The sequence below is a fragment of the Rousettus aegyptiacus genome, unplaced genomic scaffold, assembly GCF_014176215.1.
Source record: "Rousettus aegyptiacus isolate mRouAeg1 unplaced genomic scaffold, mRouAeg1.p scaffold_m13_p_1, whole genome shotgun sequence".
In the NCBI taxonomy this organism is placed as follows: Eukaryota; Metazoa; Chordata; class Mammalia; order Chiroptera; family Pteropodidae; genus Rousettus; species Rousettus aegyptiacus.
This window is the reverse complement of record NW_023416284.1, coordinates 23858136-23927393: the sequence shown is the minus strand read 5'-3', so window position 1 is coordinate 23927393 and position 69258 is coordinate 23858136. Positions and strand designations below refer to the sequence as shown.

The 69258-nt window shown below is 45.2% G+C and overlaps 4 protein-coding genes across 5 annotated transcripts; 3 read left to right on the top strand and 1 right to left on the bottom strand.

The window, feature by feature from the left end:
- The first annotated feature begins 2357 nt into the window (after positions 1–2357).
- RSPO1 (R-spondin 1) lies at positions 2358–16077 on the top strand. 2 transcript variants are annotated; one of them, XM_016157361.2, is made up of 5 exons: positions 2358–2704; positions 11782–11973; positions 14045–14194; positions 14459–14647; positions 15348–16077. In XM_016157361.2, the coding sequence occupies exons 1-5, from the start codon at positions 2611–2613 to the stop codon at positions 15566–15568; spliced, it is 846 nt and encodes a 281-aa protein (XP_016012847.1). In that variant the 5' UTR covers positions 2358–2610; the 3' UTR covers positions 15569–16077. The 2 variants fall into 2 exon arrangements, with proteins under 2 accessions (XP_016012847.1, XP_016012848.1); XM_016157362.2 differs by having other exon boundaries at positions 15343–16077.
- Positions 16078–29880: 13803 nt separating this feature from the next.
- On the top strand, positions 29881–51083 carry GNL2 (G protein nucleolar 2). Its single transcript, XM_016157401.2, has 16 exons — positions 29881–30075; positions 31750–31834; positions 32819–32913; positions 34515–34654; positions 37470–37654; positions 39670–39736; positions 40663–40821; positions 41378–41491; positions 43990–44118; positions 44849–44953; positions 45723–45881; positions 46275–46388; positions 48642–49093; positions 49465–49544; positions 50127–50212; positions 50887–51083. The coding sequence occupies exons 1-16, from the start codon at positions 30012–30014 to the stop codon at positions 51037–51039; spliced, it is 2187 nt and encodes a 728-aa protein (XP_016012887.1). The 5' UTR covers positions 29881–30011; the 3' UTR covers positions 51040–51083.
- On the bottom strand, positions 51037–59399 carry DNALI1 (dynein axonemal light intermediate chain 1). The gene is made up of 6 exons (XM_016157402.2): positions 59257–59399; positions 58562–58707; positions 56303–56472; positions 55142–55320; positions 54646–54810; positions 51037–52794 (listed from the first exon to the last, which is right to left on the bottom strand). Exons 1-6 carry the CDS (start codon positions 59335–59337, stop codon positions 52759–52761), a joined length of 777 nt encoding a protein of 258 aa, XP_016012888.2. The 5' UTR covers positions 59338–59399; the 3' UTR covers positions 51037–52758.
- An 823-nt stretch (positions 59400–60222) lies between these two features.
- On the top strand, positions 60223–65741 carry SNIP1 (Smad nuclear interacting protein 1). The gene is made up of 4 exons (XM_016157393.2): positions 60223–60514; positions 61753–61852; positions 62712–63313; positions 64257–65741. Exons 1-4 carry the CDS (start codon positions 60288–60290, stop codon positions 64519–64521), a joined length of 1194 nt encoding a protein of 397 aa, XP_016012879.1. The 5' UTR covers positions 60223–60287; the 3' UTR covers positions 64522–65741.
- The last annotated feature ends 3517 nt before the right edge of the window (positions 65742–69258 follow it).

Below are 69258 nucleotides of genomic sequence, written 5' to 3'. Positions count from 1 at the left end.
TCCTCCCCATTTCCCAGCTGAGATCCTGGTTTGATGCTGCTTCAGGTGGGAGTGGGCCAGGACTGGGTGAGCATGGCAAGTGTAGGGCTGAAAGCTAAGACTGGAAGGATGGGGTTGAGGGTGAGGAGAATTAGAGGGAATTCAAAGAAGGGAGAGGAAGGGAACTAACTTTTGCCAAGCACTAACCCTGAAGTGCCAGGCTCCATGCCCAGAAAGTACAGGGAGTGCAGAGATGCATAGGAGACCTTTTCTGCATCAAGGACCCCAAGAATACTGATCCCACAGTGAGACTAAAGTCTCGCAGACCTGACATTTAACACCATGTGTGTCTGAGGTGGTCTTCTCCTCTAGGGTCTGTCCAGCGTAAGGACTGACAACACCCTCAGAATATATTTGTTTGGGGTCCTCAACCTCAGTTTGAGAAATGCTCCAATTAAAGGTTAAACTTATCACTGAGTGATCACTTTGGAACCAAGATGATCAATGATAGAGATAAATGCAAATACAGAAATCGCATAACAGTGCTCAGTGTTAAGATTCGGATCTAGATGATATAAAAACTGTTTATATTGTTTCTTAGATAACCAATAGAATGTAACCACAAAATGAAGTCTTGATCATAGAAAATACAATGAATATTACTGAGTCTTCACTATGCGCCAGGCACTACTCTAAGCAGTTTTATGTATTAACTCATTTAAGCTATAAAAAAACCACAATGCTCTCATAGATAAGGAAATCGAAGTTCTGACCAGCTAAGCGGCTAGCCCAAGGTAACAGCTAATAAGTAGGAGAGCCAACGTTTGAAGGCAGGCATTCCGACTCTGAAATTTATGCCCTTGACCATCATGCTCTATGGCCAACCTCTGAGACTATGTACTGGCTGAAGACCCCAATTTGATAAACTCAAGGCGATGGAAGTGTGTAGTGGGGGCTGGGGAGTATGAGAAGGCTTTGGCAGGTCACACAGGGAGTACTAGAGGGGCAGGCAGGGATGGCAGTTGATGGGGCATTGGGGGTGGCTGGGGGCATCTCCACCGGCTCAGGCCTCAGTGCCAGGTGGGATTCATCAGCCTCATGTAAACACTTTTCACAGGCAGCTTAACCACTTGAGTGTGTCTGGCCTTCAAAGCTGGTGGGAGAGGCTGAGGAGGGAGGTGCTAAGCCCCCTGTGGGATAATGATTTATCTCCCATGCAGGTGGGCTCTCCTGGGGCCTCCCTGAAAGGCTAAGGGGAAGAGGATTGGGACAGTGGCTGGGAGGGGCACCTCCACTCCAGCAATTCTCATTCGTAAGCCAAAACTCAGCCAATTCTCAGAGCAATCCTATGAAATAGGCATATTTATCCTCATTTTATAGATGAGGAGACTGAATTTCAGAAAGGTTAAGTGACTTGTCCAAAGGCATCCGACCAGTGAATGGGAGGGCAAAGCGTCCCTAGCATCTGCAAAGCTTCCTGAAGTCTCACTGTTTTCTCCTGTCCCTGTGTGAAGGTGGACTGGTGTTGGACAATGCCTGGGCCGGCCTTTGCTGTGAGTGTGTTGGGAGGGTTCAAGCCTGTGAGTGTGCAGTGGATTTCATCCTCGGACTCCCAGGTTGGGCTCCAACTTCCCAGACACATTTTTTTGGGGAGGGACCAGCTCCCCCTGCCCCCATCACCAGGCCAGCGGTCCAGAGACCTGGCTCTCACTGGGCTGGGGGATTATCCCCATTCTCTGTGTCTCTGGCCAGGGCGGGCATAGCTGCCTCTTTTATCCTCTCACAAAGGCCAGGCCCGCCGGGCCTGCTGTGTCAGAGTTTCTGTGGCCGGGGAAGCCTTACTTCCTTTTCTCCCGCCAAGCCCAGAGGGCCATGCAGAGTCTGCCAGCTTGTCGGGGGCCACTGCTCTAGCTCCAGGACAGGTGAAAGGCACAGGGGTGACTCAGCACCGGGAAGAGAAAGCTGAGGGGTCACTCATAGAAGGACAGAGAGAACTCCTCATCAAGAGACAAGATATTACTGCAGCATGAGGTCTGTAGGGTAGACCTAAAGAAGAACTTCCTGTCAGAGCTGGCCAATACTGAGCAAGGGCCAGCTGGTTCCCAATTATCCACAAGTCTGGTTTGAGGATCTACCCTATTCCAGCTGCTTGGATTACCAGCTCTAGTCCCAGGTTAGGGAATTCTGCAAGATAGGAAAAGGAAGTAGATTTATTTCACGGGTGGGCAACTTGTAATGTCTAAACATTCTGAGTTCTTACAGCCTCCTGGGCAGGAGCCCACATGGGGGTATAAGAGGCACAGGTTGGGAGGACTCCATGGTACCCCAGAATTAATCCTTCTCTCTCCTCCCCTAACAGGTTGGGTTTTGGAGGTGTCCCTGCTGAAGTGACAACGTGTTCTCCCATGTGACACTCCCAGGTGCCTTTGAGGAAAGCTCTCTGGACTTCCTTATGGGCTGATGGAGAAGTGGGCTCCCCACACCCTCTCTGTCCCCAGCTGAGATTATGGTGGATTTGGGACAGGGCCCAGGCCTGGGCCTCCTGCTGCTGACCCAGCCCCGGAGGTGTTAGCAAGAGCCCTGCCCCAGAGACCACCCCTCCTACCAGGGGCTTGGAGCTGGCGAGTGACTATGCGGCTTGGGCTGTGTGTGGTGGCCCTGGTTCTGAGCTGGATGCATCTTACTGCTGGCAGCCGGGGCATCAAGGGGAAGAGACAGAGGCGGAGTGAGTAATGAGCAGGGATGGACCACAGAAGGCAGCAGAGCCTTGGGAATGGGAGGGGGCCACTTGGGGACTAGAGAGCCTTGGGCTTCCTTCTGCAATGACCATTGCAGATTTCTACTTTGTTTATTACAGCTGTGTAGATTACTCAATAGATTATCCTGTTTGTGGATTATCCAGTTTGTGGATTAATTTGTTGGGGTTGCTCGCTCTGCAGATTACTTACTTTGTCTATTTTCTCCTTTGTAGACTCTGCTTTCTAGATTAACCCCTCTCTTGTGAGAATCCAGTGTATAGATTATGCCCTTTGACATAATATCAGCTTTGTGTGGTATCCACGGAGATGCTCCCAAGGAGGGGGAGGATGCCCCAGGGTGCTCAGTTGCCTCCTCATTGACAATTTGGGGCCCTTTCTTTTAGTGGCTATGGGAGTGTAGCTCTCAGCCCCTTTGGGTTAGGAACTCTGCCCAGCTTGGTGATGGATAACAGCCTTCCCTGCCCAGATCACGAGGCAGGCATAGTGGAGCAGGAAGATCGTGAGACTGTCCACTCCTGTGGTTTTTAACCCTGCGCAGCAGGAATCAGGAGCTGCATTGGTGGGGTGGGGGGAGTGAAGGGGAGGCAGGTGGGCAGGAATCAGGCCCCACGGCCCTTCCAACCAGAGCAACTTTGCTCTTCCTCGCTTTCTATAAGATTCTACATAAGATATCATTAGAAGGAAGGGTTATCACAGCTTGAAATAAAATAAATCCTGTTATTGTACAGATGGGAAAACTGAGGCTAAGGAAAGGGAAGAGATGACAGGCCTAAGGACACACAGTCGGCATTTTAACCCAGGTCTCCTAATTCCTGTCAGCCCATCTTCTGGAAAGCAGCACTTGATAAGAGTTCGAGATGAACCTGTCCCCATCTCCCTTCCCACTCCTCACAGAATCCCATCCTAGGTGCTCCCTGAGCAGGTCTTCTAGCTTCTGCTTAAAGTCTCCAGCAATGGAGGTTGTGTACCTGCCCCGTTATGTTGTGGGAGTGGCCATCACATGTGAGAGGCACAGGTAGGGAGTGGCATGGAGGCCTGAGTGATAGACCTGAGGCTCGACCCCAAGGCCTCTCTCTCAACATCTCCCATCGGAGATGTCACACCCACAGGTGGGCAGCTCTGCTGCAGCTGGGCCTAGCTACCTCTTGCTTCACTTTTGAGGGCTGCAGCCCGAGGCCACCAGTACAGGTTGAAAGGCAGCAGCAGAGTTTGGTTGGGTCTCCACGGGTGCAGCCAAGGGCAGAACCCAGCCCAGGGAGAGAAGCTCAGAGAACTGGTGAAGCTGAAAATCCTTGGCTTAACAAACAATTAGAGACGGTTAGGTTTAATCAGCAGCGAAGCCTTGATTTTCCTCCCTTCTCATCTGTCGCAGCCAGTATTTTGGACTCCATGGGCCAGATGCGGTTTAGCGGTTTATAATCAGTCTCCTCTATTTCCGAGGTGAGAGAGACTATGAGAGGAGTCACTCATGCACGTGTGATGCACACTAGTGGTCATGCTGCCACTCACACACGCAGATCCACACACCCAGAGCCACACACCCATCGAAACCAGACCTGTTGTTCTAAACTGTTGTACTAAAAAAAAAAAAAAAAGAAAAAAAAGAAACTTACTGGCCCAGCCATCAGACAGGGCCGATCCCAACAATGGCCAATCGAATACGGCAATTTTAATGGTTTCAATACAGCCACACCTCCCAGCTTTGGCAGCAACTCCTATTACCAAGTGCTGTGAGTGACAGACATCCTTAATGGGGGCCTGTGAGGATGGGGCAAGGTCAGGGGAAAGACCCCAGATGCTGTGAGGGTCCAAGAGGGACATAGGTCAGAGAGAGATGAGGGTAGAGGTTGCTAGGCAATGCTTGTTAAATAAAGCTGCAGGTGTCATTACAGAGGAATATAGTAGAGCTTACATGGGACGATTATATAGAGTGAACCTTTGTGAAATATCAAGTTCGGTATCGGCTTCAGGATGCATGTCGTTGCTGTATAAACAATGTGTGCATCATTTTGCCTTAAGGTGTCCAGGGAAGTGGGGGAGGGAAGAAAGAGGAGCGAGACACCTGTGTGTGGCTTAGGACCACATGGAATGACCTTTTCTGTTAAAAAGGAGGAGCTTTTCTGCTAAAAAGAAGGATTATGCTGGTAAAACAAAAAGTCCAACACCCCTTAGAATAGAGCACCCACAGCTGTCTGGGGCCAAGCGAGCATCCTTGGGGAATGATGCCACAGAGGGCAGATGGTGGAACACTTTGTACTTTCCAGGCTGAGGAGTTTACACTTGGCCTGACTTGAGCTATGGATAATGAGGAGCCACTGAAAGGTTTTTTTTATCAGGGGGGCATCATGGTCCAGCTGCAGGAGGGGATAAGAAGGGGTGGCTTGATGTGGGAGGCAAACAGGCCAGTTCAAAGTCTATTCGGGCCCAGGTAAGAAAAAGTAAAGATTTAAAGTAAGCTCCCAGTTGAGTTAAAGAATGTCGGATCTTCCCAGGGGGACATTCACCTGGATAACCCCAGACTCCAGGAATAGACGTGTCTCCTGGGAGAGTGTGAGGCCTGAGGAAGGCCCTTGTCTACCCCCTCACTGAGGCCCCATTCCCTGTCAGCCCCCCTGCAACCCTACTAACTTCATTCTTACTGAATCTAGTTCCTCCAAGGCTAGATGCCACCCCAATATCAAGGTCATTCCTCCTCTGGGTCATGGCAAGTTCCTCTCCACCCCTCCCTGACCTTTATCTAATCTATCCCAAGCCCCCATTCCTATCCAATCCCTCACTCCACGCTCTATCAAATACTCAGTGAGCTCCGGCCATATGCTTGCCTCCCTGAGCCTCTGCCTCACTCACCACATCCTTAGCCCTACATTTTGGGGGACTCCTTATCCCTTTGTGGGGTCCTACCCCCTCACAGGGCTCCTGGTCAGAAATAAGACAGGCTCTGCCCTCCAAAGCTCTTTCTAGTTGGGGGAAAAGACATATTCGCAGAGAATAATGACATATGGTGATGTCTACCGTGATGGATTCAAGTACTAGGGTCATGAAAACACAGAGAAATACTCCATTCAGACTTTGCAGGGGGGTGAGATCAGGGGAGACTTCCTAGAGGAGGTGACTTTAGTTTTGAGACTTGAAGGAATTCATCAGGCTCAAGAGAAGGCAGAGAGTGTCCTGGGCAGAAGGGCCAACTTGCACGAAGGCACAAAAGTGTGAAGTAATGTGATGTGTCCAGAAAAACAAAAATAGCTTCATATTGCTTAGGGGTAGTGTTGAGAGATGAGGTGGGTGGGATCAGCTCATGGAAGCTTTTGAGGATGGGTGGAGGAACTGAGTCTCAGTTCTGCAGGCATAGGGAGCTACTGGCAGATTTTAGGCAGGGGTGTGACACTCTCAGAGTTTGGGTTTAGAAAGGTTTCCTGGAGATGAGAAAGTTGGAGAACTGGGAGAAGTCAAGCCCCCTGGGGGGAAGGGAATGTGGCCAGAAGCCACTCTTCATAGAGGCAAAGGCACTAAGTCACCAGGGGGAAAGACTCATTTATAGGAAAATTACCTTGAATATTTTTAGGCAAGAATAAAGGAGCCGGAGAAGCAGCAGAGAAATCAAGGAGGGCACAGCCTTGCCTTCCTGGCCCAGTGAAATGGGCTCCACTGAGTGCTAGGGAACAGGGGTAGAAGGGGATGGAGGTGGGAAGGGCAGAGCTGTGTGAGGGGGACATGTGGAGGAATTAGGAAGGAGGCTCCATTCCCTCTCTGAGTCTCCCATTCCTCCTTCCCAGAGCCCACCCAGCCTCTTTGGCCAGGCTACAGCCCTACAGGGCTGCTCCCCTGCACCCTTCCCCCACCCTCATCATAGGCACAGGAGCCCAGGGGAGCCTATGAAATAGTGAATCCGCCCATGCCCTTTTGTGGTCCCTTTCCTTGCCCGTAGAGTAAACCCTTATTTTCCATTCCATGGATGCAAGGACGTTCAGTGCCTCCGAGCCTTTGCATAGGCTGTTCCTCCTGTCTGGTGCACCCTCTTCGCCTAGCCGGCTGAGTAAGGGAGTGCCCTCCATTGCTCCTCCACTTACCACAGTGCGGAGCCAGCCCTGCCTCCCGCATTCTTGGGTGAGTCTTGGCTGCTACACTTCCACATCCCCAGCTCCTAGCAGCTCTGGGCATGTGGTCATATTAGGTGTGCAGTAAATGTCTATGGAATGAATGAACCTTGGCTTTTCCCTTTGAATCATTATGCAACACCCCAACACCCACTATCTTCCTTGGACACACACAGAGTTCCCTATGCCCTGGCTCCCCATCCCCTTCCTGACTATCTATTTGCCTTGCTAAGCTGAGAACACCCTTTGGTTCCTACCCCCTTGATAAGCATCCCTTTCTTCACTGAACTGACCCCTGCCCATCACTGAGCCCCTCTCCTCCTCGCTGAGCCCCCAAACCTCATGGAGCTCAACTCCCTACTCCCTTGTTCTTGAATCTCGCCTCAAGACTCAAGCCAGTCTTATCTGAGCTCTGTATCTTGACCCTCTCATATCCTTGGGCCTTTAGCCTGCCTCTGAGTCTTGTGATCAAAGTTCTACTCCCAGCTAGTCTCCTCTCTTTCTGTTCTCTGACCCTCTCACTCCCTCTCCTTGCTTCACTCTCACTTCCATTGCTTCCACTCACTCTTCAGCCCACTGTGGTTTGGCTCTCATCTCTACTCCTCCACCGAAATTGCCCTCTTCAAGGTCACTCCTACTGCAAGTCTCCCAGATTCACCTCGGAGCCCACTGGCCATGGTCTCCTCCTAGCCCTGGTCCCTGTGATCTCTCTCTTTTTCAACCTGGCTTCTATCTGGACTCTCTCTCAGTATCTTCCCACCTCTTCAACCATTTCCTCTCAGCTTCTCCCTCGCTCCTCTTCCTCTGCTTGTCTGTTGAATATGAGTGTTGCCGAGGCGCCAGCCCTTGGCCCTCTTTCTCCAGCTGCACAGCTTCCGCTCTGGGATGCCTTCTAATCTTCAGGAATTTAATCCCAATGACAACTCCCATGACATCCCTGAGTTCTCTCCCCATCTCCACAGCTGGTTTCTTGAGATGAGACGGCCCTCCTTCCTCACCTTCCTTTTACTCCTCAGCCACTGCCCTTGCTCTCCACCCCCACCCAGGGTGCCAACAACCCGTTTGTTGCTGTTTATTGCATGGTACCTCAGCAGCATTTGGCATGTGATGCCTCCCTCTTTGTTGCGTGTACCCTTTTCTTGGCTTCTGTAATGCAATGTGCTTTTGAGCATCCCCTACCTGTTTGGTTGCTCCGTCTCAGCCTCTACGCTAGCCCTTCTTTTTCCATCCTTCTCTTAAGTGTCTAATTCCTCTTCACATTCTTCTATACCCACTCTCCTTGTCAACTCAATGGACCTCCATGCCTTTGATGACTAGTAACATGTTAAAGACTCCATGTCTTAACTCTCCAGCCAAATGTTTCTCTTGAGTTCCAGACCCACAGGTTTGACTGCCTAATAGACACCTTACCCTGGGTGTCCCACAGGAACCACAGCCTTAACACATCTAAAACTCAACTATCCATCATTTCCTCACCTAAACATGCTCTTCCTCCTGCGGTCTCTCTCTTGGTGAAGGGCTGCCAGCTACCCTGTCACCCAAGCCCGACACCTCCAAGTCATCCTCAACTTGTGCTTTCCCCAGCATCATCTAGTCTTGTTAATTCTGCCACCTGATTATCTTACATGTGTCTGCTCCCTTCCGTCACCTTGGTTTAGCTCCGTCTCTTCAAACCTGGGTGACCTCCTACCTCCAGTTTTGCCTTCCCTGCAACCCATTCTCTTCACTACAAAGTGATCTTTCTAAAATGGAATCCTGACCATGTTTGCTATTTAAAGCCCACAGTGATTCCCCATTGCCTTCAGGAAAAATGTCCAGACTCCTCTGTATACATTGAAGACCCTTCTTCGTCTGACCCCTGCTTCCCTCTCCGGCTTCATGTCTAACTGTTCACTCTGACTTCCAGCCATGCTGAAGTAATTTCACATCCCCAAGTGTGCCACGTTTTTTTTTTTTTTTTTTTTTTTGCTCTGTCATTGATAGATCTGAAGGGAAATGCACTCAGAGGTTTGTTGTTGGTTGAGTGGGAGGCAGGCAGCAGGATTCTGAGAAGGCTTTTTACAAATCTGTCCTTAACAAAAGCGATAAGGCGGGAATAAATAATTATGGGAACATAGCCGGAGAGGCTGCAAATGGGTGACCTGGATGACTTCAGTTCTTGAAACCAAGGCAAAAACCTAGAGGAAGCAGTCATGTCAACAATGAATTAAGTCAAATCCTTAAGTAATAGAGGATTCAATATCTTTGATACAGAAATGGTACCTAATATCTACGGTGATTTCTTAATTTGTAATATGGCTGAATAAAGGCCCCATGTGGAAAAATAATCCCCAGTGCTCTCCCATGACTCCAATTCAACATCTGGAGTATTTTTGCTCTTATAATAACTAAATCAACAAGAACAATATTAATTTTTTAATTTATCGATTGATTAAATGACATTGACTCTATAAACATAAGTTCTATATTTTAAAAAATCAGTCCAACCATATCTTCAGTTTCCATGTCATCTCATATTGTCCTAACCGCTGGCCTTTGTGAACTCTGTTCCTTCTGCCTGGAAGACATACTGGCTGCGAAGCCTCGTTCAAGAATTGGAACTTGTTCATTTCCTCATCTGTAAAAATGAGATTAAAAAGAAAATAATAGTACCTACTTCGTGGATTATAAGGATTAAATGAGTTGATACTTACAAAACACTGAGAACAGTGCCTGCTGTAGAACGAGTGTTCGACATTTAGCAATAAGCCTTCATTATTAGGATTCGGATTTTGTCATTATTATTGTTGTTTTTGTTATCCTCCTCTTCCCTTCTGCTCACCTTCCAACCTCTTACTCATTCTCCTGTTCTGAAATCAGGGATCATTCCTGGAACAGGTGCTTCTCTCCACAGCCATCCTCGCCTCTCTTTTTCAGGGGTGGGAAGGGAGGCACATAAAATGCAGTGTTTTGCCTAGGGTCATAGGCTGGGGATTTGGGTCCACGTCCAACTGACTCTGAGCCCAAATTCTGGGTCCCGTGTGATCTCCTGCCATCTCTGTTCTGATTCTCCCAAGCTCTCTACCTCCAGCCTATATCTACAACTCCTCTTAAGCAGCTAATAACTATTTTCCTTCCTCTCCTTCCTTCTCAACTTGCTTTTCTTCCCAGGGGCCTCTTTTAGTGACTGGCCCCACTGCTCACCCATACCCTAGGCCGGAGTGCTGGGACTCACCCCGGGCTCCTCCTCCTCCTATTGGTCACCGTGGCTTGCTGATTGTATTCCCTAAGCATCTGTCAAGTCTTGTTCTCTCCATCTCCACTGAACTGAGTTTTATTTGAGACTTTCTCACCTTTCTCACCTGGGTGATCTGGTCAGCTTCCTTCCAAATGATCCCTTAGTCTGGTCTCCACCCAGGCTGCCAGAGCAACCTTTCCAACATGTCAATCAGACTAGGTCTTGCACCTGCATAAAACTTGCCAATAGCTCCCTGTCATATAATTAGCTCTCAGAAAGGTCCCCAAAAAACCTCTGCCAAACAAGGGTCTGTGGCCAAAATGTTTGGGAAATACAGTTCTCTCTGTCCCCCTCCTGGAGATGCAGTCAGCACAGGCTCTTAATAAAAGGTAAAGAAGTAAAGAATCCTGTTTAAACTTATTGGACCCAGTGGTTCTCAGTCTTACCTGATTCAGTGACCCTTTCTCAACAGTCCCCTATGAACGTTTAGGGGGATCATGTTCCAAGGAATATTCTTTGGGGAACGCTGCCTGGCAGGATCAAGTGCAAGTTCCTTAGCATGACAAAAAGGCACTTCAAGACAGGACTCCTCATCTCTCATTACTTCCCTCTCCACTCCTCCTGCACCCTGAATTATCTTTGTGGGTTGTCTTCCATCTTTGTGGTCGTGTTCCTAGAGGGCCCTTATCTCTGTTTCCTAATTGACAAATCTACTAATTTCTCAAGAGTTGGCCCAAATAGCCCCTTCTTTGTGACTCCTTCCCTCTCTTCCTTTTGAGTCCACTATTGCTTGGCATTTGTGGCTGTGAGCATTTGCCTATTTGCAGGTCTGTCTGTGCCACTGAATGACCAGTGGAGTGGCCAGGCATCTTTACCTCCACGTCTCTAGCGCTCACACTGCATGTGGTCCCTAAAAGGGACTCGGTAAGGATTGATAGAACAAGTGGATAAGGGAAAGAGATCAAAGGTTTGGGACTTGCTACTGGGGCTGAGAATCACGCTGCCTCAGAGGATGGTTCTAAGCCAGGGTTTTTCAGTCTCAGAACCACTGACATTTTGAACTAGATAATATGGGCCACCCCATGCACTGGAAGATGTTTTAGCGGCATCCCTAGACTCTCATACTAGATGCCGTAGCAACCCCCGTGTCCAGTGCGACAATCAAAAATGTCTCTAAACGTTTCCAAATGTTCCCTGGGGAGCAAAATTGTCTCTGATTGTGACCACCATCTAAGACATAACTTATTCTAGTTGTCTTCCTATCTCTGGGCAGGTGATCTTTTCTCAGATAGTTTAACCTATTATCTCCTCTTGTCCTTAAAACTTTCTCAAGGATAAAAAAAAAAAAAATACCATACCCGAGGCTGAGCTTTTCTTTCTCTGGGGAGGGTAGGGGTGAGTTGCAGGAAGGATGCAGCTTCAGTAGCGTCTCTGGGCATAATGAAACAAGCTTGGAGGGCAAGCTCGTGTTGTGCCTGAAGCTACAGAGGCATTTAGGGTGGATGGGAGCTCTTGCTCCAGGTATCTGTGTACTAGTTCCCTTGAGAGAGGATACTGGGGAGGCTTGTAATGCAGCTTTACAGAGAGCTGCCAGCCTGGCCTCTGCTTTCTGAGAAGCACAGTCGTCTGTAGAAGGAAACACCAATCTACTCACTTCCCATCCTTGTGGGAGCCTGGGAAAGACAGAGGTCTTTTCTACAGCCACCTTCTCACCCTTGTTCCACCCCTGTAGTCAGTGCTGAGGGGACCCAGGCCTGTGCCAAAGGCTGTGAGCTCTGCTCTGAGGTCAACGGCTGCCTCAAGTGCTCACCCAAGTTGTTCATCCTGCTGGAGAGGAACGACATCCGCCAGGTGGGCGTCTGCTTGCCGTCCTGCCCGCCTGGATACTTCGACGCCCGCAACCCTGACATGAACAAGTGCATCAGTGAGTGTGGGCAGGGCTGGAGAAGGGCACCAGAGGCTCTGGCCAGTGGGAGAGGGAGTTTTGTTGGCGGCTGGCAGGAAGAGTATTGGGAGCATTGAGGAGGAGAGATAAGAATTCTGATTCAAGTATCTGGCTGCCAGCCAGACATCTCCCCAATATTCCATCCACATTTCCATCTCAATGTGTCCCTATCGGAACTGCATCTCCTTCCTCTAAACCTGCACCAACCTGTATTCCCACAAATCACCCTGTTCCCAAGCCATCACCCAAACTATAGACCTGGGAGCCGACCTCTCATTTATACCATCTCCCATCTATCCAATAACCAAACTGTGCCTGCTTCATCTTTCTCTCCTCAATGCCATTGTCTTATCCAAGCTCCCTTCCCCTCTCTCTTGGACTATTGCAATTGCCTGTTTATCTATCCTCCAACCCTCATCTGGTTCCCTTGGACCCTTCCTCCACGCTGCAGCCAGAAAGATGCTCTGAGACACACAACCTGTCCCATCACACTTCTGCTTAAAAACCACCACGGGCGCTACTGACCAAAGAGAATTTCGAGCCCCAGTCAGCCTGCTCTCCCCCACCCACCTCTCTCCAACGGTCTTCTCACTCCGCTCCTCTCTCCCACACCAGCTACAGCTCCGCATGCTTCAGGGCGCATACTGTCACACCTCCATCCTGCCTCAGCTGTGTCATTCTGGGGGACGTTTAGTGAACCCACACCAAAGCCAGTGCTCCCTCTCATTTGTTCAGTGCCTTGGAGTTTGGAGTACATTTCCAGATCTCACATCAGTTGAGCCCACAACACCCTTTGGAGGGAGACGGGGACCTAAGTGATGGTATCCTTTTTATAACCGAGGAACAGTAAGACTTGGAGAGGAAATGACTGACCCCAGATCAGCTGACTGGTGTTCTATTCTCAACTCCACTGCCTATTTATTGTGTGACTTTGGGCATGTCACAACCTCTTAAAACCCCTTCTTTAGAATGGGAGTGCCAGTGTCTTCCCCCTGGGGTTGTCGTAAGAGGCACATGTAAAGCCCTTCACGTCTGACATTGCAAACGGTAACCGCTGCTGCTCCTAACTGTATTCCACCTGCAACCCAACCCAGGATTCAGGACATGAGAGGAGGGAGTGGGGGAGGTGAAGCCGAGATAAAGCCACAGAGGAGGATGGGGTGGGGGTGGGGAGTTTGTGAGGCTGGAGGTTAGAGCCTGAGGTGGCCCTCTTGGTCCTCAAGGTATTTGGGGCGAGGAATTCCTGGCTGTGCCAGGTCCTGGGAAATTGGCAGCCCAGGCTCCAGGTGCCAGAGGTGGGAGGAAGTTAGCCCCGCCCACAATCTGGGAAGGGAGAGATTGTGAAAGACCCTGCCTGCTTCTCCAGCCCTGCAACCCACCCTTTCCCCCCACCCCACCCCAGACAAATCCCCAGAGGACGGAGAGTTAGCAGTAGGGGATCAGGGAGGGATTCAGGAGTCTAACCAAGGTAGTTCCTGGAACTCACTTGCAAAAGGGGAGGAATTTGTCCTGGGATCTCTTCCCCCTCCTGTAAGCTGATTCTTTCTGCCTGGTTGGAAGAGATCCAGGATTTGGGGTGTTGTGGATATCCAGAAAGGGGGGAAGAGGGGACTACACAGCCACAGTCAGGGGGGTCACTGTGTCCCTCAGTTCAACTCCGACCAGGTGGCCCTTAGGGTACCATGAGGAGCTGGGACCCTCCTCTCTCACCCGCACTAATCTGAGAAGGTCCTGCCCTCCTCCTCTGAAACGAGCTCTTTTGGGCCTCACCTGGGGTTCCAGGACCTAGGATTGGGTTTGAGTTGGGATGGGCTGACCCTGGGAAGTCCCAGCCTGCCCTGACGAGTAGCCACTTTGGTCTCCTTCCCCGAGCCCTGCCCTTGCCTTTCCCTCCCTTCCCAGACTCCTTTCTTGCATTTCCCAGCTCCAGGCTACCTACCATCCTCCCCTCAGAGTGGGCGGTCCTGGACTGGTGGGCGTTGAGATGGGGATGAGGGGAAGTGTCCATTGCAGGCTGAACCTGAGGCCCCCACTCTTGTCCTCTCCTCAGAATGCAAGATTGAGCACTGCGAGGCCTGCTTCAGCCACAACTTCTGTACCAAGTGTAAGGAGAGCTTGTACCTGCACAAGGGACGCTGCTACCCGGCCTGTCCCGAGGGCTCTGCAGCTGCCAACGGCACCATGGAGTGCAGTAGTCCTGGTAAGGCAGGCACCATGGGTGCTGTGGGCAGAGGGCCCCGGACCCCTGGAGAAAGGGGGGGTCAGGGTAAGGTCTGGGGCACTGTCCAGAGAAAACTTACCCTGCAACCACCCTCTGGGGTTTTCCTTAGGACTTTTCTGCCCTCTGGGCCTGAGTCCAGAGAGAGAGCAGGTGGGAGACGCTCCCATGGGGTACTCCGGGCCAGGGGAGGGGATGTGACCCCCCTCCTCTCCCTTTTCTCCATCTTCCCTCCCTTCCTGCCAGCGCAATGTGAAATGAGCGAGTGGTCCCTGTGGGGGCCGTGCTCCAAGAAGAAGAAGCTCTGTGGTTTCCGGAGGGGCTCTGAGGAGCGGACACGGAGGGTGCTCCATGCCCCCGGAGGGGACCATGCCATCTGCTCCGACACGAAGGAGATCCGGAGGTGCACAGTGCGGAGGGTGCCCTGTCCTGAGGGTGAGCTGCAGCCTTTGCCTCCCTGGAGGTGTGACCACCTCTGCTTCCTGCCTGTTGTCCAGGAGAGGGCCTCAGGCTGGGGCCAAATGGGGAGTCCCCAACTCAAGACCCCATGCTGTGCAAACCAGTGCCAGTTCCTGGCAGAGCCCCAGAACTCTGCGTGGTGGGATCTGGAAACTTCCATGTCCTTGTCTTTCCATTTCTTCTGGGCCAGCAGATGTTGGCACTGGAAGGGACCTCAGAGGTCGGGTGGGGGTGTCGAAGGGGTTTCTAAGACCTAGAGAGGTATAATGAATGATTCAGCCAAGGTCGCTCAGCCAGCTGTTGGCAATGATGGCCCCAGAGAGGGGCAGGGATCATCCTGCTTGTCCTGAAAGCTGCACTGAACATCTTGACCCATTGAGGTCCAAGGCTTGAGGAAGACATGAGGAAGAGGAGGGTGTCCGGTTCATCAAGAGGTAGAAGGCAAAAAGGTTCTTGGGACCCCCTCTCAGTACCCTTGTTGCAGGGTCCTCTGAAGTGGCTGTTGGTCAGAGGAGGTTTTAAGGGGACCCAATTGCCTAAAGGCAGCGTCTCCGGTCTCCTCCCTGCCCAGCTTCCTCACCACTCCCCTCCTAGGGCCTTTGGCCATGCCTGGGGCCTGCCTGTTTGTGGAAGGACATCTTTTGTTGACTCTTCCTGCTGTTGGGTTGCAGGGCAGAAGAGGAGGAAGGGAGGCCAGGGCCGGCGGGAGAATGCCAACAGGAACCCAAGCAGAAAGGAAAGCAAGGAGGTGGGCACCGGCTCTCGGAGACGCAAGGGCCAGCAACAGCAGCAGCAGCAGCAAGGGACAGTGGGGCCACTCACATCTGCGGGGCCCACCTAGGGACATTCTCCAGCCTCCAGGCCAACGCAGAAAGAGTCCGGCGCTGCTCTATGTGATGGAAGTTTTACTGAACTGGAGTGCCGGGGGCAACATGTACACACACTCTGCAAACATACATGAGCACACAGACCCCCACGTCCAAACATGCAACCAACATACGTGTACGCCTGTGTGCATGCACACACATGCACACACACATACATACTATACACGCTCAAGGCTACTGGAAGACACTTCTATCTCTTGGACGTCGTGATGTGAACAGGGTGGGGAAGCAGAGGGGTCGTCTCTGCCCAGCAGCACACCCTTGGTTTGTGATGCTCCCAGTGGACATGGCAGAGAGAACATTTCCCAGGCCCAAACTTTGCAGAGTGATGCCTTCTGGAGGAGCTGACAGGCTCGGCCCAGTGTGGCAGACAGGAGCCAAAGTGTGAGGACTGTTCAGCATTTCCAGCTGTGTGACTTTATCATTGGAGAATATTGTCACACATCCTTGGTCCATATCAGGGCTGCCCTGACTGAAAACTGCTTAAAGGTTTATTTCAAATTAAAAACAAAAAACAAATGAAAACAGTAGCCAGAGGCACCACATTCTTTTTCAGGGTACAGGGACTGGTGGAGTATGCATGGGAGCAAGAAGGGACAGGGCTGAATTTTAAGAGACCCCTAATGGCCTCCTGGACAGAGCAGGAGGAAAACTTTGGGGATACTCAAGGTGACAGACAGCTTCTTGCCCAGAGTGTGGTCTGTGGAGGCATTGACATCATCACTGGGCAGCTGGTTAGAAATGAGAATCTTGGGTCCCATCCTAGACCCAAGGAACCAGAGTATGCATTTTAACAAGGTTCCAGGTGACTGACTGATGTGCACATTCAAATTTTAGAAGCATTGCTCTAATTACCTCTAAGGATGAAAGGGATGCCAGTCAGCTGTAGAGGAAGATGTTCTGTCTTGGAGAGGTGGAATCCCTATGCTGAGGGGCTACAGGGGGAGGGAGTGCTCTGGGGTGGTTGGTGACAGACCCAAAGGTGGAACAATGGATGGAATCGCCTCTTATGGCATTTGGAAGTGTCCACTGGCAGCCATCCGTGCACCAGGCTCTGGGCTAAGTGTTTGGTGTCCAGAGGAGAGCCTGACATGGGCTTGCTGTCATGGAGCTTAGAGATTGGTGGGGGCGACAGGCGTGAATCAAATAATCATTCAAATAAGTGTATTATTACAAGTGGGCAGAGTTAAAGGCAGGCAACCATTGGCACATACACATAGCTGCGAAAGTGAATAAAAGTGGATAAAAGTCAAAGATTTTATCTCAGGGAAGCTTTTCAGAGGAGATGATATTTGAGCCAAACTCTAAAGGACGAGTAGAAAGAGTTAAGACAAAGAGAAGGAATGGCATTCTAGACTAGTGCTGCCCAACAGAATTGTAATATGAGCCACTTATGTGATGAAAGATTTTTCTAGTAGTCACATTCAAAGAGTAGAAAGAAATAGGTGAAGTTAATTTTAATTATATTCTTTATTTAACCAAATACATACAAAATGTTATTTTTTAAACATGCAATCAGTATAAAAATTATTTTATGAACAAGATCTTTGACGTTTTTTTCAAACTAAGTCTTCAACATCCTGTGTGTATTTTTACACTTTATAGCATATCTTAATTTAGACATGAAACTTTCACCAGAAATACTTGAGCCGTATTTAGAGTTCATAAAAATTAAAGTTGAAAAGTAGATTCACATACTCAAGTTGTTTCAAGAATAGTTAAGTTTGCCAATAACGGAATTGAATATGTTTTTAAATTTTAAATTTAATTCATTAAAATTAGATAATATTAACTATTCAGTTCTTCAGTTGCACTAGCCATGCTTCAAGTGCTCACCAGCCACATGTGGCTGGCGGCTACTGTACTGGACAGCATAATTTCATATAGAGGCTGTAGTTCATGCAAATGTCCTGTGGCAGAATGGAGCTTGGTGTTGAAGACCAATATACCTGGAAGGCCTGGAGGGCAAGGAAGGTGGGTCTTTATCCTCAGAGCCAGGGGAAACTGCTGAAGGGTTTTTTAAACTGCAGGCGAACATGACCAGATTTGTATTTTGCAGAGATTATGTTGGCTGTAGTGTAAAAAATAGTTTGGAGGGAAGCTGCTTAGTAGGCTGTTGCTGTCATCCAGTTGAGAGGTGTTGAAGGCTTGGACTAGGGTAGTGGCAGTGGGAAAAGAGAGAAGTCAAAAGGTATTTGGAGAATAAAGTTGGCAGAGTTTGGTGATAAACTGGATATGGAGGAGGGGAGAAAAGAAGAGAGAGGTGTCAAGGACAAAGTCCCTGTTTCTAGCTTGAACACCTAGACAGTTGGTGGTCCTGTGCTCTGAGCTGGGAACCCGGGGGGAAGAACAGTTTGGAAGGAGAAGGGAGAACGTAACTTTGGGTTTGACTGGGTTGGGTCCGAGGTACCTCTGAGACAACCTGGTGAAGATTGGGAGTAGCCACTGTGCAGACACAAATATAGGTCCAGAGTGCACAGGGGGAATCTGAGCTGCAATATAAACTGGGGTAGAGAAGTTAATTGAGGGTCTTGGTTTGGAAGAGGTTGATCAAAAAGAGTACTGGGTGATGAGAGGGCTCAGGACTCAGCTCTGTGGCTGGCCAAGTGCGAAGATCAGATAATGAAGGATCTGTCAGAGAAGGAGTCAGAGAAGGACCAGGTAAGAGGACAACCAGGGGAATGTCACGTCCCAAAGCCAGCAAGCAGGAGGGGAGATCGAGGGGACCAAAGGTATCTAAGAGACCGAGTAAATGAGGACTTGGAATTGACCATTGGACTCACAATGTGTGTGTCAATAGTAACCTTAGCAAGAGCTGTTTGGGGAGGCTGACGGAGGCAGATGCAGTACAGACTATTTCTTCAGGAAGTTTCACTGAGAAAAGGAGAAACATAGGACAGGACTAGAAAGAGATATGGGGTCAAGAGAAAGCTTTTTTTTTTTTTTTAGGGGGGAAAGACTTGAAAATGTTAAAAACTTGCTGGGAAGGGTCCAATTAAGAGGAAGAGGATACACACACAGTAGAGAGAAGGGGGAAGTCAGTAGCAAAAGGCCCTGGGGAGAGACAGCTGTACAGGAGCAAGGAGAGGGTGGTATAGGTGTAGGAAGTCTGGGAAGTTTGGAGAGTGAGGCATCTCAGGTCTGTGCACCTGACACTGTAGGGCTCATCCCACCCATACCCGTGAGCCCCTTCACTGCTGTTCAGGAGCCTGGGCGCTCACAGGCTGCCCATGGCCGTCTCCCCCAGCTCCTTGCCTTGCTTCCTCTCCCTGACCCTGGCTCTGCCAGTTGCTCTGGCCCTACCCATCTTCCATCTCTGGTTTTGGTCTCTTTGCCTTTGCAGCTCCCTGTTTCTCTGACTCTGTCCCCTTCTCTAGCCCTCTTTCTGTCACCCCTTCTCTGTTCTCACCTCGACCTCTATTTGTGTGCACTATTGTTTCCCTCTGTTTTTCTTTCTCTCTTCTGGATATCAGTCCTCAATCTCTGTGTGTCTTGGTTGTTTCTGGCTCTGATTTGTTCCCATCTCCCAGATCCTTAGGTGTGGCCTCAGATCAGCAACATCGGTCGCATTGGTCTCATCAGGGAGCTAGTTAAAAATTGCAGAATCTCAAGCCTCTTCAAGACCTAACATCTGATCTGTCCTATAACAGATCCCTTAGGTAATTTGTGCACATGTTAAATGTTTGAGAAGCATTGCCTTAAGCTTTCTTCTAAAACAACATCAAAACAAAAATCCAGAATCTTAGCAACATGGAATGATCTAGATCCTCTTGTGTGTTGTGATCACCTTTGCATTCAGCTTCTCTGAGTTGTTTCCTTGAGCCTCCTAAAGCGGCTCCTAAAACTCTAGGCCGCTAAGGAGGGAACATAACAAGCTTCCACATCTGCAGCATTACTGGTGGGAGGGAATTCTCCTGATACTGGTACACACGTCCAGGTGTGATCCCAGGGCTTCCCTGAAAACAGCCCCGCCTGGACCTACTCCTATCTGCCTCACTCTGTCCTTTCAAGAGTAAGAATATTTGTTTTTCCAGCTGGAGTTGGGATGTGGGTTTCAAGATGGGGCGGGGGCAGGGGCAGTTACCTCCTCACAGTCCTAGTAGCGGCCCATCCGAGGCCAGAGACCATAAGGGTTGATCAGAAGTGACACATAATTTATGGAGTAAGCAAGGTGCTAGAGAGAGGGAGTCATGTCAAGATTCCGAACTCTGTTCCCAGGTTTAGGCAACAACAGCACAGGATTTGTATGCGGCTGCTATCCGCCCACATTGTCATTTAGAAAACGTTAGCTTTTTCCTCTGCAGGGTTACAGACTTGTCCTGATAGACTCATTCCTGGCGGCTTTACCCAGTGCCAGCCCTGGTATGTTTCAGACCAAGTCTCCAGAGAATGGATTTATTTTCCATTTCAATATTTTGGGTGATGGGGTTGTGTTTTCTGGGTTTGTTTTTTTAAAGTATTTTTCCCCCTCTGGTTTGTTTGGTTTGGTTTGGTTTAGAAGGACTGAGGAAAAGGGTCAGCTTCCTGGGCCCTGAGTCAAGTCCCTGACACAGAGCCAGTAATCCAGGTGCTTACTTTTTTTTGTCCCTGACATTTCCAGCTGTGGTCCAGACCAGACTGAAACAGACAACAGGTGGAAATCCTCCTGAAAGGTGGTGAGGAAAGAAGGAAAAAAACAACCAGAGAGAACAGGTTCTATTTTGAAGGATTAAGTGGATTCATTGCAAAGGGCCTGGAGGACTGTCTGGCTGGTGAACGTGAGAAGGAACAAAAGCCTAGTTGTAGAGGAGTAAAGAAGATCTGAAGATTAGATGCCTTGGGGGTTGCCAGTGACCAAGCATACCAGAGTCGGGTGCACCTGCTTTGGTGTGGTGAACTCCTGGCTCCTTCAAGAGAAAGAGCCGACACAGGGTAAAGAATAAACAGGTTTTGGCTGGAGGCTTAGTTGAGGCTCTTTCAGCCTCACATAGACCCTGAAAGAGCAGCCCTTGTTGGGGGTGATTGGACAGCTATTAAATGTGGGCCCCTTTTCTCTGGCACCTCTAGCCTACCGGGTTGGTGGTGAGAAGGATAAGAGACCCAGGTCAATAGCTAGAGAAGGTAGGGTCCTACCCTAGAGCCTTGCAGAACTTAAGTAGGAAATTGTGAAACAGGACTACATTTTGAAAGAGAAAATATGTGAAATATGGTTCCTCCCTAGCCTGCCCGCTCTCCTGGAGCTTGGTTCGAGGAGGTGGGTGAGATGGGTTCCTGGCTGCCCTTGGTCTAGTGTGAGAAAGAGGCAGAGCCACGCCCCTAAGTGTCCCTCAGGCCATGCTGCAGCAGCTTCCAGCCTTCGGTTATTGATTATTGTTATTGGGATGCACTTTTTCCATCTGTTAAGCCTCAAACTAGCCCATGGAGAAGGCCAGCTCTTTCCTCTGGTGGAGTTTCATCTCCTGCAAAGGCTGGTATCTGAGGGCTCCCTCTGCAACCCAATATGTACCATGGGCTGCTGATTAAATACTTGGAATGTCTTCAGGTCGAGCCAGGCCTGTCCATAAAATGGGAGGCATTTTGGCAGTTCCAAGGCCCCTGGCACCCAGTCTTGGCACTGGCCTGGCTGTCTTCTTCAAGGAGCTGCGGTGGGCCTCCCGCCAACACGCTTCCCTGGGAAACATCGAAGTGAGTTAAAGTCAACAATGAGTTCATCTCCAAAAGGAATAAGCCGGCAGCCTTCAGGGCAGGGGAACGAGAGGAGGGGGGACAGGGATAGGGGGCCGTGGAGGGGGTTAAGTGATGCTAGAACAGCCAGACCAGGTCCAAAGCCTGTCAAGCTGGCAGCTTAAGAAACAAAGAAAAGTGCTCTCCTAGGACAGCCCTGGAACACTCACTTGGCAAAGGTGGTGACAATGAGGGTGTCACAATCCCAGAAACCATGGAAAGTGTCCTCTCAAAGACTGGGAGCTAGAGCAAGACATTGACGTGGAAACAGGCTGGGACAATCAGTTGGTGGATCCGTAAACTCTGTTTCTGCTGGCCTCAGGTCTGCCTGGTGGGCATGCGAGGATGCCATTTGGGCAGTTGAATTCCACCGTCTCATCTCAGAGGAGTCAAAGGGGAAGGACTCAGATGTCAAGGCCAGGTGAAGAGCAGGCTCATGATTGCAGAACCCAGCATTGTAATCTGAACGTCTCTATTATTAGACTTATCTCTAAGGGTTGTGCATTTGGATAAATGGTTTCTGGTTTGAGCAGAGTCCCACTTCTGTGCTCTTCACGGCCTGGAGCACGAGAAAACCACACGCTCAAGGGCCTCAGACAGCTCTCAACTCACTTGATCTGATGCACTATGGGGCTGGGTAAGCAATGGCATAGCAAAGCCCAAAGCGAGCCTTACTCCAAGACTGGCCTGACGGCGCAGCCACTTCTTTTTGAGCACCGAGTGGAGGGAGGGGAGCAACACCTCCCCGCTTTGGGCAGAAAAGCCTGATGATGGCCCAGCAGCTGCTTGTGCCAGGTAAGATACACACAATTCATCTCTGAATCTGCCTCAGGGCCAGGGAGACTGGCAATAACTGCCTCGAATATATACTTGGCCTTTCTCCCAAGGGCAGGCAGGACCACTGCAGATAGACTGAGTGTGATTTCTCTCATGCCCTCGCAGTCATTCTCACAAGGTATTTTATTGTATGAGGTATTTGCCTACCATGCATATTTACAATTCTTTTCCCACCACCAAACCAACAAAATGTCCACAGACATTGCATCTCAATTTCTCACAAACACATTCTCATCACATTCCCATGGTTTACCCTTCTCCAATTTTCCTCTCTAAAAAAAAGAAAAGAAAAAGGAAAAAGTCCCCTGCTTCACCCTTCTGGTCTTCCTGATTCCTCTCCCCATGGACTAACTTTGGCTTTTCTGCTCAATTCCCCAAAACCTTTACAGTTCCCTCCTATCGCTCTTCTTCGTCTTTTCCTTTTGTTGTACAGCCACAGGTTCTTCACAATTACAGCGAGCTCAGTCCATACTTCCCCTGTATATTTGACAAATTGCCTTTGTCTTTTGTTAGTATAGACCAAATATATGTTGAATGAATGAAAAAAGAAGTGAATGAATGAAAAGGTCCCACTTGAATGGGTTCGTTCTTCTATGATTCCTGAAGATCGTAGTCATCGATACTGCCTGTTACTTTTTTCTTCTGAGAGGGAAAACAAGGCCAGCATCAAAGTTCATTAGGGTACTAGACCAAAAGCAACCTGTCTTTGATCTTTCTGTCATTTGGCCACAACTTGTTGTGACAACCCAGCTTTCCAGAGTCATCTCTTACCACTCCCATCTACTTCTCCACTTAGATCTACTCGGTGGTGCCCAATATAAATGAATTTTTAAATTTCAGTGCCTTCGTCCAGGCCGTTTCCTCCTCCTAATACTCATAGTTCATACCCAGATTAAATTATTACGTGAGAGAGCTCCCCTCACTGGCAGTTGCTTCTCCCCGTGTTTCTATGGACTGTCTATACAATTTTATTACATCTATGCACCGCCCCCCCTCACCCAATGTCAGTTCCCAAGAGCTGGGATTCATTATCGTGTTCCCTGTCTTTTTCCAAGTCTCGCAAAGCTATGGGTCCAGTTGAAGACATACATACAATAACAATGGCAAACATCTGCATAGCACTTACAGTATTAAACCCTTTGCTGGCATTGACTCACTGAATCCTCAACGAAGCCCTATGACGTGGATACCCTTGTAAATGCCCATTTAACAGAAGAGTACATTGAGACACAAAGAGGTGAAAGGATGTGACCAAGGACACGCAGGTGATAGATGGTGGAGCCGGGATTTGAATGAAGGTAGTTTGACTGCACTACCACCTAGCTGCGTGAAAACTCGCATTTTGCATGTCCTTTGCCCACCTGCATGCCATGATACCCAACCTGTTTAAAGGTTCACTTTTATATTGGGAAGAGCAGGGGGGATCCAGGGAATGGATCACATGTGCTCACAAATAATGCCATAGGGTCCACACCAGCATCCACCCGGCCCTGCCTCTCTAATTAAGTCCTTCATCAGCATCCGTTGCTCTTGAAGTTGCCCCAGACCATCTTACCACCGTGTGGCTATCAGCATGCGGTGCCAGCGTCAGGCCACAGGGAATGCCCTGGGACCCTCCCGAAGCGGCCCATCCCCGATGCAACCCCTTAAGACTCCAATGCACCAGAACCACACTGGGAAAAGCCAAGACTCTCTTTTCTACTTGTGTCCTGCTTTGCCTCAAGGTCAGCCTCTCAATGAGTCTGGACCAAGGGGCTCTTTGGATTTCTGCCTGAAGCCCCCTCCTTCTTTGGGCTCAGAAAAAAGAATTTCGGGGTTGGGAGAGGGGGGCTAACTCACCGGTGCTGCTTCTCTTCCCAGACCCCCTTCCTTCTCTGCACAGGCTCCCTCTTTCTCCTCCCGATGACATTTACACCTCCGTAGAGCGCCCCCTGCTGGTCCACTAAAAAAGCATCAGCTACACTCGTGTGTGTGTGTGTGTGTGTGTGTGTGTGTGTGTGTGTGTGTGTAGTGGACCCCTCATTTGAATCTCCAGAGCAGAAAAAACTAAATGTACCTCCATATTAGGACAAGAAACTTTCACCCTCAGAGGACAATGGCAACTAAACGGTCCCCTAATAGTCAGCTTCATGCCTATTCAATGCGCAGAATACACACCAGAGCCTTAGGACGGAATTGTGGGCAAGCTTTTTTTGTAAAGGGCCGCACAGTGACTATTTCAGGTTTTGCAGGGCAGCTACTCATCTCTGCCACTGTAGACCAAAGCAGTAATAGACCATATATAAACAAATAGCATGGCTGTGTTGCAATAAAACTTTATTTATAAGCCCCGAAATTTTCATTTCATGTCATCATCACATGTCATAAAGTATTCTTATTTTGATTTTTCAACTATTTAAAAATGCAAAGACCGTTCTTAGCTTGCAAAATATATAAAAACAGGTGGCTGGTAGGATTTGGAGGGAAGGCTGTAGTTTGCCCACACCCACCCTTGGAGATAAACTAGTTGATTTATGCCTAGTCCACTGGTGAGGTGGGGGTTGGGGAAGCACAGCAGAACTATGAGTCCCCAGGTCCTGGGCACAGTGGCCAGGCATCCCAGGGATTTACCCAGCTCTGGTTGGAAGCAAAACTGACAACTCTAAAGTCTCTCAAATAGACATTTAAAGCTCTTAAAAGAGTCCTCCAACCTGGTTACCCAGTGAGTTGGAGGGAGTGCTTTCTCCTGCGATGAGGGAGTGGTAGACTTGTCTTTTTCTAATCAAGGCTCTAAAAAGTCACATAAATCAAGGTTTTAACTACTTCTTCATCTGCCACTTGAGAAGGTTATTTGTTCTTTCTTCCACACCTCAGTCTCAGACTCCACTTGGGAAGTAAGATTTTGTTCCCAGGCTAGACCAGACCAGACAAGGGAGCAGGAAGGATGCAGGAGGCCAAGGAAAACCTTAGTGTATTACTGGGCAGAAGCTGCCTCTAGGGCAAGACTGACCTTCTGACAGACAGAGGTCCCTCCGATACATTGGTTTCAGCAGTTGACTTTTCAAATTCTTTGACGTGACATTATTCTTCTGGAAACAATCCAAGGGACCTGGTTAACATTTTTAAAAAGTGTTTTCCTAAGGAAAAGGGGGGAGGTGGGCAGGAGATGAGGGGGTAAAGAATTACACAAAGATTTAGTCTAACAGCTTAAAAATCAAAAGGATCATTGGACAGTTAGATATCAAATGTAATAAGAAACACGCTGATGCTGGAGAGATGACTTAATACGGGCCCTCCAGCCTCCTTGGAGCTTAAACAATTATCTGTGATTTGGAATTATACTTTAAATTCCCACATTGGTGTGTGTTCTGGATCCATTTCTCAGGACGCAGACAGCAATCTCGAGTTATCTAAACCAGGCTGAAAATTAGAGGCCATTAATGGCATCTCATAAAATGGCTTCTCAGATGTTCTTAAGGGGGATATGCTGAGGACCACAGGGATTCAGCGATAGGAAGGAGCAAAATGCTGCTAGTTATTTTTCCATAGCTTGATCTAGGGATCTTTTTGAAGAGCTCCTTACCTAGCAATGAGATGAATGCCAAGACCAATACAGACTATGTTTTTCCCACTTAGAAATGGTGACCAGATACATCATCCATGAAGAGAATTTTCTCGGGGTTCCCAGAGGTGAGTCTCTTAGCCACTTTTCATAGCCATTCCAGACCACTAGTTTGTTGTATCCTTGTCCCAAAACTTCTCAGGCATCTTAGACTGAAAATTGAGGGTAATTTGGCCCATGAAGCTCCAATTTAATACACTTTATTTTTCTTATATTTCCTTGTAAACTGTTGAGGTTTGTGACCAAGGACTCTATTTGTTTTCTACAAACAAAACACAACAACAAAAGCCTGAAAACATATTCCAAGTGCTTCCCCTTACTTCCAGGGTCCCAGAGCCTCTGCTTGGGGGCTAGTAACTGTTCTACATTGAGCAGCAGCTACTCCAGGAGCCCAACTCTTGGCCCCAGCAGGAAGGGGTCAATTCATCATGGGCTTGCCAGAGGAGAGACACTGGAGACTGAATAGAGAAGCCTCTGCTCTCAGTTCAACTGGGAGGGATAAACCAACAAGCTGGCACTAATTAAGAGCTAATGGCCTTACAATGGAGCATTGCCAAAGGATAACGACCCTCTGGCTGCAACATAAATATCAAGGCATTTGGGGCAGAGCCAAGACATATATTTTCAGAGTGCATTAGACACTGCTGCAGCCTTCCTCACTCTGGCTCTGCTGAGAAAAACAAGAGGATTTAAGATAGGTGGGAAAGAAAGTGGGTCTTACTAGGGCTGCCTCTGGTCAGCTGGTCAGAAAGCCTCAGGGTGACCTTGGGGAAAGACTGCTTTTCAGATCCCAAAGCTTTAGGTATACAAGAATCAAATGTGGAGCTCATTAAAATGTATATTATCTGTGTCCCTCCTCCATAGGGTCTGATTTCAGTAGCTCTGGGGCGAAGCCCAGGAGTCTGCATTTTTAACTGTTTCCCCAGGTGACTCTGATGCTAGTGGTCTTCAGACCACATTTTGAAAAATGCTACTTTAGAAGCTGCTGCAGTCTTTGCCCATTAGATCCTAATTAAAATGTTCTTACAGAATGAAGAAGAAAGTAAGGTCAAGATTCTCTGCTTTCAATGGAAACCCAGCCCATTCTTTCCTATCAGAACTTGGCATGAGACTGTTTCAGAAAGGTGGCATTTCCAGTCACTTCCCATGAATGGGAATAGGGTCTTTCCATTCATGCCAACCTGTGTTTCCTAGGAGCAAGTATCCAGGGAATGAGGTGCTAACCACGAGTCTGGAGGAAAGGAGAAAGCAGCCCATCTGCTGCATGATGTGTACCATGTCTGCAATGCTTTCATGTATCATAATTCTTGTGATCACGCCGCAATCCTTCAGGGTAGTTAATATGTCTGTTTTAAAGCTGAGGAATTATAGGCCTGGAGGTGTGTCTTTCCTCCTCTGGTTACCACAACATCAGATGGGAGAGTTAAAAATAGTCAGCAGTAAGCAAGGCAGGCGAAACAAACCGAGAACTTGAGCTTGACCCACCTTGATCAGGCTTATTTTCAGCTGATAGAACTGAAGTTCGTTGTCAGAATCAGCAAGCAAATATTGTCGTAAATGGATTGATGTATCAGGTTATAAAAATAGATGGAAAGTTTTTATGATAAACGCAAGCTGAGTATGAGAACAGGAGAGAAACAATCCACCATATCATCTGGGAAAATGAAACTCCTTGGCAAGACTTCACAACAGCCTGATTCAAAATTTCATAATGAAATTATGTCTCTGATCAAAGCCTGAATGAGCTCATGGGCTGATTTTTGCCATTCGTGTTTATTCTGGTTTGAACCAAATTGAGGCATCAGAAACACATTATCCTAGTCTTCTCTCCAGGAGTAAGCTATTGTACCCCTCTTTGGGGGACCAAAGGGACAATACAAGGCAGAAGGGGATTTCTTTGGATCCTCACTGGGCATGAAGTTGTTTCTGATCGGCTCTCAGAGATTCCCTTGGACACCACATCAGGGTCAGGGCCTTTCTAGCAAAGTTGTGTTTAATCTCTTGATACTTGCCCTGGGGGCAATAGAAGTGAGTCTCAAGGGAGAGAAGGTATTTCTCTCTCTTGTCTAGGACATGGCCTGCTTTTGCTCTAGAAAGAATGTTTTGGGACTTGTTTGTTTCAGACTCAGAAATAAAGACTCAATCATCCCTCCTACAGTTAGAGTACCTCGCTTTATACCAGGTTGTTTATTTTTATGGAATGAGCATCATAGGCTGGAATCCCGTTTCCTCCTGCTTAACCACCTCTTCTCCTGTCCTGAAGGCACAGAGATGGATGCTTCCCGACAACTTGAGGGGCCAAAAAATAAGGGAGGGCTTCTTGTTTGAAACACTGGCATCTAGAGACTTTATTTCGACTAGTAGTAACAGAAACTTTTGGGTCTTACCACCCGCATTCCCCCTCAGGGCAAGAGGCATTCCCATCTGCTATTGACTACACATTTGTGTCCCCTTAAAGTTCTTAGGTTGAAGCTCTAATCTCCAATGCAGCATTATTTGGAGGTGAGGCCTTTGCGAGGTAATTAGGTAATTAGTGATAGGATTAGCGCCTTTATAAGAAGAAGAGACCAGAGCTTTCCCTATCTCTCCAACATGTGAGGAGATAGTGGAAGGACAGCTGTCTACAAGCCAGGAAGAGAATTCTTACCAGTAACCCAACCAGGCTGGCACCCTGATCTTGGGCTTCTTAGCCTCCAGACTGTAAAAAGTAAACATCTGTTGTTTAAGCCACACACTGTGTGATATTTTGTTATGGCAGGCCCAGCTATTCATTCCTATATTCAGTGAATAGGTATTGAGTCCTCAGCAAGTTTCAAGTGCTGTTCGAAATCTTGGAGATATAGCAGTGAACAAAACTTACAAGGTCCCTGCTCTCAAGAAGCTTACTTTCTAGTTTTGGAGAAGCAGCAAATAAACTTGTAAATAATGTAACTTCAGCTAGTGATAAAGGCCATAAAGTAAATAAAACAGAGCAATGTAACAGAATAACTGCAGAAGGGTGGGAGATGGCTGATTTAGACAGAGTTGACAGTGTTAAAGAACAAAAATTAACCAAATAAAATTGAAGATCTAATTGGCTTTATAAAGTGATTCATGAATTGGGCAGCATTACATCTAGAAACTAGAAGGGTGCTCCAAGGAGTTGTACAAAATAGAAGGTTTTTATAGGCAGAAAGAGTGAGACTGAGAAGTTAAGAGTGGATTATTTCAGGGGGTTCAATCAGGCAGATTGCCCCACTAGTATTGATCAGGAAATTCCAGGCCAATTGTTTTAAAATTCCACTCCTGAAAGAGGCTGAAACTGCAGTTAGGTTAGTTATCCAGTTCTGGTTTGGTGACATGGTTTAGCAAATGTGACTCCATTTTGGCATGCTGTTTCTTTAACAACAGGAAAGATTTCTCCCGGTAGGAAGGTTGCCAGATAAAATACAGAATGTCCAGGTAACTATGAATTTCAGATAAACAATTTCTTTTAATGTTAAGTATGTTCAAAATATTTCATGGGACATATTTATATTAAGAATTATTGTTTATCTGAAATCCAAATTTAACTGGGCATATTTTTATTTGCCCAATCTTAGGACCCTACCAGCAGGTGACATTTGAGCTGAAAACTGAATGATCAGGAGAAACTATCTATGCAAAGGTTCAGGGACAGAGTGATTCAGGTGGAGGGAACATCCAGTGTAAATATCAGAATAACCAGAGAAAAGGAGATACAATGAGGTCGGATTAATAGGCATGGGCCAGATCATACAGAGTTCCGCAGGGATGACAAAGAGTTTGAGTTTCTCTGTCTCTGTCTGTCTGTCTCTCTGCGTTTCCTTTCTCCCCACTTTAAGAATGATGATAAGCTGTTGGAGAGGGTAACAAAATCTGATTGATCTCTGGCTGCTGGATGGTCACTTTTTGAAGGGCTAAAGGACAAATTCAGATAATTAAACTTAAGCTTGTGCCATTTGCCTGGGACAGGTTTCTGTGTTTGGGGGTTGGCCCTTGGTCCTGGGTATCTAGTTAGTTGCTATGGAGGGGCAGCTTGGCGGTTGCTAGGAAGGGAGAGGGGCGGGGACTCGGCGCAGGGCGTGTCTAAGCGGCCGGCGAGGGGGCGGAGCCAGGAGTGCGGCGGCACGCTCAGACCGTTCGCAGGAAGTCACGTAGGGAAAAGAAGGTGCGCGAGCGGAAGTGATGTAGCTCTTGCACACGTGGTCCAGTGTGGTTCACGCGGGTCACTTCGGCGGGTCCTGGGAAGTTACGAGCTCGTTTACCAGCCTTAGGCCAGATCTAGGACTCCGGTCCTCGTCCCATCGGCAAGATGGTGAAGCCCAAGTACAAAGGACGGAGCACCATCAATCCGTCTAAGGCTAGCACAAACCCCGGTACGGGCGGCGGGGCTCGCGGAGGGTGGAGCTTGGAGGAGGCTTGCGGGGAGGGCTTCGAGGAGACAGAGGGGGTGGGGGGACATCCGGTGGCATTGCTTGGAGTGACTTGAGCTGAGTGGCTGTTGGGGATGAGAAGGGAGGTGTTTGTTATTTTTTTTTTTTTTCATTCGGAGGGCTGACTCTTGCACGCCTGTCACTGCTTGGTGTCAGGCACCAGGTCTATCATCGGGGAAGGTGGACCCTCTTGCTTGGCAGCCGTAGGGTGACTCCAGTTGTGAGATCCAGAGTGGGACGCTCTGAGTTGTAAGGAAAAGTTAAACTTGACCTCTTGTGTTCCTGTGTGGGTCAGGTGTTGAAGCCTCTCCCCCAAGATATGTCAGTCTTGTTTGATTCCAGTTTTCCAATTCAAGGAATTGCTGGAAGTAAATTTGATAAAGTCAAATTAAAACTAGTGTAGGCCAACCCAGCTGGCCTTTTATACTTGACCACACTTGCCTGTCACCTTAAATGAGAAAAGGAAAAAAAAAAGAGAGAGAGAGAGAGAAAGGAACTGTAGATTTGGTTCCTGGAGTCATCTTAGCTAGTAAAGTGCAGAGAAAACCCTACAGATAAGTGAAGGTGTTTTTGGAGATGTGTATGAATTTTATCTAGGTTCCACCTACAGGATGAACAAGATAGCCTTTGAGGGAGTCTCTTCCATTCAAGTTTAGTTAATAAAACTTTGTTTTTAAATATGGTTCAGAGTTTTTGATGACTTCAATTAATATTGAGTGTCTTCTCTGAATTGCTGATCAATTATTCAATTTTTATAGACTGGAATCTTAGAGTGTTAGGCCTCGGCAGGCTGTTAGAGATTATAAGGTTATATATAGATGAAGACACTGAGCCACAATAAGGGAAGTGACTTGTCACAGTTAGTACTGTTAGTTAGCAATAGGGCTGCCAGTCGTGTGATTTAAGCCTCTTATCTACTGTCTCACATAAGGATATAGACATGATTCGAAGGGATCCCAAATTACTGTGCTTATTTGTCTTTCTTCTCTCTGAATGTAAGGCAAGAATTGACAGCTGTTGATTAGACTAAAATCAAACATTAGGATGTTAAACTAGTACATTAGGAACATGACTATATCAAAATTGTAGTCTCCACAGTGCCTTGCATGTAGCAGACACTCAATATTTGTTAAACTGAGACTCAGAAGTAGGTGTCTTAGTGGTTAAGAGCACAGACAGTAACCAAATGCTTTTGTTCAAATTGCGGCTTTGCCATTTAAAGTAGCTGTGTGACTTTGGGCAAGGTATCTGACCACTGTGCCTCAGTTTCTTAGCCTACAGAATGGGGATAATGTGTTCCTCTTCATAGGGTTATTGTATGAATTACATGAGACAATGCCTGTGACGTGGATAACACAATGCTATAATTAATGCTCAAAAGTTTTAGCTATTATTGTCAGGCACAGCCCTGTCCATGATCAAAGATTAGGTCAGGTTTGTCATACCATGTAGCTTCCAATAATAATAATGTTGTTGGAACAACAGAGAAAGTAGAGATTTTGCAGTGAGATGTCAGCCTGCCTATTCTGAGTGAACTAACTGGTGTGTTTGAAGCAATGATCATACTAAGACTTGTTGGTTATCAAATAGTGTGTGGTCTACTTCCGTGTTTCCTAGATCGGGTACAGGGAGCAGGAGGCCAAAACATGAGGGACCGGGCCACAATCAGGCGCCTGAATATGTACAGGCAGAAGGAGCGCAGGTGAGCATTGAGTACTTTCATCCTTTCCCCTTTCCTTCATGTCTTTGACTTGTAGCTGAGACTCATTTTAAGCCTTTGATATTCTCACCCCCACTTTCCCCATATAGGAGTAGTGTATTTCCAGATGTCATTTTATTTGGCTGTTGCTATGATAAATTGTGAATTTTGGGTTAAAGACGTGAAGTGGGTGGTGAAATCGTGATTGTGTCACAGTTAGAGGTCTTGTTCCTCACAACTTCAGCCTCTGTGAGTGCCATGTGAAATCTCAAGTTAAATGTCAGATAGAAATCTGGTTTTCTTTAACAAAGCATATAGGACTGTAGTAGTGAAAGCAGCCAGAAAACTTGTTTTTTAATGCCACATTTTAGATCACAACATTATGGCACTTGGAAACTCATCACAACTCTGAGTTCTGCTGAGGCAGCCTCTACCACAGGGACTTGCTGAGTGTGACATTTTGCTAGCTGGTCTTAATTTGTTTGGTAATTAGATTCTTCATTCGTTCTAACAGATGTGTCTAAAACAAACGTCAATGAACTTAATCTGCCTTAGTCACCTACTCTGCAGTTTGTTATAGAATTTTGAGTTCTAGCATAAATCATTCTCTAACTTAAAATTCATTTAAACCAGCCTTCAAATAATTACCCCAAAAAACTCAAGTATGTGACTTTTTTAAAAACAGAAAACAGTAAACAGATTTTTAAACATTGGCATTATTTGTTATTCATCTAGCAGAAATCATTACGTGCTCTGTTGCAAGAGGTTAAATGGCTTTTGGGCAATCTGTTTCAAATGTAGCAGTACTTTTTGTTTACTGAAATCTGTATTTCATGATCCTTTAAAACCAAAAAAAAAAAGAAAGAAAAAAGAAAAAAGGTTTTTTTTTTTTTTTTTTTTTTTTTATGGGAAGAGTATTCTGTAAACCAAAGTTTGCTGTTGCCTTTCTTCTGTTGTCAACCAAAATCTTTAATTTCCTCACTTTAGGAATAGTCGCGGTAAAGTGATTAAGCCTCTGCAGTATCAATCAACGGTGGCTTCTGGCACAGTGGCTAGAGTGGAGCCAAATATTAAATGGTTTGGTAAGTATTGTCCTCTGTTACTTTTGCTCTACAAATGTGCACTGTATGGACAGGGTGGAATGTTCAGATGTCTTAAAAGGCAGGAGTTTTGGGGTCAGTGGAACTGGCAAGGTTTATATGAGAAAGGGATGAGATAAGCACTCATAGTGGGAAATGTGCAGAAAAAGTAATAGAGGTGGACTTCATAAATCACTTCTTGTTAAAAGAGCTCATCGTCGTTAATTGTAAGTGATTCTCTTTAAACAGATAAGACCATCTGTAATGACCAGCATTTACAGACTTTAGAACTCTCATGTCTTCATTTCTGGTTGCCCGGAGAGGTTACAGTTTGAGAGGGGCCTTGCAGATGTGTTTGTGCCTTTGCCTTGAACAGTGAGCGCATTCGCCTGAAGTTCCTCTGAAACACTTTTTCTTAATGGGGTTGTATTTGAATTGAATGAAAGGATCTTTGTTGTCCTTCTCAAGAGTGAATAGAATATCCGAGGGATCAGGGCTTCTTTCTTTGGGAACTCTAGCTGCATTTCAGTCTGGGCTTTCAGGCTTTCCCTTAGGCACTGTGAGGTGTGTGGGCACGTAAGATGGTCAGACCCCTTTATTTGTCTGGTGATTGACCTCTGTGCTTGGGGGCAGATGGCGACTACCTATGAATATCTCTTAGAGCTTTGTTAGGACACCCCTAGGAAACCGCAACACAGAAAAGCATAAAGAAATTCCTTAGAGAGACATGTAATTTGATGGCTAGGTACTGTGACTCTAGATCTAGACCCCACGGATTCTGCCACTTCTGTGACTATAGACACGTTATTAAGTCTGTGTGTTCATCAGTTTCCTCATCTCTAAAATGAAGATAAAAATCATACCTGTGTTGCAGGACTGTTGCGATAACTAAATGAGTAAATCTGTGTAAAGTGCTTAGAATAGTCCCCAGCAAACAGTAGGTACAATATAAGCCTTAACTGCTGTCATCGTCACCACCGTCATAGAGACCCGTATCTTGAGATTTGCATTTGTGCTGTAACATGCTATTTAATTGAATACATTCTTCAGGCTTTCTCACTTACAGGGTATTCTCCAGGTAGTGTTATATAGCTTTATTTTGTCCCCTTGCATGCATTTATTGGTTAATAGTCCTTTCAAGCTCTCATAACCCTAAAAACAGTAACTGACTCTTAGGTTTTGTGCTTAGGATTCTTTATATATTCCAACTGATCAGCTGTGATTGGCTCCAGATTTCTTTGCCAGCTCTAGCAGGAAGTAGGACGTTGGTCAAATCTCAGTCCCATTCAGTGATGTTTATTTTTCAGTTTCATCCAGTCAGGAAATTGGGCTTGGAAAACTATTGAAACCCTTTATGTGTCTGGGTTGGTGGATTAGTTCATAGTGTAATGAGTGCAGGAATGGCAGTTTTTTTTGTTTGTGTTGTATGTGTGTGTGTGTTTTTTTTCTTTTAAGTTTGAAAATGGCTACATGTGATGGACGTATCAGGTGTTTGGGTGAGCAAGGGTAATTTAAAATCTCTCCTTTCACTGTGTCATTGGGAAGATGGATGCAGAAACAAAAAGGAATTGTTTATTAAATGGGAACATTCTTTTGTAAAACAGGAAACACACGTGTGATTAAGCAGTCATCATTACAAAAATTTCAAGAGGAAATGGATACAGTCATGAAGGATCCATACAAAGTTGTCATGAAGCAAAGCAAGTTACCCATGTCTCTTCTTCATGATCGGATCCGGCCTCATGTAAGAAGAGGACATCCCTGGTGATAGAATTTCTTTGGCAAACGCCACACAGATCCTCTCTGTCATATTTTATCTTGTGCTTTTCCACAGAAAATAGTGACTTTAATGCAGTACTAATGAACTTCCCGAGACTTCTGTTTTCACTCTCTCACCTTTAGTATGAATTACATTCTGTCGGGGAGGTTCAGTAGTACGCTGATCAAAGCACAGGCTTTGCAGTGAGACCTGAATTTTAATCTTTGCTCTGCTCTTTCCTATGGCCTTAGTTACGATTCTCTATGAGCTTTCACTTCCCCAACTGTAAAGTCAACATAACCCATCTCCTCAGGTGATTGAATGCAGTGAAACATCTGTAAAACTCTTGGCACGTAGCAAGCACATAGTCTGCCACCTAATTAGAGCTAAATAGGTCATAGCTATTACTAATGCTCTTTAAATTTTTTTTTTTTTTTTTTTTTTTTTTTTTGGTAGGCAAACTTGTTTAAGCAGTGTCAGCATCATACTTTGGGGGAATGCAGAATTGAGTTGGTGGGAGGGAGACCTGTGGTGGTGTGTACTTGTAGCTTCTATAAGACCCTTGGAGATTCTTTTGAGCTGAAGGAAAGGATGCCAGTTGGATTAGTTGTTCATCGAAGTTCAAAGTACAGTAAGGACTGAATCTGGCTTGAGTAGAATGAGTTTCACAGAACCAAAGAAATGGCCTAATTTTTGCCTGCACATTTTTACTTGCATTGAATAATAATTCCCAGAAATGGAGCCAGGGCATAAGCTTCAGTTCCAGTATAAGGAGAGGAAAAAAACATAGACAGGCATACATGGATTAACAGTTCAAAGAAAAGTGTTTACTTGCAGAGCAAAATAAAAACCAAGGCCTGGTTATTGCCTCAAGGTTTTATCAATTATGCTTTGTTTTATGACAAGCTAGAAGAATGGCACCTATTAGTGGAATGACTGTTTTCTTTCAGAGAAACACATGAGTGTAATTCATGAACCACAGACAAGTTGCTCATTTCCCTTGTTCTTTTTGTCTATTCTTCCTAAAGCCATCTTTCAATAAATATTGAATCCTGTTTATGAGAAGAACAGAGAGATTCTATTATGGATTTATTGCTTCGTTGCTTATTCTAGTTGTACAGTGCTTAAATTCATCTGATATGGAGAATGAATGACCTACAGCTGCGGCAGTCAGCCCGCATTTTGATGCAGACAGGTGCTTAGAGTAATGGATGAGTTTTTTGCTTTGGCCTTGAGATAACTTACCTATTTTATTTTTGTGTGATCTGCCTCTCATAAAATCTAATTCTGAGATTGTTGCACAGTGGAATCAAATCAGATATGCTTTTAACTTTGGCACATTCAGCTATATGTACGTTATAAGCACTATGTTTCTGTAGCAATACAGTAAAAATACTAACTTAATTTGTATGTGTACTTCATTATATTACTGCATTGTATTTACTAATCTATAGGTTTATATAAGAAATCCATGTACACTATTCTTTTAGGTTATTTAAGAGATTTTTAGCAAGAATTTTGATCATAATTTTCTTGGTGACATCAGAACCTAGTTCCCATGTAAACTCAACCCTCCTTGGGGATGTTCTTTTGTTGGAGGGTAGCAAGTAAAACTAAACTTAAGAGGTTGTTTTAGATCAGTGGTCCCCAACCTTTTTGGTACCAGAGACCAGCACGGCTATGAGAATCTAATGCCTGATGGTCTGAGGTGGTGATGCTAGCTAGCACTGGGGAGTGGCTACAAATACAGATGAAATTTTTCTCTCCCGCTCGCTGCTCGCCTCCTGCTATGCGCGGTTCTTAACAGGCCGTGGACTGATCAGCCCCCGGATCGGAGACCCCTGGATTAGAGGATCTGAGGAAATGATAATAGTTTAAGGGTCTTTAGGAGTTGGTGAGGGGATCTGTTAAAGTTCAGAAGCCATGGGGATATTCCATAGACTGTATTTAGTAGCTGGTGCTTACAGAGGAGCTTATACTGAGGAGCAGAAGGTGATTTTTTGGAGGATATTCTCTACCGGCTGTTAACATTCTGTTACGTGATAGATCCTAACTCAAACTTTGACTTTTATCTGGCTTCAAAAATTCCTATGCCCGTAACTCCTTTACAGTCACATCAAGTTTTAGTTAGTATCAGGTTCCTTTTATCACATCTAAACTATTATTTTGGACTTTTGCTAGATGTTTTTCATCTGAAGACTTTCCATGTGCATTTAATAAAAACGTTACCTAAATTAGGGGAAATGTTATCTGAAACTAAAATGCATCTTTCAAAATAAGCAATTCCTTTTAGCCGTGAAAGAAATGAACTTCCAAGAAAAAGTTGGCATTTACAGTTGGTTTAAAAAAAAAACATAAATTTGAGTATGATTGTCCTTGAAATATCTGTAAATTTGGCGAATTTTATGCACTTGTTTGAAAGTTTCAAGAAAAAAAGGTCAGAAAAGGTAAGTTAATTTTCAGCATTGTAGCCTTAATTACATTTGACTAAAGTTTATGATAAATGAAATAAAGCAGAGTTTTTGGCAAATCTTACACAACTGTTCATATTTGCTTTGACAATTTGTGTTACTTTTGTATTTCTCCAAGAAAGCTTACAGAACTTCAGAATAAGGGAACAAGTGCTCTTGCTGTTTAAATAAGCAATTTCTGATTGGAAGCTGGGCTGCTTGCACATTGTAGATTTTGGTATAGGTTGAGCTTTGGAAAAATAAGAGCAGAAAGCCTTTCCCAGGTAGGTTTTTAATTTTTTACTTTTTCTCAGCACTTGGTTTTACGAATAATTCTCCTTTCTCTTTAGAACTCAAAGGTGCACATTCTCGATACTGAAAGCTTTGAAACTACATTTGGCCCAAAGTCACAGAGGAAGCGACCAAATTTATTTTCGAGTGACATGCAGTCTCTTGTAGAAAATGCAGAAATGTCCACTGGAAGCTATGACCAGGGCAAGGATCGTGATTTGGTAACAGAAGACACTGGTGTGAGGTACAGTTTGGAAGTTCATGCTGGTCTCATCATTTGCTCTTCTGCAGTAAAACATTTATTTTGCCTACATGAAGCTCAGTGACTTAACTCATAGATGAAGAGTTATTCTCTACCCTTAGACTACAAAAATTAGTGAAATTGGGGCCAGATCAAAAATAACTGAAGGTGGTTTGTTTACTGTAGGTCTCTTGTTCATCCCCCAAATAAAAATAAAGAACATTTTCTTCTTTATTATAATAACAGTATAGTCTGTCATGGGCAATTTAGAAAATAGAGTTATAGTTAAAGTGGAAATGTAACAAAAAGAAAATAAGAACTCATAATCTCACTACCTGCATCAAACATTGTGAATCTCAGGCTTCTTTAACTCGAAGTCTGGATACTTGGGGATTCTGGATGGCCTTTGAGGATTCTGGATGGCCTTTGAGGTTTCTGTGACTCTGAAGATTTATGTATGTACAGAAAGGTGGTGGGATTTTGCTTTTTTATATTTTTGTTTTGGGGAGGAGGAAGGAGAAGAAGCATTCATGTTCATCATATTCTCATGGGGGTCCATACCTAGCAAAAGGTTAGGAATCAGTCACCGATATATATATTCTTCCAGATCTTTCTTATACTCAGTTTTTATTTACTAATATAATACCTTAAAACTGTATTTTAACTTGCCTTTTATTTTTTGAAATTATTAAGAATATATTTCCACATCAGTACTTAACAGCAATATAGTATTTAATGTCAGAGTAGTGTTTCGTGGTCAATCTCTTTGTTCATAGTATTTATAGTTTTTTCCTGTGGTAACATTAGGGTAAAACGTCAGTGTGACCAAACCTTTCTCATCCTTAATTATTCCCCCAAAGATAAATTCTTACCGGGGAAATTAAAATATTGAAGAGTATGCACACTGTTTGATAGACAGCTGTCACATTACCCTCCAGAAGGGTTTCCTAATTTAGTTTCCCTTAGGTAGTGCTGGAGAGTCCTCCTTCTTCCTCTCATGTCTCTTAAGTGATTTAGCAAAGAGTGTTGTCCATTGACTCCAGCGATGCCCCCTCAGAGCTCTTGTCGACCCGTTCAAGCTTTGGGTCTCCTAGAGATAATGTCAAGCAAGCCATTTGAGGCCAGGCAAAAAGAAGCAGCAAGCTTAGTTTTTCTTAGAGTTCTTTGAACTTTCTAGGTGGCTCTGTCTTCTGCTGATTTGAAAATTTTTCTGCCTCCAAAAGGTGCAGTAGGTAATAAAGGACAAACGAAACTATTTTTGTTTTAAAGACATTGGGTAAATGTCTTCGAGGCTAGTAAATCAACAGAGTCTCAATTTTATCAGAAAAAAATTCACTTACCATGGGAACTATGGAGTGTACATTATGGTTCAGATCTTACCAATTTCTTTTCATAATTCTGTGACATATTGCCTAATTACAATTGCTTTTTCAAAATAATTTTATTGTGGTAAAATATACATAATAAAAAATTTACCACCTTAACATTGTTAAGCATGCAATTTAGTGGCATTAAGTACATTCACATGGTATTGAAACCATCACCATTATCCACTTCCAGAATTTTTTCACATCCCAGACTGAAACTCTGCCCATTAAACAATAACTCCCCATCCTCTCTCTCCCCAGTCCCTCAACCACTGTTCAACTTTCTGTCTCTTAAAGTTTGAATACTTTTATGAGTAATACTTCTTGTAAGTGCAGTCATACAATAGTCGTCCTTTTTTGTCTGGCCTATTTCACTAGTATGATGTCTTCAAGGTCATTCATGTTGTAGCACTAATCAGTAGTTTATTCTTTTTTATTAATGAACAGTATTCTATTATATATGCACTTTTTTTATCCATTTATCTGTCAATGGACATTTAGATAGTCACTGTTAAAAGTAAGTGTGTTTTTGGTTCATCTGCAACTACTTTTGACACCCTTTTCCTTTGGTGTATAGTTTATTTTCCCCTAAAACATCCTTTTAATCTTTGCAGTGCTTCAGTTGCTCACTTTGGGTGCTTTCTTATTTAGAAATGAAGCCCAAGAGGAGATATATAAAAAGGGACAGTCCAAAAGAATATGGGGTGAGCTCTATAAGGTAAGACTTCTCTCTCATTGAGTAGTTCCTTTGGCTTTCATAATCTTACATGAGAAAACTAATTTTGATGTTTCAAAGCTCTGTCAGATAAAGTACAAACTGCTGTCCATTCCATCCTCTTTTCTCCCACAAAGAAACCATGATTGGTGTAGCTGTAAACATACTACTATCAGTCTAGATAACTACGTTTTTTTCATTACTTGTATAATAGTAACAGCTACCTTATATACATTTATATATTTTCCGTCAATATTTCTGTCAATATTTGTTTGCATGACCTGCTAAAATGATATTCCTGTTTAGATTTATCATACATAGTTAGACCTTCATGAGAATTTTTAAGTTTTTCCAGCCCTTTCATGTCATAGGTGAGAACACATGTCTAGAAAGATTGATTATCTTATCCAGCTCACCCAGCTGGTTAGTGGAAGAGACTGTGTGTCTTGCGTCCTGGTCCAGTGCTCTCGCTGGCTGTTTTATATCCACACTCTAGTAATATTCTCAGTAACGAAGACCTTCAAGCATAGTCACATAATTAAACAGTAACATAATAAGAAACTAGTATCATGAAAGCAAACTAAACTTTTTAATTTTTTGTAAAATACAGAAAATCTATAATAGTAGAAATTTTCAGAAGTCTAAGAAGTAAATGATTCCATTCAATAATGCATAGTAGTCATGAAATAAGATGGGTTTTATCTCTGCTAGTTTTCCTATTTGAAATTTGACAAGTGTCAAGTACTACAGGATGAAAAACCTTTTGAATTCTAATCACTGAGCATTGAGGTTGGCTGCAGCCTACTCTCCTCTTAAGACTACTTTTAAGATGTTGCTATTTTATTTTCCTCAGGTTCCCTTAAATGTCAGTTCTTGTTCATTTTGCCCTTGTGTGATAGCACATCGTTTTTGCCTCTTTGAATTTGCAGGTGATAGATTCGTCAGATGTTGTAGTTCAAGTTCTTGATGCTAGAGATCCAATGGGTACTCGTTCCCCTCACATTGAGACTTACTTGAAAAAGGAAAAACCCTGGAAACACCTCATTTTTGTTCTTAATAAATGTGACCTTGTTCCAACCTGGGCAACCGTAAGTATAGTTACTAATGCAAAACGGACTTCCAAGGCTACTCCACAAGTGTAAGCTTTGAGCATCCATAAATGGATCGATTTCATGGTTTCTAGGACTTGGGACGTTAGTCAAAGCATTACGCTCTTGAGACTATAGTCAGTGAAGTGTTCTCATTGAACATAGAACTTAAATGTGCTTCTTTGACTATGGGCAGAGTTATCCTTTATCCCCTGACGATTGGTAATGGGGCAGCTGCAGTGCCCACAGGATGGGTGGTGTATGCCCCTTCAGAAGGGGGCAGCTGCCACAGGCACTGGCCTGTTTCACAACATGTTACATTAATTGTATTTAGTAGCAGTGAAGGCATTTTTGGAATATTGTTTTGTATTTATAAGACAAAAGACAGCATTAACTGTCATACTTGAAAAAAAAAACATTTCAAAGAATTATAGCTAACATTTTCCATAGACAACTGTGTATTTGAATCAGGGTCTTGTAATTCAAGTGCTAATTCTTCCTGTATTGTAAATAAAAAAATTATAATTTACCAGCATGTTTCCTTTTCCCACTTTAGAAACGATGGGTTGCTGTCCTCTCCCAGGATTATCCAACACTTGCTTTCCATGCAAGTCTTACTAACCCCTTTGGCAAAGGTGCATTTATTCAGCTTCTACGGCAATTTGGAAAGGTATTGAGACCTGATCCGTTTCTCCTGGGGTTGTGTAGTTGTGGGTTTGTGTAAGAATTTCTCTTGCCAGTGGCAGAAAGTTACCAACCTCATTTGCTGCATCTTGGTAATGAGAAACGTGTGTTCTAGAGATGTAAAAACCCATAGAGCCTCAGGATTATAAAGGACTGAAATATTTTCTAGCTCAGCCTTTACCCGTGTCCCCAACCAATGTTAATTCTCTTTCTGCCTTATCCCGGGCACCTTATGGCCCACCTTCTGCTTGACAATAGACATTTACTTACACACACACGCACGCACGCACACACACCCCCCCTCCCCCTTCCTCCCTCCCACCCTGGGCTCTCAAGGCCTGCCATGCTTCCTCCACCCTTGGAGAGTGCCCTGCCAAACTCCAGCTTCAGATCCCTGGTCAGACGGCAGGTCCTAGGGAAGCCCTTAAACCAGATTGTCCTAGCAAATGTTGTCAAAGCTTCATGTTCTGTACCTGCAAGTTTGTGTATTTAATTAATTCTACCTGGCTTCTAACAAAAGACACATGTTCTCTATCCCACACTTCCCCACACGTCCCAGAGACAAACACTTCCAATTTTTAACTGTTACTTCAATTATTTTCTTTTATATTTTTAATACATGCTTATGATTCTATTTCTTGACCCCTCCCCTCTCCCAGTTTTAGATATTTATTAAGTTCCTCCAATGGATAATGAGGATTAGGTTTCTTAACAGCCATCCTCTCGCCAATAAACGTCCCCTCCCTCTGTTCTCCCTATGCCTTATGTTTGGCTAGATGATTATTCAGTGTTTACATTATTATGACTGTAAACTATCAGCCACAGCTGATCCACACAGTGCTGTGATTATTACTGCTTTCCAGTAGAACCTTCTGTTTTCCTTGGTGTTAATTAGCTCCATTTTATTTGTTACTAACAGACCACCTGGTAGAGTGGGACCTTTCAGGATGTTCAGGCGCTTCCCTTCCAGTTGGCCCTGGCCGCTGCCCAGGCTGGCTGCAGGGTCTTCTTCCTGGCATTTCCTTTCGCCATCATCCCAAGAATTCTCGTGGCTGTTTCTCGTATGGGATCCCTTGTTCCTTGAATCTCATTTTTCTTCTTTGTGTGTTTTTCTGTCTTTTCTGCTAGACTCACACTTCAAATGTCTGGTTCTTCTTGGCTCTTCGTTCATATTTAAGAGTGAGCCACTAAAAGCCAATAGAAGTTGTATGCAGAGGGTGGGCTTGTTGAATGATGATTGGATAGAAACCCAGTATTTTGTTGGAGGACACCCCAGATGTCAGTGTCTGTACATCTTTACTCTTGGGATTTGAGTTTCCCCAGAAAGGAGCCTTCCAATTTCCAGCTCAGGGGTGGATACCTCTGGCCATGGTTCTGGGAACTCAGTGAGAGGAAGGGCCTGAGGGTCTCACTATTCAGTATTTAGACTTTCACTTAATCACCTTGGAAATACTTGCTTTCAGCCACTGTTCTCTCTAAATCTAGGAACGCTTTCAGGACTGAAAATTAAAGATATTTTCAGAAAGGCCAGGTTTTGAAAACAGATCATCATCTAGAGCTTTGAGTAGAGAAGTCGTGTTCCCGTGATGAGCAGAATGGCTGGAGAGGTGACTTTCTACAGACTTCCCGCCAGTCTTCTTGATTTCAGTCCCACCCTTGGAGCCATCTGTGTTGCCAGTTCCCGACGCCTTTTGTGATTCATCGACGATATTTTTGCTGGATTTTTAGTTTTTCTGCTTTTTTAGCCACTTAGTTTTTATGTTTTGTAGTGGGCCAAGGTAGACACTATTTTTTAGCTGCTAGTGGTTTGTTAACAACCCATGTTAGTTTTTATTATCTCAGCTCCAGCTCATTCTTTGGTTTTGTGTGTTTGCTTCTATGGGTCTGTATGTGTTCATTCTCACTGCTGTCATTCTAGTGGATTTAGGGAGGGAGCGCGGTTGGCATGGGCGTTCAGTTAGCATCTTTAATCAGAAGTCTCCTTCAATTTGTAGACTCTTCCTAAGCTCTGCCTCCCTGAGACTTTCATCTAGTGGTCTAACTTTTGAGGTTGCTTCTTCTTCCTTTTTATTTTGGCAACGAAAACGCAAATGTGCAGAGAAAAGGAGGGGTGGGCCATGGTATTGCCAACAGTGCATCTGCTAAGGTTCTCTTCGCTGAAGACGTTTATCAGTGGTCGGTGTTCTTGTAAGTTGGTGACTAACAAACTGTTTCTTTGTTTTTCGACCTACATACTTTTAACCTTAAAACATTCAAGAATAATTTCACATGAGTGACTGAGGAAATGACTCACCTCTGATTTATTAATGAGTATGTGTATCCAGCCTTCTCAGACCAAGTAGGTGGTGATGTGTGCCTAGGCTTTAAATCAATTAGTAGCACCGGTTTTGCACTGTATTCTTTGTGTTAGCAAAGTAACGCAGCCTGTTAGTCGAAGGGGTTTTCATGACCGCGTGTGTGTATTGTGTATTCTTTTTCAAACAGTTGCACACTGACAAGAAACAGATCAGCGTCGGGTTCATTGGCTATCCAAATGTTGGCAAGAGCTCTGTGATAAACACACTGCGCTCCAAGAAAGTTTGCAACGTAGCTCCCATTGCAGGTGAAACAAAGGTACGTCTGGCCTGAGGGGGTCTTCTTTACCAATACATGATTTATTTCCATGGAAGGCGATTCTCTGGGACGTGGAGATTTCTGTCTGCTTCTCTTGACCCAAGATCACTCTTTAGTTTAGTCTCTGTGAAATAGTTTGGAATGTGCCAGAGTTGTTTCTGCTCATTTTGATAAGACTAAGAATACTTTGTATGCCATTATGTGGCTTTGGCATGATTTGATAAGTGCCATTCATATTTAAGTCTGTTTTAAATTGTCACTTTTACTTTCATAAACAAAACTAATCCACAAATATTTCATGCCTGGGTTAAGAAAAAAAGCTCACTATGAGGGAAGATTCTGGCAGTTGTGGGGGTCATACTCCAGAACACAGAATGTTTGGGGCACAGCTTGGTTTGTGCTGAAAGGAAGAGAGGCCAAATGGTATTAAGCTTCCAAGAGTACTTTTAAAAAGCAGGGAGAGGTTTACTGGATATTATTGCACAATACTAGATGGAGATCCTGCCTCTGCATTATTTTTAGACTCTTAGCTGATGGAAACTATAGTTTATACTTAGCGAAGTGCCTCAAGCATGGCACGAGTAGAGAGACTTTGTTGCCTAAATACGCAGCAGGTTGCTTCTCTGCGAGTGCCCCTGCCTCGCTTCTCTAGCTTCATGAGCATCATTGGTTTGTGAAATTAGACTCCTCGTGTTTGACCTGGGAAGTCTCTGGCTTTTTTCTGTCTCAGGTCTGGCAGTATATTACCTTGATGCGTCGGATATTCCTTATCGACTGTCCAGGTGTGGTTTACCCCTCTGAGGACTCGGAGACAGACATTGTGCTAAAAGGAGTTGTGAGTATTCTGGTCCTCATGGACTCTTTCTTTGCTTTTCGGGGAAAGCATCCCGTGGGGAACACTGGATACCTTTGCTTTTTACTCATTCAGAGGACAGTTTGGGGTCAACCTGTCTGACCAAACTTTAGGGACATGATGCTGAACAGGGCAGCCTCTCCATTCCACTTAAGCCTGTTTGAGGAGTTAGTGGGACCGTGGGCATATCTGGTCAATGTCATCCCACAAAAGTGTTTGTAGTTTACACACAGGATCCAAAGAGAAGCAAGGCCTGTTTATATTTAGCGATAATTCATCTTCGTGGGTTTATGGGTTGAGTCATTTTGGAACTCAGTCATTTCCTCACTTGTTTCTGAATATGACCGAAAACTTTTAACTGGTTCCACTTAACCTTAACCAGCACTGCTGGCTATATATCCTGTATGCATTCCTCCCCTTCTCTCTCAAACTATTCCATTCTCTTTGTGTCCTGGGATTGGCAGGCTTTTAACCATTTCTGCAAGTGAGTGGCAAGAAGCATTCCAAGTTTAAACTGCTTGCGGAAGCTGCTCAGTGAGTTTGTGGTGAACTGGGATTAGAGCTGAGTCCTGGGCTCTGTGGCTGTGGCTGGCTTCCAGCCAACCACATCGAGCCACCTTAGAGACAGGCTCCTGCCAGGCCACACTTGCTGTGTAGCGTTGAAATATCAGATATTGTAGCAGAGAACACTGGGAACTTCCCTGCTTCCATACTAAGGTTCATAAGCAAGAGAATTTTTATTAACATCTAGGTTCAAGTTGAAAAAATTAAGACTCCTGAAGACCATATTGGTGCTGTACTTGAACGAGCAAAGCCAGAATATATCAGCAAGACATACAAGATTGATTCTTGGGAGAATGCTGAGGACTTTCTTGAGAAGCTAGCTTTCCGGACAGGGAAGTTATTAAAGGTGAGCCAGCATTTGTGAGATTTGAGACTGGGACATCCTGCAGGTATGTGCGTATATGACTGGACCTCTCTTTCTTTCTTTTTCTTTCTTTCTTTCTTTCTTTCTTTCTTTCTTTCTTTCTTTCTTTCTTTCTTTTCTTTTCTTTTCTTTTCTTTTCTTTTCTTTCTTTTCTTTCTTTCTCTCTCTCTCTCTCTCTCTCTCTCTCTCTCTCTCTCTCTCTCTTTCTTTCTTTCTTTCTTTCTTTTCTTTCTTTCTAATAATCTGCATTGTGTGAGCAGTATGAAACCTAGCAAGTAAATTGGTGATGAACAATTTGGAGAGTTAACATGCCTCCAAACTGGGAGGTGGTTTTGTCCTTTCAGTCTAATTGGGAGTCTTTCTGTGACATTTCAGGGTGGCGAGCCCGACTTACAGACTGTGGGCAAGATGGTTCTCAACGACTGGCAGAGGGGCCGCATTCCCTTCTTTGTCAAGCCACCCAACGCAGAGCCGCCTGCAGCCCCACAGGTAAGAACAGAGTGGAAAGCATGGTTACCGACCTAGGTGTGGTGTCACACGAGAGCAGTGATGGGCTTCCTCAGACCCAGTTGCTTCCTGGTGCTTCCCGCCATGCTGCCCGCGCCCAACACGCTCCAGCCCATGACTTCCTGTCAGTGCTCAAACACATCGAGCACGCTCCCGCCTCAGGTGCTCGGGGTGCTCCACTCCCTTTGCCTGCAATGTTCGCCTCCCAAGACATCCACATGGCTCCTGCCTCAAATCTCTGAGGTCTCTGCTAAAATGCTGCGTCCTCAGAGGCCATCCCCGATCACCCTGCATGCACAAGCGCTCGTCTCTCACAAACCCCTTACCATGGTTTAATTTCCCCCACCAACAATCAATACTTACTGACATTACATGTTTACCTGCTTACCATCTGTCTCTCTGGAGTATGATAAAAATACCTATTTGGTCTTTGACCCCAGTTCCTGACACAAGAGCTCCTAAAAGTCCTTGCAATTTTCTGAGTAAAGACAGGGGTATCTTTTGTTATTCGTAGAAGCCCCTTTCAAACCACATTCCATTTATGCTAATGAGATGATCATGGTGGAGCCATCTGGCATGAGGCCTGGTCGCCAGAAACCAAGCACTTGATTAGAGGGCTGAAGGTTGAGTTCAACCACCAATGGCTAATGACTTTGATTTTATCAATTGTGCCTCTGTAATGAACCCTCCATAAAAGCCCTGAAGGATGGGGAGTGTGTGGTGTTTTCTAATACCAAATACCTTTTGTTTTTTCCCATCAGTTCTGCAGTTCTCTGACACCAGCCGGGTGTCCTACACTTCAGTTCAGTTCTGGCACTAACTCCCAGAGGCAGACCCCACAGGTTAAGGTCTCAGTCCCACAAGACTGGCCCCACTTCAGATGCCAGCTGCAGATGGGGTTCCCAGACTACCCCCACTTCTGCCCAGCTGACTATAAATTCACGGGTACTCAGGTTTGATAGTTTGCTAAAAAAACTCACAGAACTTAGAAAAGTGCTTTGCTTATGATTACTGATTTCTTATTAATGATGTAATTCCAGAACAGCCAAGTGGAAGAGATACATGGGGTAAGGTATGGGGTGGGAGTGGCATGGAGTTTCCACGCCCTCTCTGGGCGCACCACCCTCCCGGTACATCAGTGTGTTTACCAACCCAGGAGCTCGCCACACCCCATCCTTCAGGGCTTTTATGGAGGGTCCATTACGGAGGCGTGATTGATTAAATCAAAGGAAGTCATGGGCTGGAGCATGTTGGGCGCGGGCGGCATGGCTGGAAGCACCAGGAAGCAACTGGGTCTGAGGAAGCCCATCACTGCTCTCGTGTGACCCTGTGTGGAAACAGTGGAGTCATCGTGAACTTTTCCTCCACATCTCGTCACTAAGTTTAAGTAATTAGCTCCCCCTACTCTGAATTTCATCCTATTCTTTTTGGTGGTGGCAGGAACTGCCTTTGAGAATCCAAAAGCTAAAAAATTACCTTACTAGAAAAATGTATACAAATGTACATATACATTTTATAAATAATTTCTTGAATTTTTATTGATTCCTGATTTATATAGCACTTCTTTGGGAAAATCGCATGTTCCATGGGTCTCAGTTGCAAGAATAAAATGTTGTCACATACGTGAAGCAGCATTGTGAGGCCTGGCACATAACTTTCCTTTTCACCGTCATCTGAAGCAGGCCCATCATTTCAGGGTTCCCAACCTTGGGGCTCCTTCTGAATTCTCCTCATGAGATTCCCCTCCTCTTACCTTAGACCCTTCCTTCAGGTGTCTCCTTAGTGCCTCTCCTCACTGCCTGACACTTTCTAGACCGGTGCTGCATTCATGCTTACCATACAGCTTGGTTTTCATTCTTCTTGTGTGTGAATTTTGAAGGCGCTTATCTCAACAGCCCCCATTTTGTACAATTGCCAGGGAAGGAGTAGGGAATCTTACTTGTCTAACAGTAAGTGGTTGATTGGTTGTAATAATTAAATACTCATAGTTGGTGCATCTTTTGGAACTGCAGATATATTCCTTTGATCCTTTAATGCTGGGTTCTAGATTTAATGCACATTGGCTTACAATTGATTTGTGATAGGACTCAAAATTTGAGAGTTTTCAGTACTCTCCCTCAGTCTTGAAAAGAGGACTACCTCCTTTGATGAGAGCAAGATGTAAGTTCAGAAATTCTATTTTTATTTTCTGATCCCGTTTTTCTCCCCGCCCCTACCCCTTTCCGGCCTGAATAGCTTCCATCGTCATCATCTTTGGAAGCTGCCACAGAAACATCGCAGAGCAGTCCAAAAGAGGAAGTCACAGAAACCGTAGGTGAAGAGTCAGAATCTATTATTGAGAAAGCGCAAGGAGAGAACAGTCACTGTGACACTAACTCAGAGATGCAGCAGATTCTCGCGCGGGTTCGGCAGAACTTCGGCAGGATCAACGTCGCGCCTCAGTTTTCTGGGGATGACCTGGTTCCTTTGGAGATGTCAGATATCGATGACGAGCTCGGAAGCTCTTCTGCAGAGGAAGAGGAGGAACAGGAGCAACGAGGAGATGAGGAGGAAGAGTCTAACCCAGAGCCCCAGGAAGAACACATGGAAAACGACACCAAGGCAGTCATTAAAGCCCTGGATGACAAGATCGCCAAGTACCAGAAGTTTTTAAACAAAGCCAAAGCAAAAAAGTTCTCGGCAGTCAGGTATTGTTTTCATCTGCTCACCAGTTGCAGTTAGCTCCCTCCTTTCCCCGAAACTTGCCGTGAGGATTGGAGTGATGTTTACTGCAGGACTGAGGGTTGAGTTGTAATTTCCCACATTTAAAAAAAAAAAAAAAAAAGACGTTAAATTTTGTAAAAATTCAGCTCCCCAAAATATGAGAAGCTGCATCGTTGTCTTTTTGAAATGTCCAGGGAGCTGCAAAGACTGTTGGGTGGTGTCTTCTACCAGTGGTGGTAACTGCGTGAAGAGGAGTGGGGTGTTTTTAGTCTGCAAGGTTGCCACAAGTCGGCACATGACTTGGGCAGTGGAGGGGAATGTCAGACAGCTTCAGTGCCTTGCTTTTCTGTTTCAGGATATCCAAGGGACTAAGTGAAAAGGTTTTTGCAAAATCTGAAGCGCAAAAAACAACAGCTGAAGATGTAGAAGATGCAGGTAGAGTTAAATTATTTAGATCATTTACATGTGATTTGCATTTGGGGAAATCCAGGCTTAATCTCCAGATTATCTCTTGTACCATCATTACCCTCACAGATACTTATATCTGGCAGATGACCTTGGTTCCACATGCTATTTATAATACGAGTAGGATTATCCACTTTTCATTCTGCACGTTTCTTAGGATTAAATTGATAATTCAGGAAACTTCCTTTTAAACAGGGTGATTAACATTATAACTTAAAGCTGGATCTGCCGGCAGATTGTTTTTGTGGTGGGCAGGATGGTTCATGCATTTATTTTTTACTAAGTGAACTAACAGCTTCTACATCAAGAGTGTGTTTTTATGACATAAATGCACAGCCTGCTGTGGCCCATGAGGCCCTTCCTGGCCTGGCGCCCCCAGCCTCATCCTGATTTCCTCTGCAATTTGTTCACCATACTCCATTCACACTGGTCTTTTTCCTTCTTCCTCCAACACGTCAAAGCTCATTTTCACCCTAGGATTCACAGACCCATTTTGAATAGAAAATGCATATTTCTTTTGTGTGTGTGTCTGTGTGTGTTTGATATTTCTAGCACCTGCCAAAAAGGGAAAGAAGAGGAAGGCACAGAGAGAAGAGGAGCGTTCAAATAAAACTCGCAAGACACTTACGTCTAAGGAAGTACGTGATTTTGGTTTTCAATATCACCCAGGTGTAGAAAGTAGAGAGGAGAAATTCAGTTCTTAAGATGCACTCTTTTCAAAGCTAATGGTCTAGAGTTGAATCAGGGAACTTCAATCCTGAGTGGCCTACTTGAGGGTAGTTAAATAAGTTCAGGAGTTGGTCTGCTGGATGGAGGTCCTTGAGTTCATGTCTCGTGGTTTAGAACTTCCCGATTGCTGTCTTCAAACATATGGACTGCCACCTAGAAGAGTCCATTGGTTTTATGTGGCCCCAGGGAAATGACATATGATATGCAGGGCTATTAGACAGATCATGGCCCTCTGAAGTTAGCTCTGTAAAGGGGCCCTTCAGAGCGGCGGTGGGCTGTCTTGGGAGGTGAAGAGCTTGCTGTTGGAGGGTTTGGACTTTGACCAGAGGACCACTTGTCAGGAGTACAAGGAACCGAGGCATTGGATGAGGGCTGGACCTGTTGACAGTCTGTAACTGGGAATTGTCTCAAATCACAATAGAAGAGCAACCTTGGGCCTGGGAGGCAAACCCTCCCCCATGAGCACTGACTGCTTCCAGTAGTTGTGGAGGCAGCAAGGGAATGGAGCACAGAGAAACAGAGGGGCCTGTTTATGACTCTCCATGTTTGATTGGTTTGCCTGTTCTTTTGCCATTTTTTACAGCGGAGGCGAGCAGCACGGCAGCAGCAGTCCAGAAAAGTTGGTGTACGCTACTATGAAACCCACAACGTGAAAAACAGGAACAGGAACAAAAAGAAGACCAATGACTCAGAGGGACAGAAACACAAACACAAAAAACTCAAACATAAGCAGTAACATTGTAAAAGTTGTTTATTAAATTATACAAAAATAAGCAGTTAGAAATTGCGTTCATTTTCTTCATGCCCAGTTAGCATTTCTAAGGCCACAGTGCATTTGTTCTGAGGTTTGACAGTTGAAACCATTCACCATTGCCAGTGAAAATAAAGTCCCTCACCCCCAAGGATTTCAGCGATGGAGTCCATTTGCACTTTCAACATTTGAATCAGACTTCCTAGTTCCTTCAGAGTGTAACCCAGTCATGTAAATGTCTGACAGAAACAGAGGTAAAGTCTATAAGATGGAAAGTGTGGTTTCTTTTGTATTGGCAGTTAGCAGTTTGGAACAGAAACTGTTTGGAATGGATCTGTAAAAAGAAAATTTCAAGGGTATAGTAGATATGGCCTACTTTGTAAAATATGGAGAGAAAGCAATGGCAATTTCTATTGTTCCTCATTGAGTCTGAGGTGGATCCAATTAGGACATTGTCAAGGAGTTGTGGAAGTAGCACATCTCAATGAACAGCATTCTTTCCCGTGAAGACGACAGAGCAGACAGGTCATTTTAACAGGGTCTCAATTCCTCAGGACACCTGAATAAGGGTAGAAGCTGTGACTTCATATTTGAAAGCAGAATGTACGGGGCATGTTTGACTCGGTGAGACACAGTTCTTGTTGGACAACAGGTCTTGGGTGAGCCTTGAAGCCCTAATGAGGACCAGTGTCAGTTCAAGGCTCCACTAAAGAGAGTTTCTCTTTGCATCTCTTCAGTCTGATGCTGAGCACTTGAAGTGTTTCAACTGAGTAGGAATGCTAGTGCTTTCTTAGGTATATCACTTGTGGAATTTGACTGAATGATGGAAGTCGCTCAGCTTGCTGCCCTAGCCCACCCGTGTCTGACCTGGATTAAAGATTTATGTTACTCATTTAGTCTTTTTAGTCTATGAGGAGAAGTCCTGAGCCTTCAAACTGAGTTTAACTTAAGAGGAATAGTAAAATGCAATTGTCTGCAGGCTGTAGCCCAGTCGTTAGTAATTAGAACTGCATGTGAGGTTTGGGCATCTCTCCCATTGTTAATTAAAAGAGTGAGTTAGAGGAGTGTAGGGCTAGGGTTTGATCTGCAGAATAAAGTGAACAAATCAGTGTTGGGGGAGGAGCTGAGGTGCAAGCCGCTTACAGTGGACATTGTGACTTGTAATTCTTTCCAGCACAATTACTTTTTTGTAAGCCGTGGGTTTGACTCTGCCATTGCTTCCTCACCTAGGCAGTCTGAAACAAAGCAGGAAGGGGTCAGATGATACAGTATAGACTCAAAACTCCAAAATGAGTGACTAGAACTGCATTGGAACAGGGATGATGAAGATATCAAATAAGGGAGGGACTGAGCAGTTTCATTTGGCCAGAAATAAGTGGTGATACGGAGTGGTGAGGAAGCAGGTGCTTCACCTGAGAGAGAGAGAGCAGAAAGGGATGAATTCTAAGCCTCACTATTTGAGTTGGCAACTCTCAAGGTTGGCCACATAACAGACTGGGCTACACCACCTTCCACTGCCCAGCTGGGAGCCTGGCTGCCAGACTTGGGTGTTTTCATGACACTGGAACAATAGTGTGACTCCTGACAGAAAATGTAGGTGGTGATCAGGGCAGGGTATGGCTTGTTCACTGGGGAAACTGGCTTTTTATTACAAAAATGGTTTAAGATGGGGTAGTAGTGCTTATGAGACCCACATGGAAATTATCACTTCTTCGGTGCAATAATGCCTTCCAGTTGGGCCTGAAAAACAAAAACAAAGTCCATTAATATTTGAAACTTGCAGCCTAACACAAACAGCTGAGAGGTGATAAAAGTCTGGGAAGGATAATCCCAGTGCCACCGCTCCAAGTGTTTTTCTCCTTCATTCCCCACTCCATATTTTCCAGATTAGCTGGTTTCTGGCTTGGCATCCAGTCTTGCTACATTAGGAGAAACCAGAGCTGTCCTGGTTTCCATACAATAATGGCTCAGTGCATAATATAAAGCACTGAAAAGGAAATTGGAAAAAAGTTGTTGAAATAGTGGTTTTTCATGGCTCAGATTTCAGGCCTAAATATGTCTGCTAGGTTCAACATTGGGATCTTGGGAGCTCTGTGCTAGGACAAAAGGTTTGGGAAACAGCAAATTTTCAGCCACAGACAACTTGACACCCAATTAGAGAAAATTGTTACCAGTGAGTAAGGAGCTGTCCATCTTGTATGTAGAGCCGAAGACACTTGGGAGTTATTTACTCGGCTCCTCTGGCAGCCAGTAACATAATTTACCATCATGGTGTGTGGACAGATCTTTAAGTAGGTCTATCCCAGGGACTGCAAACACCGCTTTATTTGCAGTGTGGCTTTGAGCCAATAAAAATAACTCACTTCTAAAGAGTCCTTCACCCTAAGGATTACAAGGTTGCTAGTAAATGTCAGATAGATGCCAAGGTATTCTGCTTTGCTCTCGCCGCCAATACTATAGGAGGAACTGAGGAAGTTGGGCTTATGATAAAGGAATACGGCAGAAAATGGGGGCAATTTCAGAGGCTGCCAAGTAAACAGATGCACACATGGCTGTGAACCTTTCTAGCTTTTCTTTGTTTTTGTTAAAATCAGCAGCAGGAAAATCTATGTTATCTTCCACTAGCAGTTAATACAAGCCTTCTCGGTTTGTAGCACTGACATGCCTGCCAATCACAAGAATGTAAGCTTTCTATGAGACTAGGGAGGAGAGGGGAAAAATTCAGGGGCCTCTTCTGGCCAGGGTCACGGAATAGAGCCACTAAATGTCAACAGGCCACGTATCTAGAACAGCGGTTCTGAAACTTTAGCAAGCATCACAATCACCTGGAGAACTTGTTAGACCAGATTGTTGGACCCCAACCCCAAAGTTTCTGATTCAGCAGATCTGGGGTGGGGCCAGTAATCTATTCCCAAAAACTGCCAGGTGATGATGATCCTGGAACCCAGCCTGAGACCCTCTGGACCAGACAAGCAGCCTGGAATTTCAGAGGCCTCTGCTCAGAGCTTTTCACCAGTAGCCCCTCCTTCCCTTCAGCTCAGCTGGATAAAAGTATACGCCAGCAAGAGGGCTTTGAGGAAATGCACCTACAGCGTAGTTCCTGTGACCACACACGTGGGGAAGTATCCTGATTTGCAATGGTTCTTCCCTCTCAAAGGGCCTGCCCTCTCCGCCCCGCCCCAAACGCAATGCCTCAGAGGGAAGTGTGGTTGGGAAGGCACTCCCGCGAAAGCCTGCTGAAGAGCTCTCGCTCACTCTAGAAAGGCTCCAAATTACCAGCTGCCATAACCACCTCTCCCGAGGATGGTCAACTTTACTCCAAGGGGAAAATATCCTCCACTGGAGAGCGAAGCTAAGGTGTCATGGGGATTCAGAGTTGAGGAAGAGTCTCCTCCAGAGCCAGATGGTTGGAGAATCTGGGTAATGAACCCTGTTTCCCCTACACTTCCCCAAAGCCAGCCTCCTTTACTCCTTGGCAGCGCATGTGGACAAGTATTTAAAGTCATCCGGAGGAAAAAGAACGAATGCTTGGCCTGTGCAGCTGGGGGACGGGCGAGGGAGCATCTCCGCCGGGGCCTGTGCGATGATTACCTTCAGCTGCTGATTCGTCCTCTTCAGGAACTGAATCTCCTCGTTGTGCTTCTTCTCCTCCACCTGTCTCCTCTCACTCTCCCGCTTTTCGGTGGCTTCACATTTTGCCTTCTGCTCGTTCACTTGCCTCTCCAAATCTCTCTTTTCTGTTTCTAATTCTGCAATCTAAGGACAGAACCCCCAGTCATCCTGGGGTGTTGCCAAGTGGATGGGCTGGCTTGAGTGCCTGGGTGGAGGGGACCTGGAATATAGCTGGCCAACCCAAGATATTGCCAGGGTCTGTACTGCCACCCAGTGGGGAGTCAGTGACTGGCATGGCATAGCCAAGAGGAGAAAACTCTGCCATGACCAGACTGGCCCTTACACTCTGAACCAAGGGTCCATAACGGGAGAGCACCCTAGGAGGCAGAAACTTAGTGCTGGAATGACAACCACGTGGCCCTGAGACTGATGTAAGAGTCACAGAGGGCCAAGGTTCGCGGTAAACCCCACTCACTTTCCTCTCCATGTCTGACTTCCCCTGTTCAGCCTGCAGCGCCTTCCTCATGCCAAACGCCACACTGCTCTCATACAAGGTCTGGTAGGCAGCAATGGTCATGCGGATCTCGTCCCGGACTCGCAGCAGCAGCAGCCCCCTCTCTGCACAGTTGATGGTGACCTCACGGATCAGCTCATCTTCCAATGCACACACACAGCAAAGTCAGAGAAGACAGGAGGGAAGGGATATGCACCATGTCTACTGCAAACCACTCTTCCTACTGAGAAGGGTTCTAGGCTGTGTCCTCCTCACTTAGCGACTCAAGGAGGGGACTTCAGTGGCCCCAGGAACCTTGCCATGCAGCTGCAGCTCTGAACTTGGCACTTGAGAGTACAGGCAGTTGATAAGCCCAGGACAGAGGGAGACAGCTGCGAGGCCCCTCTCTTCTATCTTCAGCCCAGAACTGGGTACTAGTCAAAGAAATATGACTTTTCAATTTGAAGATGGTAGCTGCTTTAAAGCAGTGTGAAGATCCTATGTGCCTCTTTGGCTGGACTAGTTTGGGGCTGGAAACAGCACAGTCTAGAGCTTGCCCACCCATCTCCTCCATAAATGCTGACCTGGAGGGCTAAGTATAATCATACTCAGACTGCAGGGAGCCTGCAAGCTCTCGCGGCTGCCTTGGGATTTGGAGGAAGTTTGCATGTCAGCGTCCTCTGGGCCAGTGAGATTGGGCTGTGGGAAAGCCATTTCACACCAGCTTTTGGGGAGGAGGATCTTAAATCCTGTGTCTGTCAGTTAACAACAAATTATCCTGAAATATTTTTCTGGACCAAGGGCCAATGTTGATGGATGGATATAAATATAGAACAATCTTTCTGATTAAAAAATCAACACATGCTTATTTTAGAAATCTTTGAAAAAACAAAACGTTTAAATAGAAGTTCGCATTTACTCCAAACATCTGCTAAGAGGTGAGGAACCAGGTTGTCAAGAACCAGGTTGACTGATGAGTAGGGACACATGTAGGAGAGGCGGGACCAGGAGAGGAAGAAAGAGAGACGATTCCAGGATGAGGTGGGTTTCTGCTTGGGGATATTCAGGGATGGGGTCCATGCTGAAGGGGAAAGGAAGGAGGCAGTAGAGTATAGTGTACCCCCCCGCCCCCAGGCCACTCACCAAAACACTGTGAGTAGAGCTCTCTGCGGACCGGGCAGATCCCAGTCTCCCTGGCCTGCCGCTGCTGCAGCTTCAGGTCCAGCTGCTCCTGGAGGTGTACTACATCCATCCTGGTGCTGGGGGTGCTGGACACTTGCTGGATCCATAGCTGTGTGTCTTCCACCCACTCCCTGTGGCACAGACACAGCCAGGCTGAGCAAAACTCATTGACCAAAGAGGGTTCTCAGGACATGAGCAGAGATGACCCTTTGAGCTCTCTGCCTGAGCAGAACCGAGGGGCAGCTCTGTCACCAACCCATCAGAATCCTCCATTCCTCTGTCTTCCTTGGAAAGTATGTGGCTCCAGAGCCACACTGACTAAGATGGCTCCACAGGGTCCCTATCTTGGGGCTTGGCAATCTCCACTCTCCCGTGTCCTTCTGTGAAATCATCACCATTTTCTAGATCTTACCCTCCTAATGTGTTGGGGACAAATGTATGGTTGTTGCTTGATCTGAATATAAGGCCCAGTGGGAATTACCCACTGACTTGTGGGGTGGGAGACACAGGGCACCATAAACCTTGTGCCAGTCAGAAAGAGGTGAAAGTGTGTACTGGGGAATGGGAAAATTCTTTAAGGATTGTAGCTTCCCCCATAGTCACCCCTGTGTCAGAGGCATGGCCAGTTTCTAGAATCACACGGAGGGAGCCTGAGGGCAGAACCGCGTTGGGGGAGAGAACTTCCATGCATTGGTGGGAGGGAACCTACTGAAAAATCACCCCCAGCTTCTTTGTCATCCATCTCGGAGGAGATTGCAGTCTCTCTTTTCATGACCTTAAAAATTATGCTGTCTGTTGTCTGGGGGTGGCTCCATAGTGTAGTGGTTAGCATGTCTGCTTTACATGCAGAAGATCCTGGGTTCGCTCCCCTGGTGGAGTCATGAACCATACCCCAAGGGTACCAGGCCCCAGGTGCAGCCCCGGTGAGGGCCGCGAGGTAAGGGCCACGAGGTGAGGGCTGTGAGTGTGTGGGAGGAGACACCCAGCCTTCAGAGATTCAGTTCTTAAGGGGAGACCACAACATCTGTAGGTCAGGGGTGGAAGTGGGGTGGGGAGAATTAGAGGAGGAAAAAAATTGTGCTGTCAACTTATTATATAAAAATAGTCAAAAAGGTGCGTCAGATAGTGATAAATGTGGCTACAGAAGAAGCAGTGTATGGAAATCACGAAAAGGTGAGCAGGTGCTCTTTTTATAAGGATTCTCAAGGAAAGCCTTCTTGAGGAAATGACATTTGAGTGAAGAAAGAAGGGAACCAGAAGGATATCATGGGGAGAATATCTTTGGCAGTAAGAAAAGCAGTTGTCAAGGCCCTGAGGTAGAAGAGTAAAGTGTTTCAGAAACAAGTAGAGTCCCCTGTGGTATTAGCACAATGAACAAGAAGAATAAAAGGAGATAAGATCTGGGTAGGTTGAGCCACATCATGCCAGGTCTTCCAGGTCACTGTAAGGACTTTGCAAGATGAGATGAGAAGGCATTAAAGAGTTTCCAGCAGCAGTCTTGCATGATCTAACTTTGGGGACGTATGAAGAATAAGATTGTAGAGGCAAACAGTGGAAGCTGGGTTTTCAGATATGAGGCCACTACAGTAGTGCAGGTGACAAACAATTACTAGGAGCAAAACATGGAAGCAGAGGTGGTGATAGTGGTTATATTTGGGATATAATTTGAAAGTGGAGACAAAAGAATTTGATGAAGGATGGGACATGTGATGTGAGAGACCAAAAGGGATGAGAGTTAGCTTGAGTCCCTAGTAGGGAGGAAAAGACTGGGGATGAGCTTGTTGGGGAAGAAAGAATTTGTGATTTAGTTTGGACATGCTGAGTTTGAGATATCTATTAGCATCTTCATGAAGGTAATGAGGAAGATACAGAATATACGGGTCTGCAGTTTAGGGAAGAGGACAGGGCTGGAAATACATATTTGGGAGCTATCGGCACATAGATGGTAGTTAAAGCCATGAGCCTGAGTGACAACACTCAGGAAATGAGGGTAGATGGAGAAGAGGTCTCCCCTCCACCCCTCCCAAGATCCAACCATCCACAGTGTTAGGAGCTCCAGGATGCTGGGAGGAAATCCTAGCCAGGAACGGAGACTGGGTGCCTCTCTCCACATTCTCAAGTTATAAGATGCAAAAGTTTGGGCCTTCTCCCAGCCATGGCTCCTTTGTCATTGTTGTTGTTGTCGTTGTTGGTGGTGGTGGTTTGTTTGTTTGTTTTTACCTTGGAGGCAGGATGGCATTCAAGATTTCTTCTGCTTGCTTTGTAGGATCTGTGACACAGAAAGTTGAGGGGAGCTTGGCCTTTGGTGGCTGTGGGACGGGACCTGAGGGTCCAGGTTGTTGGGGGCTGACTTTCAGTGGCCGAGACTAAGAAGAAGGAACAGGTTAGGGGAGGAGATGATTCAGACACTGAGCTCCACACATTCTGGCCCTCTGCATTGCTCCAGGTCCCCTGCACACCCCTCCCTTATTCTCAGTTCACTTTACCCATCTGTCTTCTCAGCAGAAGTTTTGTCTCAGAACTGACAGAGGCCATGAACAGTCTCTGGTCCCACTCCAATCCAATGTCTGCATCTCCTTGAACCAATGTTTCTGGCACTGTACTTAGGTCTCTGCTTTCACACCTCTAGTGACGGGGCAATCACTACCAGATCTATTCTTGGACCCGGCTACCATAAAAAATAGTGAGCCCCATTCATCTCTTTGTGACTCCCTTCCCCATCCTAAATCTGCCTTCTGGGGTCGCCCAATATCTGAGTTTTTTTGTACCTCTCGTTCACACTCCTCCCGTCCCAATTCCCTTTACTCCCAGTCGGTTCAGCCTCTGTCCTTTGGGACTCCCGATTCGCAACGCTGAGAACTGTCTTTCCCCTTCAGAGCTTCCGGGCTCCCCCGCCCCCTGAGACCCGTTCTTACTTTGGGGCTCCGTTTCTCCGTGTTCCGGCTCACCAGCACCGGGGTGTCGTACTTGAGCAGAGAGTCCGCGGGGGGAATCATGGCGGCAGCTGGAGTAATAGCCCAGCAGCGGCCCTTCCAGGCAGAGCCTTGTTTACCGTCACCATGGAAACTCCCTCCAGCCTCATGGCCTGGGCGGGGCTTCGGAGTTGGGCGGGGCCAGCAGGGCTCCAATTTCTACGCAGCTTTTGCGAAAAGTTCTTCCGTGCTTAGCTTGTCAGGTCTCCGGCTAAATGGGTCACTTCGGTACTCTTGGAAGCAAGGAAACAGGCGTTCACGTCCCTATGTAGCGTCTAACGCGCAATCTGAATGAAGTGGCAGGTCTTCTCTGACCCCCGATTTTCGTCTCCTGCAAAGTGGGAGACATCTGATTCCTTAATGAAGGGTGGGGGTAAATTTCCAGAGGAAGACATCTATAGTTCTCAGGTTTTGAAAAGTATTTGTCATTAATTAAACGAAGAAATGACAAAATAACAGAAAGTTCAAGAACAGAGGGGATATACTAATGATTTGCCCACGGGCTACCATGTGAATTACATCTCCTTCTCTACTTTCCTTCGTATTTTCAAACGTAAATGTAAGCAATTGTGCGCACAATATTGTATCCTGCTTCTTTTGTTTAACAGGTCAGGGCTTTTCTTCTTTTGTCATATAGAGTTTGTAAATAACATTGCGAATGGCGTTATAATAGTCATCGATTGGCTAAACAACGCCCTGCTGCTGGGCATTTAAGTGCTCTCCCTGTTTAGGAAATTACTAATGATGCAGCAACAAACAGCCTCGAGGGAAGCTTTTTCCCAGAAGTTGGCTTTTGAAACTTAAAACTCCCTCCACGGGAGTCGCCTCGCTACGGCCCCGCCCACAATAGCGTCGTTGTCACGTGATTGGCCTCTCCATCGCTAGGGCTTCTGGGAGAGCGGAAGTCCAGGGGTATATCTCGTCATTTCCTTGAGCGAGAGAAGCGCAACGGACGTGTTTTCCCTTCGCTCAGCATGAAGGAGGTGAAGAGTGAGCGGGAGCGGGGCAGCCGGCGAAGGCACCGGGACGAGGACATAGTAGCGGCGGCGGCAACGGTAGTGGTGAAGCAGGAGCGCCTCAGTCCGGAGGCCGCGCCACCTGTCCACCGCCGCCCGGACTCCTCCGGCGGTAGCGCATCCCCGCCGGCCGGCGAGCAGGGCCGTCCTGGTCATCGCGGAAACCGAGCCCGAGGACGTAGTCGGTAAGTGGGAAGCAGCTAGGGGTGGACCTTAGGTCGGGCTCGTTGAGAAAGGAAGACAGGGCTAGCGTTAGAAACACACTTTGAATGCTGAGCGCAGCGGCTTGGACTTAATCCTAAGGGGTGGAAGTGACCCGGTGGTGTTCGTGTTATTATTTACCTGTCACTTGCGTTGTAGCTGGGCGTTAAGCGCCTAATGGACAGGGTCCTGCCCCTTCATCTCTGTGTGCCCAGCGCTTCGCCCAGTATGGCCCGACCTAGTGTATCATTTAAGTCGAAATGAAAGATTTTCCCCACCTACCTGCAAATGGAGTATGAACGTCGTCTTTCCAGTTATCTGTCCCAAAAAGTTTCCACATCTAGGGCCTAGGAGATCTACCTGACAGAACTAATGAAAAAAAAATTGTCTCGGGCTAGACTCATTCATTCAACCTAGTTTTACTGAATACCTATTATGTGCTAAAGACTGCTCTAGGTTCTGGGGCCTCATGGAAGAACAAGGTTGATGGTTATTACTCTGTCAAAGCTGACAGTGCTCTAGCCTTGAGACAAAATAACTAGCAAATAAAGTAAATAGTTTCCATTGGTAACAAGTATTAGGGATAGGTTAAAACAATAAAGTGATAGAGATTGAGGTGAAGTGGAGAAGGCCTCTGAAAAGGTGCCACTTGAGTTGAGATCTGAATAAGACTAATCCAGCCTTGTAAAGATGCTGGCGGGGGAAACAACACATACAGAGAACTTGAAGTATAATTAATTGTGATTATTCTAGAAATAGAAAAAAAAAAACTAGTGATCAAGGAGAGTTGTTGGAATGAGGTGGGAAAGGCAGAAGACAGAGCCTAAGGACTTGCTGATGATTGAATGTGATTGCGTGGGAAGGGTGTGGGGAGCTGTTGGTGGTGAGGAAAAAAAGAATCATGGGTGACTTCTAGGTTTTTGGCTTGAGCAGGTGGATGGTAGTGCCAATTACTGAGATGGCAAAGACAGAGGAAAGGTTTTGAGGGGTTGGGAATCAAGTTATCGAAAAAGAAGGTTTGGTAGGCAGTTATGTCTATGGGTCTGGAACTCAGAGGAGACGTTAGGGCTGGGAAAGTGAAGCCCCCGAGTCCTATACTGTGAAAAGCAGAGACCCTCACAAATATGGTGTCTGTGTGGTAGGTAAGCCTGATATTTGAAGGTCATTTATATGGGGGAAGGGAAATTGAGATAAAATCCTGTGTGTCCCATTCTCTTAACAGGTCCCCAGCCAAAAAGAAAAAGTCTTCAGGAAGAAGAAGCAAGTCTCCTCGGAGTAACAGAAGCCGAAGTCCTCACCACTCAACAATCAAGGTGAAGCAGGTAAGTGGATTGAGTTGTTTTGATACTGGGTCCAAATCTGGAGCCTCTTTCCATCATAGCTAGAGTGTTGTATATGTGTTCACCAGTACCTGTAATGGGCTTTTATCAAAGCTGGGTGGGATTCTTTTCTCCTTGTTTTGTTAAATGAAACTTTGTTTTGAATTACTTATTGATTCACATGCACTTGTATAGGCATATACTCTTTACCCTGTTTCTCCCAATGGTAGCATCTTAGAGAATTCTAGTACAGTATCACAACCAGAATATTGACAACAATGCAGTCGAGATGTAAAATATTTCCATCACCATAGAGATCCCTTATGTTGTCCTTTTATAGTCACACCCACTTTCCTCCCACTTTTACCCCTCAACTCTTAGCAACTTCTGTTGTCCATTTCTATAATTTTGTCACATCAGATATTACATATTTCTTAAGTATAGTCCTAGGTATTGAATAATTTTTGTTACAGTTGAAATGAGATATTTTAAAATTACTATTGTAGTTTCCTTTTTGACATAAGAGAAAACCAACTTTTTCCTTTATATATTATCTTGTGCATGACTACCTACCTCTCTTTATTAGTTCTCTTTTCCATATATGCTCCCCTATAAGTTTGCCTGCAGGTACTTTTGTGTCTAGGGCTCTGAACATAGGCTTGCACTGAGAGCTAGGGTTGGGCAGCAGCATGGGATACAGTTAGTGTTGCCTTACATGAGTACCTAACCACCACTGATGACCTTATTTCATGGGACATTTTGCACCTAAATGCCAGAGTCCAAATCACAAATTCCTTTTTGAATGCAGCTTGTTTATAGATTATAGAGTGCCTTTAACTGACTGAATCACTATGAATTTCAGGAACGTGAGGATCATCCCCCACGGAGAGGACGGGAGGATAGGCAGCATCGGGAAGCATCAGGACAGGAGCACAGGCGAGCTAGGAACAGTGACCGAGACAGGCACAGGGGCCATTCCCACCAGAGGAGAACCTCTAATGAGAGGCCTGGGAGCGGGCAGGCTCAGGGACGGGATCGAGACCTTCAGAATCTGCAGGCTCAGGAGACAGAGCGAGAATTTTATAATGCCCGACGGCGGGAGCATCGCCAGAAGAATGAAGTTAGTGCCAGCAGTAATGAGTCTCAGGAGTCGGTTCCTCAACCTGGTGGCAACAACAAAGAAAAACCAGTGCCTGCTAAGGAAAAGCCAAGCTTTGAACTTTCTGGGGCACTTCTTGAGGACACAAACACCTTCCGGGGTGTAGTCATTAAATATAGCGAGCCCCCGGAAGCACGTATCCCCAAAAAACGGTGGCGTCTCTACCCCTTTAAAAATGATGAGGTGCTTCCAGTCATGTACATCCATCGACAAAGCGCTTACCTCCTGGGGCGACACCGCCGCATTGCAGACATTCCAATCGATCATCCCTCTTGTTCAAAGCAGCACGCAGTCTTTCAGTATCGGTAAGTATACTTTTGCAGAAAGAAACTCAAGTGTGAGCAGAAGCTAATGTCTCTGTTCGGGTTACTAAGTTTTGTGTACATGTATATGCAGAAGGATCCATACCCCTCATATCTAATGTTAGTCTTAAAGAGTATTAACCTTACTGTCCTTTGAGTAACCATCTATATCTGTATAAGAGCATTGAACTTGGTGTCAGGAATCCAGATTTTGAATCCTGCCATTATCACTTACCAAGTGTTTGACCTTCAGTAAGCCACTCTCTGGGCCTTAGTTTCTACCTACCGCACAGGGCTATTATGAGGATTAAAATGAAATATAATTGAGAATGCCTGGCATATGTGTTGACATCTGTATCTTGACAGTTTGCATAGTACATCTGTTATTGTTTGATCCTTACAACAATCCCGTGAAGAGGGTAGGACAGGTATTAATATCCACATTTGACAGGTGAGAGGACTGAAGCTCAGCAAGGCCGCGTGACTTGCCTAATAAATGATCACCATAGTAGAACTCTGGCTGAAATCTAGCTCCCTTAACTCTGAAGTCTAAATCTGCTTTATTTCCATTGGAATAGAAGATGAAATATGTTGAAATATGGGTGAAATAAGCATATATTGATTATAAACACCAAAAAAAATGCATTTTCTTGACTAGGGCAACAAGCCTTGGATTCTGCCTTTTAAGCTTTTGATCTGCTATGAATTTCCTGTCCTCCCACAACCAGTTCTCACCTTTTTAAGTATTTAACTTGGTAAAGAGTGGAAGAAGTGGAGAGGGCCTCTCTGAAAAGGTCCAAAGCCATGCCTTCCCTCTTGATTTCTTAGAGTTTGAATTTGAACCGTGTCGAAGCCAGGTTATTTATATTGTCCAGGCTGTGTTAGCGAAAAGCTGGATGATCTGAGGCAGGATTTTGCTCACATGTTTCTCCTTTTTCTCTTCCAGGCTTGTGGAATACACCCGTGCTGATGGGACAGTTGGCCGTAGAGTGAGGCCCTACATCATTGACCTTGGCTCAGGCAATGGAACATTCTTGAACAACAAGCGCATTGAGCCACAGAGATACTATGAACTGAAGGAAAAAGATGTACTTAAATTTGGATTCAGCAGCAGAGAGTATGTTCTGCTTCATGAGTCCTCTGACACTTCTGAAGTAGACAGGAAAGAAGATGAGGATGAGGAGGAAGAGGAGGAAGTATCTGACAGCTAGCAAACTAAGGAACAGCCCAAACTCTTGAGAGACCTTTCCTTTCTCCGAAGGCTTTGGGATTGACTCAAAGAGCACAGTGGTGCTCTCTCTAATGCCTCTTATTGCCTTAAGTCTTTTTTTGGTGGCTGGCCAGCTTGTGTTACAGTATAAGAAAACTGACTTATGTTCGGTCGAACTTCTTTCTGTGGCACATTAGCCACGTGCTTGTGGGCACATTTTCAGAACAGTCTCACCAACACATCGTGTTTCGTAGAAGCATTGTGGCTTTAGTTGGTGCTTTCAGAACTGTTGCCTAGGAAATTATAAACCATTGGTTAAAGGGGAATTGTGGCTTGTTCTCTTTGTACGTACAGTTACTTTATTTATAAGCTTTGTGGACTGGGTTTGTTTGGTTTTTGTTTCTGGGGCAAACCCCTTTTACTAAGCTTTGGTCATCACCAAAACAGCCTCCAGTATATACCAAAGCTTTGACCTGGTTGAGCTCTTGAGTCACAAAAGTTGATTTTGCACTTCTCTTTTTTGGGGGGTGGGAGTTTACCACATGACCTCATTATTGACTATTGGACTTAAACAGATACTTTGTGGAGGCTCTTAGCATATGACTGTACAGGAAGATCATGACTACTATCAGTGGGTGCTGATTTAATGCCACAAGAGGCTGAAATGCATCGGAGATCTGTTTTCTGTGAGAGAATTCTAATTTCTCCATGGAGCATGTACATAATTTTGATCATCTTATCTGTTCTTCAACTTTGCATTTTTATTCAAATTTTATCTTTCTTCCTTTTTGAGAAACACACTGTCATTTATGTGGCAGGGTCCTAGCTTTATTCTAACAACACATGCGTAAGTCTAAAGGAGGTTGTGTAGTTTACATGTTTCATCTTTTTAAGACATTCAGAGGTCGTATTTACCTTTCCAAGGCTGGAAAGCATGGGAATTGCCCAATTTCCTAATTTTCCACTAGAGGAATATATGTTAAGTAGAAAAATCATAGCTACTTACATATGCTGTGTGCCTGTGTGTGTGTGTGTGTGTGTGTGTGTGTGTATAAAGTTGTGTGTGAAAGAGCTGCATACTGATTTTCATAGGAGAATGTTTTGTGATGTAAATGTAATACTACATTATAGGCAAAGGCCTCCCTGCATTTGAAGAGCGGGTTTTCATTTATATGTATTTTTGGGATAAAAAATAATAAAATTTGTAAATATAGTCCCATATCTCAGTGAGTGAGCATTGTTCTTGTTGAAGCACCAGTATTTTCTGAATTGGCAGTGAAGGGGTTTTCCTTCCCAGAATAGTTAGAGTTGGGGCAGGTTATACATAGTGCTCCTTGTACCGGTTTATCCTTGTCTTGGGTGTTTTCACCCTCTGGTTATGATGGGGATGTGGGATGCGGAGCAAGGAGAGGTGATGCAACTCTCAATCGATGTTACTTGTAACTATTCCTCTTGGGTTGAAACTTATGATACTATTAGGTTGTCTTCTTTACCATTGTTTTTCCATTAAAGTCTCACACACCCGTGTGTACTCAGGGCTAAAGGTTGACTAACATGGGGAGGGGTAGCTGACTAATCTTTATTCAAAAGAAATGGAAAGATCCTCTTTGAAGAGTGAACATTTAATAAGGTCAGTTAGGTGAAAGTTTAGATGAGGGGAAGCTACAATAATGTAAGAGCAATTAACATCCCCCTCAATGTGTTCTACATGGACCACTATACCTAATATTTTGATAATTTTGATACATGCTATAGATCACATATTACATATGTGCCTGTCTGAAAGGTGGGTTTTGATTTGATGAAATTTTCTCTTGATCCAGACTGATGGTTTTCTCTTTCAGGGATTAGGCATTAATCTGGCAAGGGGGCTCCTCTTTGAGTTTGTGCTACTTCTATTTCCTAGAGGTTTGGGCTGTGCTTTGAACACCATTTTGGTGGGCACTGTGATAGATGACCACTTCGCCTACATTTTTCAATAAGAAGTCCCAATTATGTAGTAAACTTTTGCTTCCTGGCTTAAGAGATTTTTCACACTCAGTATCTGGGAAGGTGTCCCACCCCACCTACCACCCTTTAAGAAAGAGGGTCAAAGAAAAAGATCTCCAAAGCCAGATGTCACCAGTAGACTTCTCATTTGAAGTTGACAAATTCCCTAAGCTTTCTTCTTGAATTAATTCATTGCTTAGAAACTCATGTTCATCTAAGCTATTTGCAACTTCATTCTTCACCTTTTCTCTACCCTGGCTGGCTTGTCTACACATTATTGCTGTTAAAATCAAACCACCTGCAAAACAGCCCTTTGTTTCTGAGCCCCTTCTCCATATCCTCTGTGATGGTCTACAGTTATGCCACGGTATGGAAAAGAATCTTCAGATTTTTCCCATTAAGCCTCTTCCTAGTCATCTTCTAGTTCCCTCATTCTAACATTGACAGAGGACAGCTCATTAAGTGCAATTACTGATGTAACTGTCAAATACTTTTATTGTATCCTGGTGATAATTGAAAACTGAGTAATCAATTCAGATAACTGAAATTAAATTCTAAAAAATTTCATTGCGTATGCCAGTACAAAACATAGCTTGGTTTTAAAAGGCTTAGAACTTAGTATTTCAGGTCAATTATCAGTCGATATAATGCCCGAATGGTTGTATTTTTTAACATCCTTCCCATTGTAGAAATTTGTAGATGTGAGGAATAAAATGATATAATGTTAATCAAAGCCTAACTGCGGCACACACACAACAACATGCTAGCAATGCCTGCTTGTGAGATGGTATTCTGAGGCCACAATGTTCCCAGGTATGTGAGTTTATATCAAGTGAAAAGCCTACTCGATTTAAATTAAAGCTTTGGAACTGAAAACTTCATTTGGGCTCTTAGGTGAAGTTTCCAGTATACTTATCAAATGGGAAACAATTTTAAGTGTCGATTCGTATACATGTACTCTAAAGTGAATTAAATAACTAAATCAACAGTTGCATAAGCTTACTATGCTAGCATTTGGTTAACAACTGTGAGTTAGAAGCAGGAAGCAATAATGTGGAGATGGGCTGCACCATGTGCAAGAGATGGCATTTCAATGGATTTTGAACAAGAAGTAGAGGAGGGCGTTGTTTCATACTGAGCAGTTCGGGGTCCACAGCAAGTCAGTGATGGAACTAAGATGAAAAGTCACCTCAGTCCCAGTTCTGTGGTCTTTCCTCTGGTCCGTTGCTTCCCACCTCCCTAGCTGAGCTTAGTGAAGAGATCTGAGGGAAAAGACAGCTGGTTCATTTGGTGACAGCTCATTAGGCTGTTCAGTTCAGTTGTCCAATTCATAGGGGGTTCAAAGAAATCACAGTGGGTGGGATTTTCAATGGTAGAGAGTGGCTTAGACAAATCCTCACTTCCCCACGTCATAGCCAGAGCTACTTGGAAATCATGTTGGTTTATAAAAATAGACAAATATTCAATAATCGGGTGCCTAAGAAGTGCCATGAACTGAGATCTCAATAATAAAACTGGCTAATATTTAGGAGCACTTTCTATGTACAACGCACAGTTTTAAGCACTTTATATGTATACTAACATGTATCTTAACTCATTTCTTCCTCATAATCCTTAACTGCTGTGATATACTACCTCTTATAGCCTCTTATAGTTATGAGATGTATAAGGTCTGGCCCATGCAAAGCAATACGACCAGGAGCTACGGACAGTGCTAAATAGGAGAAGCACTAGGGATTATGGAAGCACAGAGAAGTAGTGTTCAACAAAGCCTTGGAAGTCAGAAGAGGCCAGCAGAGATGAGAAAAGGACGAAATACATATTTCTAGACAGAGAGATTAGCATTTGGAAATACCTGAATGATAAACTAATGAGAATTTGGAAGCAATTGAAGTTCAATAGGGAAAAGAAGTGAGTGAGACTTCTGGTTTCTGAAACTTCCTATTTTAAAATAGCCAAAACTTCTGCATAAAATATAAGTAAAATAATTTCACAAAGCATCCAAGAACCTACACATTAGTAAAAAAAAGTTATCAGGCCAAAAGTGAAGATAAATAAGAATCCAGAGAGAAATGGGGTATAGATGCCTGCAAACAACATTTGGTCTAAAGGAAAACAATATTTGATTCTAGTAAATCAGACGTTACTCTAGGTTGACTAGGACAGAATTCAAAACCTACATACTCTAGATAGTCTAATAGAAGATGTTGCCCACAACATCTGGCGTACCAAAGGTCTATAATTTTCAGAATAAAAGAGCAGTTCAGAAATTGAATCCTCCCAGGTATTTACAGCGTGGGAGCTCAGGAAAACTCAAGCCTTTAACTTGGTTTAAAATGACCCTGTTCTATTAGAGAAATAAATGAAATTAACCTTTGGAGGAAAGAATGTTTTTTTAAATCTCAGCTCCAGTTATTTCCACATTCCGCTCCCACCAAGATACAATTTTTTTTTTAATGCACATGAGAAAAGGCACTATAGGTGAGACCCAACAGAAATAACGGATAACAGAAACTGATTTTCAACAAGCTTCAGATACTTGAATGACAAGATAACTATAAAATGTTCATGGTTCCTAGTTTCAAAGAAACGGCAAGCTTGAAAATACCTATGGGGAAGAAGATATGGCAACAGGAGAAATGGGAGTTATTTAAAAGACCAACTAGAATTTTTAGAAATGAAAAATACAATATCTGTACAAAAACCCATCAATGAATGACTTTAATAGAAATTTCAGGGAGAATTAACT

What these genes read in the sequence shown, in the direction of transcription:
- RSPO1 (XM_016157361.2), top strand. Translation starts at nt 2,611, where the DNA reads ATGCGGCTTGGGCTGTGTGTGGTGGCCCTGGTTCTGAGCTGGATGCAT. An exon ending in TGACATGAACAAGTGCATCA is followed by an intron (nt 11,974 to 14,044) that starts GTGAGTGTGGGC and finishes TCCTCTCCTCAG; the next exon opens with AATGCAAGATTGAGCACTGC. An exon ending in CATGGAGTGCAGTAGTCCTG is followed by an intron (nt 14,195 to 14,458) that starts GTAAGGCAGGCA and finishes CCTTCCTGCCAG; the next exon opens with CGCAATGTGAAATGAGCGAG.
- GNL2 (XM_016157401.2), top strand. Translation starts at nt 30,012, where the DNA reads ATGGTGAAGCCCAAGTACAAAGGACGGAGCACCATCAATCCGTCTAAG. An exon ending in ACAGAAGACACTGGTGTGAG is followed by an intron (nt 37,655 to 39,669) that starts GTACAGTTTGGA and finishes TTTCTTATTTAG; the next exon opens with AAATGAAGCCCAAGAGGAGA. An exon ending in AGACACTTACGTCTAAGGAA is followed by an intron (nt 50,213 to 50,886) that starts GTACGTGATTTT and finishes CATTTTTTACAG; the next exon opens with CGGAGGCGAGCAGCACGGCA.
- DNALI1 (XM_016157402.2), bottom strand. Translation starts at nt 59,337, where the DNA reads ATGATTCCCCCCGCGGACTCTCTGCTCAAGTACGACACCCCGGTGCTG. An exon ending in CGGAGAAACGGAGCCCCAAA is followed by an intron (nt 58,708 to 59,256) that starts GTAAGAACGGGT and finishes CCTTCTTCTTAG; the next exon opens with TCTCGGCCACTGAAAGTCAG. An exon ending in AATGCCATCCTGCCTCCAAG is followed by an intron (nt 56,473 to 58,561) that starts GTAAAAACAAAC and finishes TCTGTGCCACAG; the next exon opens with GGAGTGGGTGGAAGACACAC.
- SNIP1 (XM_016157393.2), top strand. Translation starts at nt 60,288, where the DNA reads ATGAAGGAGGTGAAGAGTGAGCGGGAGCGGGGCAGCCGGCGAAGGCAC. An exon ending in CGAGCCCGAGGACGTAGTCG is followed by an intron (nt 60,515 to 61,752) that starts GTAAGTGGGAAG and finishes TTCTCTTAACAG; the next exon opens with GTCCCCAGCCAAAAAGAAAA. An exon ending in CAACAATCAAGGTGAAGCAG is followed by an intron (nt 61,853 to 62,711) that starts GTAAGTGGATTG and finishes TATGAATTTCAG; the next exon opens with GAACGTGAGGATCATCCCCC.